Here is a 72,089-nt window from a genome sequence, read left to right on the forward strand (position 1 = left end):
AGTCCGAATAGCCATTGTAGTGCTTTATGGTCGGTTACGACGGTGAAAGGTCTGCTTTCCAGGTACGGCCGGAAATGTCCTATAGCCCAATAAATCGCGAGACATTCCTTCTCGGATGTGCTGTAATTTGCTGCGGCATTCCTCAGATTTCTGCTGGCGTAGGCGATTGGTACTTCGATCCCGTCTTGGATTTGTGACAGCATTGCTCCTAGGCCTGCATCTGAGGCGTCTGTAGTTAGGATGCTTGGTGTTTCGGGCTTGTATGCTGCTAGAGGTGAAGAACTGCAGATGGCTTTCTTGATCTTCTGGAATGCTTCCTCTTGAGCGGAACCCCATTCGAACTTGACTCCTATCTTTTTCAACTGGTTGAGCGGAGTGGCTATCTTCGAGTAGTGTGGTATAAATCTGTGGTGCCATCCAGCCATTCCAAGGAATCGTTGTAGTTGTTTCAGCGTCTTCGGCTGAGGATAGTTCTTGATGGCTTCCACTTTGGACGGATCTATGCAGATTCCTGTTTCGTTGATGACATGTCCCAGGACTACTGCTTCTGACTGGGAAAATCGGAATTTCTTCAGTTGAAGTGTGAGGCCGGCGTTCTTCAATTTGGTCATGACATATTCCAGAGCGTTCTTTTGCTCCTTCCACGTTTCGGATGCGATCAAGATGTCATCTAGGTACACGACGATGGAGAAATTATCTCCATCCCGGAAGACTTCATCCATCAGACGCTGGAAGGTACTTGGCGCATTGCAAAATCTAAAAGGGAACGTTGAATTCGTATTTCCCAGCGTGAGTGATGAAGGCGGTCTTTGGTGAGCTTCCTGGTTCCATTTCGACTTGCCAGTAACCTGACTTCTGATCCAACGCGGTGATGTACTTGGGTTTCCCCAACTTACTTAAGGTTTCGTCGATTCGAGGAATAGGGTAAGGATCCTTTGCGGTGATCGCGTTTAATTCTCGAACGTCGATGCAGAAGCGATATTTATTTTTTCCTGTTCCGGATCCGTCGTCTTGTTCAAGGATTACGACTGGTGAAGCCCACGGCGACGTTGATGGTTTTATGATGCCATCCTTTAGCATATCGTAGATATTTTGTTCGATGATTTTCTTCTTTTCGTCGCTAACTCGGTAAGGCATTTTATGTATAGGCTTAGCGTTACCTGTGTGTATTTCATGTACGACCAGACTGGTTCGTCCTAACTTATCGCTGAATAGTTCAGGAAATCTGAGGAGTTCCTTCAACTCTCTCTTCTGCTTGTACGAGAGAGAGGTTGAATCAACTGCTTCGTTGACGTTAGTGACCATTTGTGGTGACTGGGGCAATTTGTCCTCCGACACCTCTAATAGTTTCAGTGTTAGTCCATTTGTTGAGCATTTTAAAGTTCCAAAATCGATAATGGTATTCCAATCTTCTAAAAAATCTTGGCCGAAGATAGCGTCACAAAGGAGTGAGGGTACAATATGAAACTCTTGACTAAATCTTCTAATGATGTCTTGTTCAAATTTTTTTTCAAAGTCTAATACTGTCGATCCTTTTGTAAAAGAGTATTGTCCATTCCCCATGACTATGCATTCTGATTTTTCAGACTTAGGTTCTAATCTATTTTCTCCCCTAAATCTTTGTATGGTCCTCCATTGGTCTAGGCTTATCATGGATACTTCAGCACCATTATCGATTCTTGTATGTAAGATTGTGTGTTCAAATTTTATTGTTATAAAATGAGGGTTCCTCTTTGGGAGTCCTCTTCTTTGAATTGTGGCCAAGTGAAGTGGTGTGGTCACAATTCAGTCTTCTTCTTGAGGGACTATTGAGTTGCGGGAGGGAAACGTCCTCTGGTATTCCCCCCGTGTTGGCGTTTACCGGAAACTGACCTCGATTTCTTTCCATTCTGGCGGACGGGCACTCGTTTGCGTAGTGACCCAAGCCACCGCAGTTGAAACAGGTTATTGGACGGGAGCCCTGGTTGACTACCGGAGGTATTTGTCCTTCCTGGATCTGGTTCTGTTGACGTCTTGGAACTGGTGGAGGGGCTAGCTGTCGAGGTTATCGTTCCCTGGTTTCATTAGCTGGATTTCTTGATTCGAAGACTCGAGTCCAGCGAGGATATTCGTCTCGTTGTAGATTTTGTCGTCTTGGTTGATTTCTTGACTCAAGGTGGGATTGCGTTGTTTTGGGATTGGGTCTCGGGAAAGGAGTTCTATAATTTGGAGCTGGGTAGCTTTGAGGAACATATTGGACAGGGAAAGGATTTTGAGATCCTTCCGGAAGAGGGAGGTTTGTGTTCCCAACTTCCCATGAGGGATGAACCGCTCTAAGTTTGAGTCCGTGTTTGTGTAATATGTTCCCATATGCGGGAGGTACCCTTGTGGAGTTGTTACTGGGGTATAAACCGTTGTTGCGGGAGCTACCTGCTGCATAACTGGCTGGGGAGGCAATATTTGGGGTTGGGGTATCACTTGTGACTGTGAGACTACTTGAGGTTGTATCTGATATACTGGTTGTTCTCTGATTATTATGGGTTCCTGATATGTCTTGACTTGAGTCTCAGGGGTTTGTTGAGCTTTTCCCTCATTAAGATTTGTCTTAATCGGTGTTTGACCAGATTTGGGTTTATTTAGGCCTAAGGTTTGTTCGATTTTTAAAGAAGCGTCATGTAAATCCGCAGTAGAGTACAGGGGGATAAACATAAGGAGCCCTTTTAATTCATTTCTCAAATTTCTTTTTATCATTACAAGTAATTCATTATCCGGTATTGGGGGATGTAGATTTTGGTTTACCCTTGCGAAATAACCGAAAAATTCGTCTACGGACTCATTGGGTTTCTGTAGCCTATTATTTAAATCTATTCTAACCTTCGCTTCCTCTTCCGCGATTTTATAATGCCGTTTCAGTCGCCCTTTAAATTCGGACCATCTCATTCCTTGAGGGAGGGATCGAAACCAATATAGGACATTTTCTCGTAAGAGGAGGGGCATAACAAGCATTCTTTCATCCTCACTGATTTTAAGTAATGTCGCGTACTCTTCAAACTGCCTAAGAAACTCCGCTACGCTCTCGTTTTGCCTGCCGTAAAAAGCTAGTCTCTCCGGGGGATCTAAACCTTTTACTCCGCCTTGGCTAGCGATTGCCATATTCAAGAAAGATTGCAAAATCGAGGCTAAGAAGGCAGCCTGTTGAGCACCTCCACTATTTGGATTGCTTTGTTGGGCTTGATGGTTTGACATTCCTGGGGGCTGACTATAGCCTTGAGCAGGAGGGGGTTGTGAAATTCCTTGAGGGATATTAGGTACCTGTCTAGTGGGTCTCTGTGTCTGTCCGACAGATACGGGATTTGTTATATTCGACCTAAGAGGGGCTGTTGTGTATATGACTGAGCTACTACGTGGAATTGTTCCACAAGGAGAGGAAGTAGGGACTGTATTTAGTATCGAGGACGTTACCGGGGGATTTATTTGACAAGTTGGGGCCCGATTATTCATAAATCTCTTGGCCCTAGTATATGAGCTATCGTGAACTATTTCGACTCTAGGGTTTGGTTGACTAGTTTGTGGGGGTTCAGTTAAATTAACCAAGTCAGGGGTACTCCCTCCATGTCTAGTTTGACTTTTAATTGTCCCCTGGGGGTTGTAAATTTTTCTTGCGCGATTGAATAAGGCTAAGTTTCTAGCGCGTTTATTCATCTCGTCCTCAGCTGATTTGGAAATTGTATAACGGGGATTTTCTATCCTTTTTTCCTGAGTATTTAAAAATCGACTTAAGTCTAAATTACTATCCCACAGGGGTTCATCATTAGGGTTAAAGGCACTAGCCGTCTTTGATTCGCTTAGCCGAGAGGGACGTACACTGATAAAAATAAGCGTGCTATTGGAATTCAAAAATGATGGTGGCCGTTCAATTTTGAGCAAGCCTCTATTGAGGTATTCAGATTTGACTAGGGTTATTCAATTTTGAACAAGGAGTGTTTTACGCGTTCAAAACTAACCCTGAGCATTCATTTTCGAGCAAACTACCATCATATCCATCAAAACGTAACGCTAGCATTCATTTTTGAACAGCTTATATATTACCATTCAAAATGATTCTTTATCCCATTCAATTTTGAAAAAACACTTTAACGCTAATGAAGCGTTCAGACATGGTCGTTTTGGAATTCTAATGGGATTGTATTAGAATTAAAACTAGAGCCTTTTCGGCGTTCAAACGAGAACTTTTTGCCGTTCAAACGAGATTGGGATTGTTTTTGGCGTTCAAACGAGATTGTTTTTGGCGTTCAAACGAGATAGTTTTTGGCGTTCAAACGAGATAGTTTTTGGCGTTCAAACGAGATAGTTTTTGGCGTTCAAACGAGATAGTTTTAGGCGTTCAAACGAGATTGTTTTAGGCGTTCAAAGAGATTGTTTTTGGCGTTGAAAGGAGATTGTTTTTGGCGCTGAAAGGAGATTGTTTTTGGCGTTGAAAGGAGATTGTTTTTGGCGTTCAAACGAAATTGTTTTTGGCGGGCAAACGAGATTGGTTTTTGCGTTCTAACGGGTGCGTTATGGGCGTTCAAACTAGAGCGTTAAGGGCGTTCAAACGAGTGTATTTTTGGCTTTAAAACAAGAGCATTATGTGCGTTCAAACAGGAATGTTTTTGGTGATCAAATGAGAGCGTTTTAGGGTTAGAAACGAGCCTACGAGAGCGTTATGGGCGTTCACGCGGGAAATTGTTTTTTCCTGTTCAAATGTAACCTTTTTGGGCATTCACGCGAGAGTTTCTTGGCATTTATATGGGAGTATTTTTGGTGTATAGACAAATTCATTTATTACAAAAGGGGAAACCAACACACAGGAGCGAGGCCGCCATTGGGGGTATCTTCCCTCTCGCCAGGAAGCAACGCCAGAGGCAGTGCGAGTTGGTTAGTATTCCACGTTTAGTGAACTGTTGCTCCGTCTTGCGCTGCTTTTTGGCAAGAGTTAGAATACCCCAAAGTCGACCTCGCCCCTGTTTGTTGGCTTCTTCTAATGTAATAAACGAATTTGTGTATTGTTTCAGGTTTACCTACAATTTAATCATGACGTTAATGTACTGGTTAAATCAAACATTTTATATAATAATTAAACAAGTTGTTTTTATTTGATTTAGATGTACAAGAACATTATAATTTACAAGTTATCCGTTACTGTTAATTCTTCAGTCGATATTCTCTTTAAGAAAATAGGCTTGGACTTTGGATTTTTCCAGGAACACAAGCACAACAAGTTGGGAAAACCAAAATATTACCTCTCCGTGTCGAGAAGATTATATAAACTTAGGTATCCAATGAAAACGTCGACCTTTTTGCTCTTATCCTTTCCCGCGCTTTGCGCTTCCGCATTTCATCCTTACTTTCAAAATTATCTTCCTCCATTTTACATACAAAAATCAAATACTCACAAAAAGAAGCGGCAAAAACCTGCTGGCTCTTTACAACCACTTAATTTGACTTAATATCCAATTTCCAACAACAATAATATACCGGTAGTTTAATTGACAACCTACTAGCATCGAAATTCTCATTAAGAATGGCTCCCGCGGATAAAAAAGGGCAATTTTCAACTACACTCTAAGAAATTGGGGTGTGCTTTAACACGTTTAAAAGTAGTTTATATGGGTCCAAATTTGACACCGTTACAGGTGTTCATTTACACCCCTGAAAGGGTTTAATAACACTATTTTGAGCAATTGGTGACAAAGATAAGTATCAAATTGTGCAACAGAGGTGCAGTTTAACACCTTTTTAACTCTTAAACCGCACTGAAAGTGAATTTTTACTCTCATATTAGTGTTGTGCAACTCCTTAAAGGGTGCGGCATAGCACCTTTCAGAGTGTCGCGTAACACCTTTAAGAGTGGGAGATTTTTGGTAGGAGAGTAGTAGAAATTCTAGAACTTTTCCTAGACTTAAGAGCAAAACCGATGACGTAAAAAACACTATAGTAGCTACATTTTGACCACTCATGAGGCATAACTCAAATATCGAGTATGGTTTTCCTGTTTAATTAAATTTTGATTATCCGCCATTCCGCAGTATTATTACCAATTAGTGCTATATTCATAGCAGGGTTCCATCTTGAGAGAACTTCATCACCTATAGGGAGGAAAGTTCTCACATGCAGAACTATACCTCTTTAGCGAGGGTTGTTGCATTTAAAGTCATTTTTACGGGTTTATAAACTTCTGAAAAAGGCAGAGAGTTTTTAATTTGTACAAATGCATAGGGTATTAAATTAGTTTTGGAGGCTAGAATATTCAAGCAGTAGATATAGACGTTCTTGTTAAATTTTATAATCTCTTTTCACTAAGAGTTTTCGAGCACCAGAAACGCGTTTAATCTAATTTGCACTACAGATTTTACAAAAAAAATCCATTTAGTACTCTAATTTTTCTCAAAATAATGATAAAACATGTCACAAAAGCAAGTGCCTCACTTTGGCTTCTCAAGCTGGCCCTGTGAGGCCAGTACCTAACCTAGTCTCGTTTTTTAAGAGTATCGCCTAACACGTTTAGCATAGTTTTATGAAGATTACCAATTTCTTTGTTAATTTTATTTAAAGGATAAAACTGTTTTCTTTCATGAATATCATCTTTAAAAAAGGTTTAACAATTACGTTTTTCAATAATTTTTTACTGTTTGTATTGACTTTAATATTAAAACATTAATGAAAAATAAATGAAAGACCTTATTTAAGAAACCCGCAGTATTATAATTTTTCATGTTTAATTTCGAACGGTGTTTTAATAGTGTTATTTTACACCGAATTTACACTTTAAATTGGCCCCTAAAAACTCAAGGTAATAAAACTCTCTTTTGGGTGTTTTTACGGTGTTTACACCGTTTTATCACGTTTTTAACACTTCCATTTCTTAGAGTGTAGGTGGGCGTTATCTCATTAGATTTGAAAAATATCATTTGTCTTTTTTACCAATGCCTAACCGTTTGGATTTTTTTTAAAGCAATCTTAGCACCAAAAAATATTTTTGATACAAAATAAATGTTTTATATTCTTATTAAGAATAAAACAAGAGGATAAAAAAGGTCTGTCCTCTCGTAATTTTTTAAGCTTTTATCATGATTACTCTATACAACAGTAACAAGGAGTATAAACCCATTAGTGGAAGCAGTATTTTCTTTCCGAAACAATCTCGCTTATGTTTATCCTCTCTAGACTTCGCTAAAAACGTATTACTCCTACGTAAAATATTAATAGACAGGCAAGGATTCATACCATTAAAGAAGGAGCGCAATATTATCCATATTTTCATTTCATATACAGAGAAAAGAAATTATTATGTTTCTGAGAGGAGCTTCCCATTTTTGTTGTTGTTTTGAAAAATATATCGCAATGCACGCGCCTTGATAGATATAGAGGCAATGAATGAAATATATCACAATGCACGGGCCTTGATAGATATAGGAGGCAATGACGGAAATATATCGCATGCACGGGCCTTGGTAGATATAGGAGGCGATGATAATCTCTCTCTTTGCACGAGAGGTTTATCTTTAATAATTAAATAAATATAATTATTTTTAATTATTTTAATCTTCAATAATTAACATTAATAATAGTTAAATCGTTTAACATAAAGTTATACCTATTATCATCTCAAACTTTGCTAATATTGACATTTAAAGTGAAGGGTACCCCTCTTGCCCGCTTTCTTCAAATTTTGGGGTATATATACGATTCGTTTCCATTATAATAGTAGGGAAAAAGCGCAATTGCGAAATCCTTTGGTGGCCGATCCCACCTTAGGGAGGCTAGACGTTTCTCGTAACCCTAGCTGATCGCCGCGTATATCCTAAAACCAAACGATGATAATGGAGTAGAAGCCAATGATACAGATTGGTGTCTATGTGGAATAGACGGAAGACCAGTGGATGGTGGTGTTAGAAGCCAGTGTAAGTGCAGACTGGTGTCAATGTGGGATTGACAAAGAACAGAAGATGGTGGTGATTAGAAGCCAGTATGTACAAACTGGTGTCCAAGTGGAATGGACGAAGACCAGAAGATGGTGGTTATTAGAAGCCAGTAAGTACAGACTGATGTCCGTGTGGGATGGACAAAGACCAGAAGATGGTGGTGTGAGAACTCAAGTAGAGGAGCCATTTCCGTGACTGTGAAAGCAGTTCGGAAATGGCGAACACGTTTGCTCCGATACGCAAACTGCGAACGCGGTCACGTGGGTGTAACAACGGACAGAACCTCTCCTGGACTACGTCACACGGAGAGGTAAAAAGACATACAAAAACCGTATATATCTGTATGTATATGTATATATATGTATATGTTCATTTACACCCCTGAAAGATTTTAAAAACACTTATTTGAGCAATTGGTGTTGAGCAAGTGGTACAACAGAGGTGCAGTTTAACACCTTTTTAACTCTTATATCGAACTAAAAGTAAATTTTTTTCAGAGTGTCGCGTAACACCTTTCAGAGTGTCACGTAACACCTTTCAGAGCGTCGCGCAACACCTTTAAGAGTTTCGAGTAACACCTTTAAGAATGGGTGGTTTATTTGCAATTAGTGCTATACTCATAGCAAGGTTCCACCTTGAGAGAACTTAAGAGGAAAGTTCTTACATGCAGAACTATACCACTTTAAGCAATGGCAGTTCTCGTATGCAGTGTGAAACTTGGTCGACTTAAAATCCAGCGTGAAACTGCACGAAAAGTTGGTCATTTTTAACGACTTAATAACTTCTGAAAAAGGCAGAAAGTCGAGCACCAGAAATGCGTTTGACCTAATCTACTGTACAATATTTAAAAAAAATTCATTTTCTACTCTAATGTTTCTCAAAATAAAGATAAGACAATTTAGAGAGCTGCAAAATGAAAATATTAAACTCCAACTCCTTCCAACTCCAAGGCAATACGCAACAATGACTCCAATTCCTCCCAACGCCATAATCAAAAGTTTCAACTCCGCAGAACTCCGCCAAGCGAAATGTAAAACTCCTCCCAACTCCTTCCATGAAAATTAAAATTTCTTAAACTCCTCCCAACTCCTTCCATGAAAATTAAAATTTCTTAAACTCCTCCCAATTCCTTCCATGAAAATTAAAATTTCTTAAACTCCTAGCTTCGTCCATTAAAATCTTTCTAGTTTCTAGTCTTTGGAAGATTTCTTCACTCTTTAGAATTGGAAAAATAGAAAGTTGTAGCTCATTAGTTTTCTTTCAAATTTGGCCTGAGATTGATATCACGAGTACTTATAAATTATGATTTTCAAATAAGGAAAAATATTTACTCATAAAATTCTTCTAGACATTAAAACTTAAGATTTGGGGGAAAAGGCGCTACGCGTTGTCGTTGAGTCATATTTTACGCTTAGTTTCTTAAATTAGCTATTTAATTAAAATCGGACTGATTCGCTTCGCAAATGCTATTTTGAAGGAAAAGACCATGAACCTCACGAATCAAGAAATACTAACACTAGAGTCCATTCTGTTATTAGTTGTGCCTGCCAATATGCCTACTGCCTTACTTTAATATGCCTCAAAGCTAGAAAGGAGACTCTTGTCAATGGGTTTAAGAGAAAAGGAAAGAGCCCGCGGCCCCACTGTGTGAGAGACTCACTGAGGGGACGTGCCACGGTGGGTAACGGGTGTAAAAATAATTTCGTACGAAGCTTCTGAAGACAAACAACGCTAAAGTCCGCTTTTAAATTGGAGACCTACCACTTACCAGACTTAAGTTTTCCAACTCCGTAGATTTCCATGTTTTAAGATAATTTTCCAATGCCTCCCAACTCCGCAATTATAATTATCATTATTCCCATTGCCTCCCAACTCCGCACACGAAAACTTCCACTGCCACCCAACTCCAATTTTATCTCAGAAAAACATTTCCAACTCCTGGAGTTCCCATCGCTTAAACGCGGAACCCAGCGGGTTTCGGAGTTGCAGCTCTCTATAAGACATGTCACAAAAGCTGGCGTCTAAAATCGCCCTACTGTGAGGCCAGTACCTTACCTAGTCTCGTTTTTTAGTGTCGCACAATACTTTTTAAGCGTATCCCACAATACTTTTTAAGAGTATCGCATAACACTTTCAAGAGTGCAGTAGCGTTGCTAGGGTTTGAAATTTTGGGGGCTTAATCTTATTATTCGTTTATTAAAGATATACAAACTTTTATTGATAAAGAGTACGGAACTTAGTTATTGACTATGAGACAATTGTGGGTGAAAGAATTTCACTCGTCTTTTTAGCCACATCATATATATACGATGAGGCTATTAGTTTGTCCCGCGAGCCTGTGGGTGTGGGTGTGGTGGTGGTGGTGGTGGTCGTGGTAGTAGTTTTTCGCGATTTGGAATGTGGTCAGAGTTACCCAAAGAAATAGTTAGTCAGAGCTAACCGAAGAAATGGTTATTTTATGCCTTTGGCAGGATAAAACGTTTCGTTCGACATTGAAGGGAGAGTGAATGTGAGAGAACTGTGGTGAGGTGATATTTTTCGTTCGTGTATTTTAAAAGGATGGGGATTATAATAGTAAGTGCAAGCATGCATTTAATTGTACAGGTAAGGTTAAGCTTTGTGAAATGTGGTTTACGTTTGCTCGATATATTTAAAGCTAGAAAGAGAGAGAGAGAGAGAGAGAGAGAGAGAGAGAGAGAGAGAGAGAGAGAGAGAGAGAGAGAGAGAGAGAGGAATTTAGTATTGGCTTAATTTAAATGGAAGGTTTAATACTCCCTTTAAAATTCCTGTCACCCGTCAACAATAAGGGTTTCACGCTTTTCATCTCACCCTCGATTTCAAAATTCAAAGAAATCGAGGGGGATTTTTAAAAAGCAAAAGGAACTATATACCGATGTTATATTTGGAAAGGTGGTGTTTATTACTAGAAGTTACGTCTATTTCTCCATAAATCGAGAAGAGTTTTAAAAGAAGGTACTAGCTTGGGGCACCAGATATTACAATTATAACGTAAGTAAATTTATTGAAGTAAGGATTAGAGGGTTATAATTTTTCTTAGGGCATCGAGGTGCTATTCACTGTGATACCACTGTTAAAGGTTGCGCATCCTAGGGGTACTCACTCACGTTTTCCGTTCCTGTCACACTTTAATTATTACTGAAGTAAAAAAATTTCAGTAATAATGTTTAAATAATACTTCGAAAAATCACTTCTAGGTGGCGCTGGCTCCATATTTTTCATGTGAACGATTTTTAGCCACATCGTATGATGTACATCTACGATGAGGCTCTTAGTTTGACCTGCCCTGTTGTTCTTGTAGTAGTAGTAGTAGTAGTAGGGGTGTCACAGTCCTGCCTTAGAGGGGGTTATCCACTCATTAGGGTAGGTATAGAGGGGCTATTCACTCGTACGACGTGGCTACTATTACGAGCCCTTGGGTCGCCTTGTTTAAGTTTAGTTTGCTTTTAGCCCCACTACTGTTTGATATTGAAATTCATCTCTACAAAGATGAAACTTAACGAACTTATCGTAATAATTATTATTGCTACTAAATTGCTACAGAATTTTAGAGGGCTACGATCAATTTTTGGTAGAGTTTATGGATTATTTTGGCCTACTTTGAAATTTGGGGGCGCTATAGCCCCCAAAAGGCCTAGCGACGTCATTTCAAGAGCGTCGCATAACGCTTTTAAGAGTGTCACCTAACACGTTTAGCAGCTTTTTTATACATAGTTTACAGGCGTATACACCCTGATAACGAATTTCTTTGTTAATTTTATTTAAAGGATAAAAATATATTCTTTCATGAATTTCATCTTTAAAAAATGTTTAACAATTATGTTTTTCAAAAGTTTCTTACTGTTTGGGTTGTCTTTAATATTAAAACATTAATGAAAATGAAGGACCTTATTTAAGAAACCCGTAGTACTATAATTTTCCATTTTTAATTTCTAAACGGTGTTTTAAAAGTTTAATTTTACACCGAATTTACACTTTAAATTGGCCACAAAACCTCAAGGTAATAAAACTCTCTTTTGGGTGTTTTCTTAAATTACACCCTTTTAACACGTTTTTTAACACTTCCCTTTCTTAGAGTGCACGTCACTTTCTCATCGCAATTAAAATTAAGACTGAAGTTACATAATATTAATTAAAGGGAGGGTGAAGAAGAAAATCAAGTGATTTTTATCGATTCTTCTACTAATTATAAGATCAGTCTGCATAGTGAAACATCCAGGAAATAGCACCGAAGGATTTTAAAACTACAATTAGTTTGAAATTTTATGGATAATTATAAATAAAGACCTCCGACCAATCGTGTAACGCCCTACCTTTTTATTAGCAAAATTATCGTGGCACGCTCCATGTCTCGCGCCACGCTTGTCACGTCGCGCCCAAATTTTATCAAATCTCGTGATAAATTTGATTCGACACGGAACGTACCTTACCACGAGAATTTTGTTAATGAGATGGCAGGGCGTTACGCAATTGGTCGGAGGTCTTTATTTAAAATTATCCTTAAAATCAGAACCTAATTTGAATTTTAAAATCATTCAGATGCATTTCCTGAATGTTTCACTATGCTGACTGGTCTTATAATTTGCAGAAATATGGATAAAAAATCACTTGATTTTCTACTTCACCCTCCCTTTAAATAAGTGACTTTGATAACAAGGCCTTAAAACGTAAAAAATAAGTGGTGAAAATTATCAGGCGGAAGTAACGCGTATTAAAAATTTCAGTTTTATAGGCATTTTTATGAAACATTTTTAAAAAATCAAATTTTTTTCGCCAAAATTTAATTTTTTATCGTTAACTTGAACGACCGCTTCAGAATAGGGCTTCAACTTCCTGTGGAGCATTTTTTGTGTAAAAGATCGCTAGCCTCGCCATTGGCGCAGCATTTCTTTGTTGGAAAGAATTAAAATTTCACCAGTCTTGCGGGCTTTTTTTGTGGGAAAGGTCGCAAATGTTGCCATTCTTGCAGTATTTTTTTTGAGAGAATTGTCGCCATTCTTGCCTGTATCTCTCGCCTGTATCCAGAATTGGTAAGAACGTTTTTTGATCAAAACTTCATTAAATTGGTAATAATAGTATAATTTAATTATGAAAAGAAAATTGCCCGAATTTCTAATACATAAAACGATTGGTTTTTTTGTCAATTTTGGAGGGATGAAAAATAAGAGATTCTTTTAGGAGCTCTAGCAGTTTCCACGTATGGCTTGTATAGAGTAATATCTTTCACATATATGGCAACGTCACAACCCTCTATCTCTTACCTTAGTGATATCCCCCCCTTCCGAAGGCAAATAGTATTCTCTAATACAAAGTTGCCTCCAACGAAGGGGATACACAGTTCACTCCCCCTCTATACTGATATTACTCTATATATTATGCTGACCATGTTAAGATTATACGCTTAGTAAATAATTTTTGTCTAGTTCATATCTGTTTGCAAAGAGTTTGAACAGTTAGATGAAACCCCATTCTAGGGCCCTGCAAACATTATCTTTTTCACTATTCGTCGAATATAATTTTTTTCGGGTTTTAAGGACATATATCGGTGCGAATTTAGAAAATTAAAGGGATGGAATCGGATTTAACTGAGTTGGTCAAACTAACATTGGTTTTCTATAAATTAACCACCCCTAAAAACATGGGGGTCAGTAGAAATCGCGAGAAACATTTATTATTTAAAATAAACGTGAGTAAAAATTTTAATTTTGAACGCCAGATTTAAAATCGGTCGCCATTTTCAACCCATTACCTACGTAGGTAAAGTTCGGCCTCTGATTGGTTGCTAGTAGTTAGAATGAAAACTGTCGTTTTAGGAGTAAAAAGTAGTAGGAACGAGAATTAGCCTTTTCACACTTATGGCCGCGCTTGAGCAGTTGTAATGTTTGGCGCCTTGAGTTTTACGCTTCTATGGAGTTAACGTGTAAAATAAACTACGATGGACGAGTTTTAGAATATTTTGTGATTTATTATTAAAATAAAATGCCTAGTATTTAAACCGAGAGAGTAAAATTAAAACCACGTTAAGAAATAAACAGTGTTTAAGTTCTAACGGAAACGGTGCAATGATAATAATTGGTTTAAACTCACTAAGCCTCGGCGAACGTATGGGATCGCCGATCAGGGCTCTACATAAGGCACTAGTCAAGGCATTTGACTACTAAAAAAATGCCTTGACTACTAAAATAAATCGAAATCTGAGGGTTCACTAGTCAACTTGACTAGTAAAAAAATGTCCCAAATATTCATAAACCATGCGTCTCAGCATTTAGGCTGTTTCCAAGCCACGTTTGAACTTGGTGATAAACTCTATTTGAATGCTGCTTTGCTTCTGCACTTTTTTGTGGAAGAGAAGCGAATTCAAAAGCTCAATTCAATTTAAAGTATGCACTTGGTTATGTCAACTTTGTTTCACGCGCTTTAACTCAACTTATGTGTTTGAAGGTAATCTACAAATGAAGCCTAATTACGTGTTAATCGGTTACGAAGAACCGGAGTTATTAAACGTTTTCTCGATTTTGTCCGCCATTTTCCAATATGGCGGAAATTCCACCAATGGAAGAGTGTGGGAGACCACACCACGTTAAAGAGTGCCCAAAAATCTATAAGATCTGAAATTTTCCGCTTTGTTTCGATTTGTTCCGGGTTAAAACCTATTTTCCTGTACCAAAAGTGGATGAGATCCACTTTTGCCTGTACTAATATGAAAGATCGTTTTAAATTTTTTTGGCGCAATTTCAACGACTATTATTAAAATTGCGTTTCGCTTTTCTGAACTGAAAATTCTTTAAAAAAAAGTTAAGTAAATAATATAGCAGGAAGTTCAGCTATCCTTTTTCAAGTTTCCAACTAGAAATGAATGGTGAGATTTTAACATAAAAAACTAACTCATGTTCTCAGGGGAAATTTATTCACTTTGTAGTTTGCTAATAATGCAGAACGCCATTGGATGAAAGGATATTTCTGGAAAATCTAAAGATTTCCTCTAGAGGTGTGCGGTTAACCGTTTCAATCGAATAATTCGATCGAATACCGAACCGAATAATTCGATTCGGTATTCGATAAGCCCATTTTCACTATTCGATTCGAATATCGAATACCGAACTGACTATTCGGTTAAAGTTCGACTACCATAAATTTAGGTCCTTGGCTCTAGAGAGACCCACCTTATTTAAAAAAATTTCATCCCAATTTTATTTGTCTCCCATCAAACACTACCAGCAAGTGCATAGGAAAATTTTAAGAAATACTTGACCACCAATGAGGAGGGGTATTTTCAATTTGAAATTTAGGAGCTTCTAATGTTCTTCTCCTTACTTTGTATTGACTATTGGCGAATATTAGGGTTACTACCCGATTAACCGCGAATAGTTGGCCTAGTATTCGCGAATATTAGGGTTAAATATTCGCGGTTACTAGGCTTAACTATTCGCGATTAATCGGGAAGGAAAAAAATTACCAAGGCCCAACTATTCGGTATTCGATTTGGAATAAACTATTCGATTCGGTATTTGATAAGGAAAATTTTTTGGTATTCGATAACCGGTTCGATACCCAAAAAGTGGTATTCGCACACCCCTAATTTCCTCCAACCAGGGAGAAAGGGAGAATCCGCCTAATGCTAACAGAACTCGTATCTAGCGGGAAGGGGTTGAAAAGGGGGTATGAAATACTATGTTCTCTCTCTCTCTACCTTGGGTCATTCGGTGGATCATTGAGCATGCGCGAAGTGACATCACAACAGATAAAAAATTTGGATTTTGCGCAGTAGAGCTCGCGGTATCCCGGGCGATACTCCCCCCGTTGGCTGGGAAATTTACTTCCCCCACCCAACAGAGAGACACCTCGCGCTATTTACGTGGCATCTCCCTTTCTCCCTGCTCCAACACAACGTTTATTTATTTAATAAGGCTCGAGGGATAGGGTCGTGAAGCCACCAGGGCTTGGGTACAACCCCCCTCCATGGTACAAGAGTCGAGAAACAATACGAGAGTATATACAAACGGGAATATTTACAAACAGAAACGAACAAATGAACTAAAATAAATACTACAATCGAAAATACCAAAAACAAATCAGAGCAAAAATAAAACGAAAAATAAAAAAATTAGGGTAACCACGGGCGCGAGGATTAAGGGACCGAGGAGAGCCAGGTCGATACTGCAGACCGAAACGACTGGCGACCAGTGGAATCCAGTAGTCACAACGCGGGACGTAAAGTGGTTTTGATGATGGCGAGTGCAGGCGCAGGGCTTACGGAGCTTCAGCCGATGACCGCAAGTGCGCGACACAGAGTTAAGGTCGTAGTACTTCGCGGAGCATCGATGGCCCCCCGACACAAGTCGAACACGTACACCAGGTCATTGACCCGGTGGCGGAGGGTGGGCGGCAAGACACAAAGCCTAGTGTCGCGTTGGGCAGGGAGGAAACGTTCACATCCCCTTTTTAGCTTTTGTGAACCGATTATGGGCCTTGACTAGCGAGGTTCGTGGCCCCCCTGCGGAGGAGACCATATGATGGACGCGAAATCGACGGACGGGAGAAGCAGCGAATTGTAGATGGTGCGCATGAACCGGGGGGGGGGGATCGAAAATAAAAATTACGGCGGACCAGCCCCGAGATGGAGTTCATGCGGCCGACTATTTTGGAGGTGTGATCGCGAAACAGGAGGGCTTCGTCGACAAGGGTGCCGAGGTCGGCAGCACACGCCGTAGGTGGAAGAGGGGCTCCTTCAATGCGATACTGGTGACGCGGATTACGCGAACCGAGGTGTAAGACTTCGCACTTCCCGGCGTTGAAGTGGAGGCCGTAAGAGGTTGCCCAAGCGAGGACAGCGTCCAGGTCAACCTGGAGGGCGAGACAGTCGGAGGGGTCAGTGATTCGTCGGGAGAGCTTACAGTCATCAGCAAATAATAAGATCAGCGAGTCCTGAACTACGGCGGGAAGCGAGTTGAATAAGACATCAAAACATGCCAGATGTATTTTGACAATAAATTATTATAATAATCTAAGTTTTTGTCCACTGACTTTTTATCTATTTATGATTTATTATCTATTTATTGTCATATTCAATTGACTTGAAATTCTTAACTAAATAACTACTCAAAGTTCAACACTATAAAGAAAATATTTACTTTATAATACTTTGGTTTCTTTTTCAATTTATTATATAATTAATGTTTTATAATGAACTTTCACACGAATAATTTACTTTGTTGTTTTCGTTCATGTTTTAATTACAAACATTGCCCATTCGGCACCGAGGTTTTGAATTTTCATAGGTCTTGCAGAGACTACCAGCAGAGTGCAGACGAATCATAACATAGTTACGATTCTTCCGGAATTCAGATGGCGCTGTCGTCGGCCTCAAAAACTTGCCCCTTTTTTAACATTACGGGTATAGGAAGAGGCCGATCCCTATAGAGTGTCGATATATCAAACATCTCTGATTTTAGTCGGTCGCTACGGAGCACAACTCCTTTTACTTGAGTGATCGAGTGGGCTGTGCTACTTTCACCAAAGAGAGTATAGGGGAGGAGTGGAAAGAGGGCAAAATCTTGTTCCTCTTTTCTACCGCGCATCTTCAACGCGCAGTACCGAGGCATTTCCGACCGTTTGAGGCATTAAACGGTATCGTAGGTGGCGCGACTGAGCCGGAAACTCCCTCGTACCACTAGTATAATTTAGGGGGAACATTGTAATTAGGCTTTGTGGAGCGGGGGAGCTTCCACTCCTCCCCTATACTCTCTTTGCTTTCACTCTAATTTCTTGAAGTGCGTGCCCAATGGTGATATTAATCGAATATAGTTGAAAAAATAACTTCAAAGTTGAAAGGGGTGTTCTTATTAATATCACTACTTTAGATGCAATTAGCTAAATCAATTAGTCCGAGAAAATTAAAAAGTTAGAAGGAACTACCGCCGTTTCACCAGACTAGGGATTTAGTGATTTTCCACCTTAGGCACCCTTAAGGTTGTCGCACACTAGAGCAAAAAAACGTGATGCTGTTACTAGCATCAAAAACAAATTTTGGGGGAGGAAATATTTCGGCATCGGCGTCGGGAAGATTTCGCGTCGGTTCTGGCGATTTTATAGAGTACTCGCGCACTAGGTAAAAGCGCTGGTACCGAATGCATGTGAACGTGAATGCGCGCGCATCCGTTTATTAACATCCCTAAACTTTTCGTGTATCGATCGTGTTTCAGATTTATTTTTCTTTTAATTTTTTTGTAGCATATTTTTATTAATTAATCAGTGTAGCATATTTTTATTAATTAATCAGTGTTCATACATTATATGATAGTTTTTAATTTATGATAGTGGAAATTGGTTGAACTACCACTTATTCAGGTAAAAAATAAACGTTATTTATATAATTTTAGTTTATCACGTAATGTTATTTTTTAGGCCTTTCCCTCATTTTCTGAAATTATAGACATGATATTATGCTCTGCCATTTTCCACGAAAGAAAGCTAGGAAATAAAAACAACTCGTTCAAAATTTCAAAAGAAAGTGAGAAAAAATCATTAAAGCGCGGTTTCATTTTTTCAAACGTGGTGCAATAGAAAAAATTCCGTAGGACCCGGCTCCAATTGGTTGAAAAAGTGAGGTATGCTTTGACGTCAGAGCGGTTGCCAAGAGGAGCGGCAAAAAGTTGGGGCTAGCTGAACTCGGGACAGAACAGGTTTTTGGTCCGAGCGCCAGATCGGCGACGCGAGCATAATTTTTTACTTCTATGTGTGCGATACGAGTTGCCTATAGCAGCAACGGATTGACTAGCGGCAACCGTTGCCGATACGAGAAACAGCCTAGTGTGCGACAACCTTTAGGGATATTATCTTTATTCGGCACCTTAGTTTTACCCGAAGCCGCTTGGCATTTGTTTTTAAGTTTTTTAACTGAAGTTAGTAACGGCGGTTACAGAGTTACTGGCGTCTGGTCCTCGGGACCAGTTTATTAATTATATAATGATCACAATTAATAATGTTTGCTAAATAGGAATAAAACTTTTATTTGTATGAAAACATAAATTAAATTATCAAAATTTTTTCGGAAGTCAGAACTATAAGGTAAGTGAAATTTGACATTCTTAAAGCCTAAATCATTGCTAAGCCTTGGCCTATTGTCATTGTTAATAATGACAAATTGACAATTATTTTTTTTGGTTTAGTTTTGAATAGAAACCAAAGTTTTTGGGAACCATAAATGTGGCTTGGGAATTCCGGAAAAACAGATAATGGACCTCGAGATATGTGTGGTACACTACGATGCCCTTCGCCACCACTCGAAGGTGGTGAATCTCTTTGTGACTTTTACTTGCCCACTGAAAAGTATGTTAGAACATGATGTTCGTAATTTCTTCAAGAATATTTGACAATAGCTGCTCCTGTCAGAAAAATTACTCGATTCCTAAACCCTATTTGTGTTTTAGAAAATACACGCGATTAACCTAACCTAATTTAGAGTGACACACTCTAATTTGGTGGGTAGGATTGCAATCCTACCGCAACGTACACGTCCCAACCAACAAATACACGCTTATGACTAATCGTATTATCTGCAGAATATTTCGGTTCATTTTCTTTCCCATACATTAATCTTGTAAACTATTTTAGAATGGATAACATTTTGGTTAGTTGGTTTTAATGAGTATAGTTTGTGCCAAGGCTAGCAAGGATTATTTAAAATGTCTAAGGGGGAATTATCGAAGGTGGATGTTTCAAACGGTACCTAGCGGGCACAATTGGCAAATCGGAAAGACATTTATTTTGAAGCGTCAACATGTGACCTGGTTCTTGAAAGTTTGGTCTCTCTCGTCTGCTCTAGCAGATCTACTCAAACCTTGCCTATTAAACTAAATTAGTATAAACTCACCCCATATATTCTTGAACTGAACGTTTGCTTTAATCAAGGATTATTGCTTTAATCTTCAAATAATATAAATAAACTTTCGGCCTTGGTCTTGTCTATTAATAAAATTAAAATTATAATTTTTTGGAACTCTTCTCATTCTTGAATCTTGAACTAAATGTTCTTAACGACCGTTAACAATTCAAACAAGAACTAAACAACATGCTTTCGAAAACTATCTCTGTTTCGTCTATGCTTTCGCGATGATAATATAGGTGGCGCCATATCGATATTTCATTTCCGTTTCACCCGCACCAAAACAGTAGATGGAGAAGAGGGGGATGGGCTAAAATATCGGAACAACTAGAGAACATTACCTTACTATAGAAATCGGTGTGTGCGTTTTATCCTTAGACATTGTAAATAATCCTTGGGATTTATTAGTGACACTCATGGGGTTAATTCTCTACTCTTTTTAGTGAGTTACAGTAAGTGATAACTATCGGTGAAACGGTTAATGTAAGTGAAGCGCATCAAGATTTATTCCATGAGACTGTGAGAAGGTGCCATAAAACCTTGAACCTAAGACCATTGAACACAGATGGACTGGAATGTAGATAGGGCGCTTGGGACGCCAGATTGAAAACCTTGAACCCGCCAAAATGAAATTGGAAACAAGCCCAAAAAACCGCCAATTGGTATTTCGAAAAAGAAGCCCAAAAACTGACTAAAATATAGACTATCCAGCCCAAAATTAAAAAAAAGCCAAAAATTAATCGTGAAAATTTGGTATTAGTTTATCTTTTAGAAATTTCAATGCATATTACATACTGACACCATTTTTAAAACCCAAAACAAAATGAAACCATTTTATTTAATCATGAATTGACGAATCATAAGCTGCTAAAGAGGTTTGACAGCACCCTTTGGCAGTTTTTTGGGCATTCTAATCATCTTCGCCTATAGAGCTATTTCAGTGGGGGAAAAATTTTGTCTGCTACGAAAATTGGGCCTGCTGAGTGTAGGGCGGACATTTTGTGAGGGTTTTCTCTATGGGCAAAAAGCATTGGTGACGTAGCCATTACCCCTCTAAAATAGCTCTATTGGCGGTATTTTAAGTACAGAAAGACAAAGAACCAAACCCCGACAAGCCCAATTTCCAGGAAACAGCCAACCCTTTTATTTCCAGCCAATATTTTAGAGAAGAAGCCCAATTGGCGGCTTTACAGCCCAATATGGCATCCGGGCCCGTTCTTTTAGAGCAGCGCCATGCCGCGACCAATATTAGAACTTTTTCTAGTCAAACAAACAGGCGAGTGATATAGCAGACGACTTTAGGCTTAGGCGTAAGCTCGAAAGTCTATGTATCGGTTAGGTCAAAGAAACGCGTTTAGTTGTAAGTTACTTTCAATTGGCCTTATTCCTGATGAACGCCACCGAGGCGTAGCGGCGACTTTTGGAACTATAATAATACGGTAACCAATTACAGGTGGCGGTGGAGTCGATGGACTCTGATGGAGATCTGTTATTTTCTATGTTTTGTTGATCTTTCTGAATCACGTGAATAGCCAAGGCTTAACAAGCGATATGGTTTCAAAAGCATTGAAAGTTGATTTTACCTTTCTTATTCTGTCTAATATTATGAAATAAGACTTTCGGAGTAAGTTTTCATTCGATTTTGGTCTATTTGGAGATTATTAGGTTAATAATAATTAGTTAAAACATGTTTTTTGAAGTTGAAGCGGTAATAATCAAAACATAGAAAATAACAGATCTCCATCAGAGTACATCGACTCCAGCGCCACCTGTAATTGGCTGCCGTATTATTATAGTTCCAAAAGTCGCCGCTACGCCTCGGTGGCGTTGATCAGGAATAAGGCCAATTATATTTCCAGTATTTTTTATTTTTCCCGCGAGGGTTTCCAGCGCTGGTAGCCAGGCGGCGCTAGTATCGACTTGTTTACTTTTTTGTATAGGAGTTGCACATCCTGTTGAGCGTCGAATGTTTTTCACGCGCATCCTTCATCCATGATTGTACGGTTAGGTTTTTTCGCCTTTGATGCTCGTTTTCATATAAGTATTTTAAAGGATCAGTTTGGATATTTAAGATGACAAGCTAAAGGTAGTTTGTAAAAATGATCAACGTTATTCTAATAAATCGCACATGAAAGGCATTAATTACTACAACATACCAAACCCAAAGTATCAACTTTCTAAAAGTGAACTATGGGTTAAGGCTAAGGGTACCATTAAACTTTTAATTATTATCTTATTAATAATAATTCTTTTACCTATTTAAATAAGAAATATAATTGAAAGTAACTTACATTTAACTAAACGCGTTTCTTCGATCTAACCGATACATCAACTTTCGAGCTTACGCCTAAGCATGGATTAACTAACCCTAGGGATAGTTCGTTCCCCCAAAAAGATAAAGCATGCGTGTTCCAAACGCCCCCTAGCAGCAGCTACTATCCCTAACAGGAAGTTATAAGAAAATTGGACCAAATATCACTTGTCCTATGACGTCAAAATTGAAATACTGCCTAAATTGGGCAAAAACGATTTATTTTGGCGAGAGATGGCGCTATATCTACATCCGTTTTGGTCCAATAAATTGGGGGAATGAAGAGGGGAATCAAGGAATAATTCGGAACATGTAGTTGGCGATAGCATTACATGGGAAACACGGTTAGTGAACAATCCCTAGCGTTAGTTAATCCATGGCCTAAGCCTAATGTCGTCTGGTATATCACCCGCCTGTTTGTTTAATTGGGAAAAGTTTTAATATTGGTCGCGGCATGGCGCTAGAAAGGCGCTGCTCTAAAAGAACTAAGCGCCCTATCTCCATACAGTAATTTCAACGGAGGGTCCGGTAACGTCATAGGGAGAAAAAAGTGGGAGTGTTTGTGGCGCCATCTAGGAAATTTTATCGTTTGTTTTGGGGGAAAATTTTGCAAAAATGAAACGAAGGCATAGACGTTGCTGTGTAAATTGTTGAATTGGTAATAAGATTTTAAAGAAAACCCATAAAATTAGCGAGGAAGAGTTTGGAGTTGTTTTCCATTCCACTATTAATAAAAAAAATGGGAGAAAAACATGAGCAACTCCCGCTATTTAGGGCGGCACGATTGTTAAGCCAGGGATAAGGGAGTCAGATGGATTGGAAATGATGATGGGCGACCTGCGGCACCATATCTCTCCCAGTGTACCTCGCGCACGCCCCTACCTTTCCGTAGGCGATTGCTAAGTGCTGCCGCGTAGCGCCATTTTATTTGAATGAGAACTAGCTTCTATTTTTGAGATAGAGGGAGCGTCCTTTACAATTTCGTCCGGCACGACCCTACCTAACCGCTGGGGATGATGGGAGGACTATGGTGCCGTAGGTGGGGGTACAAAGGCAACGCTTAAGGTATGGGGGTTTCCACTCCATTATTCTCTCCTTCAAGGTTAAGCTAAGGCTTAGCGAAGAATTGGTTCCTTACAAATCCACTAACAAGGTTAATAAGTTATTGTTACGAGCCCAAGTTTTTATGATTTTGTAAGCATTTTCATGGTAAATGGGGACACAACAATCAACAAAATAGTTGTAAATATCACCATAACTAACGCTTGGCAAAATGTTTCGAACGAAACCTCAGCTTTCGCGCCTACAAACTCTTGTCATTTGATCACACATGGATCTAAATTTCTTATTAGGACAAGCTTTTCTTCATATCTTATTTTCAAATTAAGATCTTAAGTAGGAAAGTAATTGGAACGTTCCATCTTTACCTAAAATAACATAACTTTGCCCCTAAAATGGCCGCCCTCTCCGACTTTCTTCCAATTTACAAAGACACCACAATAAAGTAGGGAGGGATTAGGCGTGTATTATGCTCCTTGGTTTTACTCTTAAGCAGACGACAAATCCGAACCGAAATTACTCTATTCTAGTCCATCTGTCTTTAATGGTCTTAGATTGGAACCATACCTGGTTTTAATTTGATATAGTGACGTATGGGAGGGTTGAGCTAGCCTCGAGCCGTATGGTCGAATGTAACTAGAATCCCAGGCTGAATGGGGAACCACTTAATCCCTGCGTTCCCTTTCCGACGTACAATCTTGCATGAACCAAGACAATTTATATTGATAGTTTTAAGGACTTTACTATTGTTAATTAATTTTTAAAAGCATTAGTTTTGGGGCCGCTCTATCACTACTCTCGCTAGAGTCGCTACAATCCTCTCACTTGGAAATACTGTAGAAACACATTTAAAGGGACTCGCTGGAGCTGTTTTGGTGAAGGGGGTACAAACTGTTGGTTAGCATATTACTACCCGTCCACCTCGTTGGTGAGCCATTCCTTATGGCCAAAAAGCTGGGTGTTTTTCCCCGGAACTAAGGGCAGTCTTCACCTCAACAGCTCTGGTGAGCCCCTTTAACATTTGTTTTCGTACTATTTTGCACTTCGCCTCTAAATAATTTTCGATGTGTGTGATTTGAAAAGGAAAAGCAAGTGTTTTTTTATCGATTATTCTGACCAAGCTGCATACAGGAAATACCTCCGAATGATTTTAAAATTACATTTAGTTTGAAATTTCATGGAAAGTTTTAAATAAGTACCACCGACCAATAGCGTAACCATGGATAAAGAATGCGCGTGAGGAAATTTGTTTTCACTCTACAGGATAGGCAACTCCCTATCTCGAACGACAGCTTCTTCTCTATATACACGGTTACAACATCGGTTGTCAGCACTCGTAAAGCTAGGTCTCTATGTAACTTAGTCTTGTACGTGCTGTCCATTGAGTTCAGAACATATATCCTTCTAGAGTTCTATTTGGATATCGGGTTTTCGCGCTCGCGCGACCATCGTTTTTGAAATTAGGGGACGGACGGACAACTTTATCATTAGGTGGTGGCGCCATCTATTTCACTTAAAAAACACATATTTGTTATTATGGCGTCTGCTATAATTTCTTAATATAGATAGGAAATGTTTAGAAACTATCTAAATATTTATTAATTTTCTATACGTATACTTTATACTTACGTCACAAAACATTTTTATTTCTACCAGTGTTGACACACTTTTCTACTGAGCATTTTCGAGCCATTTTAAAATTTAATACATTTTCACATTATGTGTTACTTTAATAACTAATAACATATAATTCCCAAGTAAAAACACGCATTTCATAAGAAATTGATCAATATTCCATTTATTAAATATCAAATTTTATTTATTAGGCTCCACTTACTGTTTTTCAATTACCTAACTTTCAACTTTCGCGCTTTACTTCTTCCTAAGCTTAATTTTCAAACTCAAGCTGCGGCGATTTTGCGGGGCGCTTTCTTTTAAGCTTCCCACGTAAGGCGACAGATGGCGCTAACGACTTATGATAAAGTAATGAAACTCGACGAATCCGAGTACGCGAGGAGGAAATTCAACAAAAACTCTAGAAATACATATATTAGAACTCAATGCTCGGCTAACCAAACTCTTCACTTGGCGAAAGTGAATATTCTTGATAACACAGCAACGGTTGGCCCTCTGGTAGCGGTTTCAGAATTTCCCCTCCAAAACGTGAGACGCTCGCGGTGGTAGACGGCCGAACTAGATTCTAGCACCCGCGTCCGTGTTTCGCGGCTTTAGGTTGAGGGGAAGGGGGTAAGAAATTTTTTTGGAACTCGACCAATTTTTTTCTCTCTAGTGTAGGCGCGATTGAAGCGGCGTAAAATCCTCAAATTTGTTCACTAGTGCCAGGATCTATTACCAATGCTGTGCCCTTCACTTCTAGTCTCATCTCACTTCTGTTTACACTCAGCGCTTTGATAAAATTGTAAGGTGACGTGCAACTTTAACGCTAACCCTTTAATCGATAGTTTTTATTTATGGCAACTCGATAAAACAGACTATTGACAACTGCCCCTATTTTATGGTTTGAGCCTGAGCATCTTTGATTGAAAATGAGCATTTCTTCAATAATAGACCCAACCAACAAATCTTTTGAATTTTGATAACGGCTCAGATCTCGATTGAGGTTTTTGCCTTTTGACAGCACGCACAAAGCTAAGTTGCATAGAGACCTAGGTTTGCGCGTGCTGAAAACCGATGTTGTAACAGAGTATATACAGAATAAACTGTCGTTCGAGTTAGGGAGTTGCCTATCCTATAGCGTGAAAACAATTTCCTCACGCGCATTCTTTATCCATGGTTTGAGCATGAACATCTTTGATTGAAAAAGAGCTATTCTTCAATAATTTAACCACTTTGGGAATTTTTCTAGAAATGATTTAGCTGACCAACTTCAAAATTTTAAAATCCGAGACGGCGCCGCCGCCGCCAATAGTGAGCATGGAATTCTTTCTAACACATACGCAGCAGCGATGGAAGGTTCGGGAGACGGAGCTATTTTTTCCATATTTGGACCTGGACAACTCCTGACAGCTAATTCCTTCACTCACACATTTCTTCAGAGCATCTTGTCAAGTGTAGAAAGCAAGGATCCTGGTAAGTATATCGAGAATGCATTGTGTCGGGTAGTATCGGCGATTTTGAGTCGAAAATAGAGATGGCCGATACCCGGCTTGACCCGATATCGAACGATACCGTTGCAAACAGGGCTGCGTTCAGTAGCGGTCAACGGAGGCTCCGCCACTGAACGATTTTCGGAGCTTCCGGTTGACGTCCCGATTGTAAGCGGAGAGGCATCGAAGTTATCGGCTGTAAAGGCTCGGATTTTGAGATTTCTTTTGATTTTTGGATTTCGTGAATTTTGTAATGGATTTCGCGATTTCTTTACTGATTTGGTTTCTGATTTTGTGATTTCGTTACTGATTTCGGATTTTTTATGGGATTTCGAAATCAGCATTGATTTCGGATTTCTTAACTTGGGTTTCGCGGGTAGCGTACGGGATTTCATGAATGACCGACCCCTCTCCATCAATACATTACTCAAAGAACTAAAAATGTCATGTAGCGCCATCTAACGCATTTTAAATCAGTATCGATTTAGTATCATATTATACCCAACGATCCGATACCATCGGGAAACACCGAGTATCACTGCCGATACCGATATGGTGGAATACGGTTTGGCAGACTTCCGTGAGTTGGGAATACAGTCCGGAAATTGAGAGCGCGTTTTCTTCAAATTGAAAACTGAGAACGCTGACGTACGTCACTTGGAGAGTTAAAAACCTCTTGGCTTCATATTCGTCCTAAACAGACTTTATATTAATCCTACAGTGTATTGGCTTGATATTAGTCCAGTATCGGTTAGACAACAATCCAATATTGGTTAGACATAACTCCAATGCTGGTTAGACAACAATCCAATATTGGTTAGACATAACTCCAATGCTGGTTAGACAACAATCCAATATTGGTTAGACATAACTCCAATGCTGGTTAGACAACAATCCAATATTGGTTAGACATAACTCCAATGCTGGGTAGATATTAGACTAATATGGAGTAGATAATTAGTCCAATATGGACTCTATATTAGACAAATATTGGCTCGATGTCAGACCAATATGGGCTCGATATCAGACCAATACGGGCTCGATTTTAGTCCAATGTCGGTAAGAGTACCAACATGGGCTCGATTTTAGTCCAATGTCGGTAAGAGTACCAGCATGGGCTCGATTTTAGTCCAATATGGGCATGATTTTAGTCCAATAACGGATAGATTACCCATGTCACAATGTTGGCTTAATTTTGTCCAATATCGACTTGATATTAGTACAATATTGAGAAGATACTAGTTCATTTATGCTCACTCGCGTATAATATGGATAACATCTTTACCATTCATGTATAGTAATTGATCCCATAATTGATTATACTCTATCCAATTTTGAATGAAATTCCAAATCCAGCTCCATTTTAGACAGTTGTTACGTTATCAAAAATATAAGATAAACTGTGCTGTGTCATAGTCAGCCTTTTGGATCTTTTTACGTGCAATTTTTGGACAACATTTTCTTAGAGTGTAGAACATTTTTCACTCAAAATCACCCATAGAAACCCTGTTCTTCTGTCCTACCATACTTTTTGTAACATTCTATCTATAATTAAACTATTTGTTGTTTATAGTGGTGGCAAGTGCGTGGATGGAGACACTGCTTGATGTTATTGATCTGCTACCGAAGGATATACTGAAGAGAGATGTAAATATTACGACATTTTATTTTATTTATAAATGACTGAAATTAATAAATTAGTTAAAATACAGTATAATATTTATGTAACGTTTAAATGCGTAACTTTTGCACCATCAATAGATGGCGTGCAAAAGTAAAAATAAAGACGAGGCGTGTTTTAGACTGTTAGTTTTGGAATATTTTTTTAGTTTTACCATGAAGTGATATCTAGTTTATTAGGGAGAAGGTGTAAGATGCCTAAGTATTCGCGTGCCATAGTCCCAGCCCCCCCCCCTTCCAAAATACAAGGGGGGACGTAAAAGGAGGCCGGGCTATTTCGCCTCTCAGTCCGAAAATTTGTAATTTTCGTCATTCGCGTCGCGCTGACGGGAGTTTTCAAGAACCAATGAAATCTTGGTTGTAATTTAGGGGCGGGGATTAACTCCGGACCTACGTTTGGACCGGGGATAAAGCTGGAAATGTGGCCAATTTACACCTTCTCCCTAATAAACTAGATATCACTTCTTGGTTTTACATTTATTTAAATTTTTGGAGAAATTTGTTTCATCTATGAATGAGTAATGTGCGAGTAGAACAGAATATGTATATCTTCAAGTATTACTAAACTTCACTGTCAAGTAATTAGTTTTAATTTTAAAGAAACTCTCTATATAATTAATAGTAATTGGACAAGCCTGGGATATAGGATGCCTCATGCCTGTGTTGCAAAAACCTTTTGAACGACTTTTCTTCCGTAAATGGTGGGAAAACTACTTTTTCAGGGTTCATACAAACCTGAGACCTGGAAAAATCAATTTAGAATTTTTAGTAAAATTCAGAGAAATCAGGGAAATTTGCGTCAAACAGGGGCCGAGTAATTAAGCAAAATGTTCGTAAACATCCCCTCCATAGGATTAACATTAAACCAAAATCGGATTTATGTAAGAAGAACGTTGAACGTAGCAAATTCACTACCCATCCTCGCATACTTTATTGAGAAACTTCGTCCGTTTATATTTTGACTCCACCCACAAAATCTGTACATAGCGACTTCTAGAGATCGAAAATGTTATTCTTATCTCTATTTTCGTGGTTCAATATTTTTTTCCGAAATTGCGCCAGTGGTAAAAAAGCAAAGTGGGCAACAATGCGATATAACTCCCGATTTAGTGGAATTAAGTTGTAAAGTTAAGAATTTAAATAATTGATGTTGAAGAAAAACTAGATACTTAAAAAAAGAAACATCAATTATTTTATTCTTAACTTTAAAACTTAATTCCACAAATTAAATCGGGAGTTATTTCGCATTGTTGTCCACTTTGCTTTTTTACCACTGGCGCAATTTCAAAAAAAAATTATTGAACCACGAAAATAGAGATAAGAATAACATTTTCGATCTCTAGAAGTCGATATATGCAGAATTTGTGGGTGGAGTCATTTTGTTTTCCAAAAGTTGTATGAACCCTCTTTTTACCAACCCTGGATCTTATTCAGTTTTAAAACATATTGTTCAAACAAAATACCTTAAAAGAATAGCGACGTTGTTTAAAAATTCTCTCAAATCTAAAGAAAACCTTACTTTTTGAGAGTTTAAACTCTTCCGATTCCAAAAATATGATTGGTCAATATTTAAATATGAGGGAAAACACGGAAATAGCACTTTGAAAACTTGAAATTTGGGGGGCAAAGCAAATTTGCGGAGAAGATTTTTGGCGGGTTTTTCTCCTTGATACGTCACTCACGGCATCTCGCGAGCGCCCGAGACTCCCAAGTCTACTAATGCCGCGCGAATCTAAATAAAATAGGCTTAACGCGGCGACGCTAACAGGCGTCACGTGAGCGACATCTAAAGAGAAAATTTCTCCTTACTACGTCATCAAACGAAATAAAATTTTAACTAGGCTTTTTCCAAACACATATTAATGTTAAAGGGAATGAGAAACTTCGTTTGAAAAACTTCTGATTTATATAACAAAAGAAGGAATTAATTTCTGTGAATTCAAAAATATCAAGCTTTTAATTCTCCGTTTTCTGGTTATTTGGCAATATGCATTTGAAAATGATTCATATGAAATTATTTGAAATCCACTTTTTATGAAAGGCTAAAACGTTTCCCGTAGGCTGACGTCAAAGATATATTTTTCCCGCGAGATGGTGCCACTCCCTCCTTTATCATATCCAGAGTTTAGACTGGCGAGAAGCTCGAGACACGAATAGGATTTCCACGCTTTTTTCCCCCCACGTCATAGTGATGTCATCAAAACGGGCGAACAAGCTCCACAGGACAAAATTGTTGATATATCGAAACTGAGTTTTCGTGATTTTTCAATGGATTTTAAAAATAGAAACTTTGGTTCAATTATATTAATTAAAAACTTGATATTTTGAAAGTAGAGACTTGAAAGTGTAACATAATACCACACTCGTGGTAAAATATGATATCAAATTGTAAATTGGCATTCCCTTTAAGAAGCAAATGTGTATAAGTGAACTCTTGGTAGTTGCTAAATTATTTCGATACGGTTTGTATACACGACACTAATTGGCTAGTGGTTACTAACCAATTACTCGTGTTACAGGCTTCTATATGAAAAATTTGTGTTTGGCTTAACTCTTCGACATTTGAAACTTCTAAAATTTGTATAAAATTAGCTTAAAGTGTTTGGCAAGTTTTGATGCTGTTTTTTCAATTCAATGCTTTTAAAAACTAAAAAGCGATTGTCAGGCCATTTGAACCATTTCATTCACCCTTTTACCTGTTTTTCAGATCCTAACGCTAGCAGTTAGTAAAGGTCAACTCTCGCAACCATTGTCTTCTCGTTTGCTATGCTGTAAAATACTTGGAAAAATATGTACAAAATTTGAACCTTATATGTAAGAGTCATGAAATTTTAATTTTCATTGAATGACAGATGTATTAATTTTTTTTTTTAATTTTCAGAATTAGACAAGAAGTTGTTCCTTTAGTCCAAAGCTTGTGCCAAGATACCGAATTCGAAGTTAGAGGAGAAATGTGTAGGCAGTTAGACGCAGTCGCCCGAGGAATTGGCCTTGAAGCAACTCGTAGCGCTATTTTGCCAGAGTTGGTCGAGTTAGCGTATGATGAAGAAGAATCTGTGCAGTTAGTTAGTGTCGAAACTGTAGTTAGAATGCTTCCAATGCTAGATGATGGTAATTCAATTTGAAAGCATTCAAAACTAGGGGTGTGCGAGTTCTGATTTTTAGGTTGCGAGTCCATGTGCGAGTACTTGAAAACTGGACTCGCCAAGTCCTCGATTCCAGTGAGGCATATTTAAGTCGAAACTTGTTAGTCAAGTCCAGTTTAAAAATAATTTATTAGTTACCTGAGAATCAAGAACTAATTTTCAGTAAATAATATAATTTAAATAGAAAAAGATGAAACACACTAGTTTTCCAAAAAAACAGAAAAAAAATGAAAGAAAAAGAATAAAAAAAGGAAAAAGAAGGAAAAAAAAAAGAATAAAAAAAAAAAAAGGAAAAAAAGAAAAAATAGGAAAAAAAAGAAAAAAAAAAGAAAAAAAAAGGAAAAAAAAAGAATAAAAAAAGAAAAAAAAAGGAAAAAAAAGAAAAAAAAGAATAAAAAAAAGAAAAAAAAAAGGAAAAAAAAGAACAAAAAAAGAAAAAAAAGAATAGAAAAGCCCCCAACTGTGTTGGAATATAGAATAGGAATTATAATGCTTATCGTGCATTACAATTAAAGCTATATTTTAGCATTTGCCAGCGGTTTTTACTAAAAGCTTGTTTTAGGTTAACACCTGGCGAAGAAAATATGAACCGCCCACGAAAAAAATTTACTCGCGATTAATGTTCTTAGTTTAGTAATGGTACTCGCAACTTCCTAGGAAAGCGGGCTTCTAGTCTGTACTCGGACTTGCGCAGACCTATTCAAAACTGTTCGGTAGTAATACCATTTTTTTTCCTTTAGAAACTTGCAACCAGACAATCATTCCTTTAGTGAAAAAGCTATGCAAAACCTTTCTAAGGTCCAAAAGCTTTCCTCTTCCCGGAGTGGCTCATCAGTTGGGCCCCTTTTGTTCGGGACTTTCGCCTCAATTAGCCACTGAACATGGCCATTGGTTTCTCGAGACTTTTAAACTTTTTTGCAAAGTTGGAAAAGGCGATGAAGCTTCAGAAATTTCAGAAAACGCTAAGTCTGGAGGTGTAAGTATTAAATTCGAGGTTTTTTTTGTAACACTAACATTTGGTTACCCATGCTGCGCAGAATTATAATCAATCCATTTTAAAGCCGGTTTATCGTCGGTACAGGCTGTTAGTTGTCCCAATCGGTTAATTTTCGGTTAACGTCTTCAAACCACCTATAGTCGGAAATTCGACTCAAAACACGGTGTGGAATCCCCAGTAGCTAAAACCAGTCGGACCATGATTTAATAATATGTTAGCTCCCTATAAGTTACTCAGGCAATTCATTTTTATAGTCCAGCGTTTTCTCCCGCGCCACTGGCTTCCCAATTATATGCGACGCTCTGCGGCCGCCACGTGAACGAAAATCTTATTTACTCTTCTTTCCGGTTTTTCCCCGGAAGCGCGTGTAGTGGAAGCTAGCCAATGGCATCGGAGCTATTTAAGAAGCCGAATATTTCGCTCTGTAGCCTCGGTTAAGAAAACAGTTAAGAGATCAATGTATTTGATTTGTCTCAGTTGTATAATTTTCTGGTTTCAAGTCACAATAACAACTCTTATCTTTAGCATTCTTTATCAATATCGGCAAATTGCATTGATTTTTTTTTGTCTCAGTACTGACACAAACGCCACGATTTAATGTTAAATTGTTAAAACATAAACATTCATGACTAAAACACTCCCTTGGTGAAAAAGCAGCCGACGACTCCAGGTCGAGGGGTACGAGCGGGGGTTTGTTTTTTTTCGACAAGAGAGCCCAACATTCGGATTTTTTCCCGCGCGGGCGAAATGAGAAGAAATCGCTGGATACATTACGCCTATGGAGCCTGAGTAACTTATAGGGAGCTAACATATTATTAACTCATGGTCGGACCGATAACAATCTGATCAATCGGTCTGATAGAGTTATTTAACTGTCAGTCCATAAAACTTCATGTCCAAGCCATTGAGTATTCAATGAGCCACTACCAAGGAGATGTATAAGGCCCATGCACGCTCACTTCGAAGGGGGGTCCCTCACCCATATATATTTGACTTGTGTGGTTGATAGATGGCGCTTCTTAGTCTCTTTAATACTAACTAGACTTAATGCACATGAAATCCCGCGGCGCTCCTTCGCTCGAGGTTCGAAACTTAGAGCAGATAGCAACGTGAGGTTTACGTAATTTTTTAGACTTAAACGCGCCTCTAGCGGAGAAGCGTGGCGATTTTAAAGGTAAGGAAAAAATAAAAAAATTGTCGCCCGTTGGCAGTGAATGAGCACTTGGATAAGAATAATGCGGCCTTCAAACCGACTAAAAACTAACTCTTCGAGCGACATTCGGGGTATTGCCTTTTGATTTTTGTACCTTGATTCGATTCCCAAAAAAGTAACTTTTTTCCGAAGCTATTGTGTTGTTTTATCTACCCATGATATCACAAACATCGAATGAAAAATAAGTGTTCCGTTATTTTAAAACCTTCATTGGAGTGGTTAAGCTTGTCGCCCACAATGTACAGTTTTCTTGACAAAATTATCAGTTGTTGCTATTGATGAACTGGGAAATGTAGCTTATACTGTTATCTTAATGAAATGGTGTGCTAAACCACTACATCTGCATATTCGTCTCTGTTGGTAGCGTCAAGTACAGCTCTTATATAATAGATTATCTTGGCTATTTCACGTTATCTGCAGCTGGTGTCGAATATCCAAAATACCAGAGAACACATGCAGAGCGCCTACTTTGCAACCTAAATTAACACAAATAAAATTAAAATTTTGTAAAACTGATATGCAATAGTCAAATTGAACGAATTAGTTTGAAATAAGTCAAATTAAATTCAATATTATTTACATACGTTCGGGGATTGAAACCCATCATCTTTTGCTCTGCTGTCCAATGCCTTATCCATAACACCACCAGATCGCGCTGATTATAGTGATTATAAAAAAACTGTTTTTACAAACGGAAAATACCTGATATATACTACACCGTTGATTTTGGGTCGCCACTCACTGTTCTTGTCACGGCTTCTAAGGACAGATATTATTTATTCTAACCGTTTCATATAACGCCACCATTTATTAAAGCGGTAACATTACGTCATGACAATTAATATCACATGTCCTGACAGCACCAACTATTAAAGCGGTAGTATTACGTCATGACAATTAATTTCACATGTCACAGCTAAAAACTGTCGATTCTTATCAGGGGCGTCAACTTCATTATCTTAAGACATTTTCTTTACTTTTATTTCGGCACGAATCTGAATAAAATAGGCTTAACGCGGCGCGGAGACAGTAACAGGCGTCACGTGAGCGACATCTAGAGAGAAAATTTCTCCTTACTACGTCATCGAACGAAAATGAATTCCAAACACAATACTTTGATTGCAATTTTATAAGTTGCTAATTCATCTTTACTTGGTAACAATCACTTCGAATTCATGCAATATATCTACCCATTAATCATCCAATATTTTAGTAAGGGTAGGGGTGTGCCTTAAAGGAATCAAAGCTTACTAGGGTTCAAGGTAAGGCCATTAGTGTATGTACTACTGAAGTTATGGCACGAATTGAGGTTGTAGACGCGCGGAAACTAAGCCAATCCAACTGATCACTGGATTGCGTAGTACAAGGTCAACCGACCCTACAGTTAAACAGATCTTATCTTCGAAGGTGTAAATATTCTACTGGTGAAAGACTTACATCTAACACCAACTGCAATCCATTATAACTGCCACTTACAAGGTTATTATCATAACTGCATACCACTGCATAGTTGACCCGTCTTTTTATAGCTTTAACTCGGTATAGGGGCATGCACTCACTAATGGTGCATTCACTACAATCTGTATGAAAAGCTTTCTTTTAAATTCTGACCAATTTTTAAGACAAAGCTATAGGTTTTTGTTCTGTAATTAAAATTATATTAAATTTGAAATTCTTTCAGATTCCTGATGTTGTGCCTAAACCTGTTTCATCCTCAGAAAGAGATTCAGCTTGTCGTCAAGCCTGCGCGTATAATTTTCCAGTAAGTTTAGAAATGGATAGCATTAAGGTCGAGCTAAAGCCAACTTGGGAAGGGGGGAGGGGATTTTTCATATGCCTTTAGTTTCTGCTCATTTCCAAGCAAGTGTTTCAATTAAAAAATTTCAAGACTTTACAAACCGAAAGACAACATTTCAAAGATTACAACAAAATTGTGAAAAATTTTATTTTTGAAATTACAGTAAGTTAATTGACATTAAATTTAAAGTTACTAATTCCAATATATCTTGTCTTTCCGTCGTTTAAATTGCATAAAATTTTGCATACACGCGCATTTACACCTACGCTAGTGGTTAATCGAGACACTTTTGCAAAATGTCAATTATGTAACTAATTAAGCGAATAAATTAATTTAATTAGTGACTTAATGCGTTAAATAATTGACATTTTCCAAAAGTGTCTCGATTAACCACTAGCGTAGGTGTAAATGCGCGTGTATGCAAAAATTTATGCAATTTAAACGACGGAAAGACAAGATATATTGGAATTAGTAACTTTAAATTTAATGTCATTTAACTTGATGTAATTTCAAAAATAAAAGTTTTTCACAATTTTGTTGTAATCTTTGAAATGTTGTCTTTCGGTTTGTAAAGTCTTGAAATTTTTTATTTGAAACACTTGCTTGGAAATGAGCAGAAACTAAAGGCATATGAACAACCCCCTCCCCCTTCCCAAGTTGGCTTTAGCTCGACCTTAAATCGCAGAGAAAGCTTCTACAATAAGAATAACATGAAGAGTAAATAAGTAATATTTACTCCTCGCATGAATATTGATAATGGAAGAATTCAAGTGAAGCCACTAAATATCTTTGTTTGTTTTCGTTTTGCTAAGTTTACACAGTTTCAACAATGTACACTGAATGTTGTTTTAACTTTTTCACAGGCAATGGTACTGTTTGCTAAACCGGATTTTTTTCAAGTGGAACTGTATGATACGTATCTTGAACTCTGTATTGATTCCGATCCAGCGGTTCGCCGAACAATTGCTTGCAGTTTCCACGAGATTGCTAAAATATTAGACAGCTCCATTGCCGCCGCCGTGAATAGCACTCATCACAGTCAGGATTGCCATATTCTTCTATCTACTTTAAATATCTTGATGCGGGACTCCCATACAGAGGTTATAGAAGGGCTGTTACCCAATTTGGCAGAATCTCTTGAAATTGTGACAAGAGACCTTGAAAGCAAAGAAGGCCATGTATGTAAATTTTATTAGTCAGAATCTTAACATGATCTATCACGTAGTGCTCAGGGCTCAGTAGTATTGAAGGCTTAACCTAATGTTGGTTAGTTGTTAAAGGAAGAATGAACTACTTGACCACCATTTTCTAATAGTTTTAGTTTGATAAATTCACATCAAAATCGTTAACATAACTTACAAAATTTTTTCTGTAATCCGTGGGGTTCATTCGAGGGGTCGGACGTTTGGGAAAAAGTGTACGGGATTTCGAAATCCAATTTGATTTCGTCGGATTTCATCGGATTTCGTCGGATTTTGTTTGATTTCGTCGGATTTTGTTTGATTTCAGAATTCGATAAAATCCAATGGATTTCATCGAATTTTGAGATTTTTCCCGTGATTCCGTCGGATTTTGCTATTTTTACCGTGATTTCGACAGATTTTGCGATATTTCCCTTGATTTCGTTGGATTTTGAGGTTTTTCGCTTGATTTCCTCGGATTTTGAGATTTTTCCCTGTAATTTCGTCGGATTTTATGATTTCTTTTGATTTTGGATTTCGTGAATTTTGTAATGGATTTCACGATTTCTTTAGTGATTTCGCTTCTGATTTCGTGATTTCTATGTTGATTTCGTGATTTCTTTGTTGATTTTGTGATTTTTTTGTACTGATTTTATGATTTCTTTACTGATTTTGTGATTTCGTTGCTGATTTCGGATTTTTTATTTGACTTCGAAATCAGCATTGATTTCGGATTTCTTAAATTGGATTTCACGGGTAGCGTACGGGATTTCATGAATGACCGACCCCTCGGGTTCATTAGCTTCCACTTCAATTTTGATTTGAATCACAGTTTATTTTTTTTTGTTTTTGTTTTTTTTTATCGCATATAGGAAGCTCAGCTGGCTGACTTAATTCATTCTTTGGTAGTTTGTGAAGTGAAGACGGCTCACGCCAGTAATTGGCGGCTTCATGCTGATTTTTTGACTTGCCTTTCGTGTCTGCCAAAGTGCCTCAACTCTAACAAAATCCAGCCTTCTTTTCTTCCACTTTTAATTCATAAAATGCACACCGCCGTAAGTGTTCACCAGGGATAGTACTTTTAAAAACAATTTCTTACGCAAAAGTGTTTTTATTCTTCAACTTTGACAGCGTCCACTACCCAGTAGACTAGCGGCTGCATATAGTCTTTTAGTTTTCTTAAAATACACTCCACAAAAATCTGCCAGGGAAGAAATTGTTCAAGCTCTTTTAAAAGGTAATTCATGTGAAACTTCCTTAAATTAATAAATGTAATTATGGGTTCTATTCCTTTTTCGCGAACTGTATCAGAAATTACTGTACTTCCTTGGTAAAATGGTTTCATACATAATTGAAAAATCTCACAATATTACTTTTGCCAGAATTGAATCAAATCTGAAATAGTAATCATAAATGAAATTTGAATATTTTTAATCGAGACAATTAGAACTCACCTCATTTTCTTGATCCAAGTTCTACATGAGTGATGAATTTCCAGAAATTTATCATATTTGAGTCTGAGCTGAGCCTGTTAAATATTTTGAACTATATGAGCTATTTGGCCCGATCTTGGAGCTTTTTCTTGCAATTAAAATATCATCAACTGAGCCTTTGTTATGTAATTTTTTTAGCGTGAGCCCCAAGAAGAGGCGAATCATTATAACTAAAAGCTAAATCTTTCCATTAATATCTCTCTACTTTTGTTATTGTTAGTTCATTTTGGGGTTAAAATTTCTTCCACCATAGAATGATATAGTAACTAAGCTTTGGACGAGGGGTCGGACGTTCGGCATTTTAGTGTACGGGATTTTGAGATTTCAAGATTTTGACCAAGATTTTGAGATTCTGAGTGAGATTTTAGAAATCTTGAAATCTACTCCAAGATTTTAAGATTTCGGGATTTTTAATGAGATTTTCAGATTTTGAACGCGATTTCCAGATTTAAAGTAGGGATTTCGGTATTTTCAGATTTTGGCGTGAGATTTTGGCATTTCTAGATTTTGACGTGAGATTTCAGGATTTTGAGATTTTCGAGAGAGATTTTAATAGATTTCAAACGAACTGTACGGGATATTGACAAACGTCCGACAACTCGGCTTTGGATCTATGCTGTTTAATAATAATTTTGAATTGAGTCGAACAAGCCCTAATATTAAGCCCCGAGTTTAAAATGATGAGGCCGAGTCTCAGATGAGCTCCATGATTTACGATATAGCAGTTAGTCAGTCATAGTTGAGCCATTCTGGGAGAGTATGTGGAGCTCAAGGTGCCTATACTGTTTGTAAATATATAAGAGTTCCATACTCTCCGCTATGAGTTAGTCCGCGAAGCCTCCAATTTGTATTATAATGCAGTTGAAGTATTGAAGTAACGTGCCACTAACCTAAGTATCACTCTTTCAGAATTTTGTTTCAATAGAAGTTGCCACAAGCGGATGTTGTTCCTTCATACGTGCGACTTGGCCATGGATCTCTTTTCCAAGAGATTTTTCAAAGACAGTTTCTTTGAGCCCATTTTGTCACTAGCTGGGGACAGAGTACCCAACATTCGACTACGGATGTGTAATTGTCTTCCAAAGCTGAAATCACTGCTCTTAATGCCCAGAGACTCTGAACTTTTGCAACATTTGGAAGCGTGTGTTAAAAAGCTAATGATTGACGAAAGTGATAGAGATGTGGCTTGCGCTGTTAGAAAATCTATTCAGGAGCTCGATGAGATTGAAATTGCTCTTGATCCTGTAAGTGTTAAAATTAATTGCAATGGCTTCCTCTGTTGTTGTTTTTTTTTTTTGTTATTGTTTTTGTTTTTTTTTTGTTATTGTTTTTGTTTTTTTTTTGTGGATGGTGAGAGATAGAAAGATCACCACTTAAAAATCAAACGTTTGTTGCTAGTTGCTTGAATTTTTAAAATACAAATTGTTAAATGACAACCATAGTACGTAAAACATGTTCTTAAAGTTCGTCTCTGAACCAAGTTTATTGAGAAACGTAAACATATGTCCTATGACCTTTTGTCGTCCGGGCCTCATGTTTTCAAGTTGTAATTAGCGTTTTTTACGGATGAGCCCTTAATCAATATTACACTGGCTTTCAGTTTCTTGAATCTAAGGAGTCATCCCTAAAACAAACTAATCATAATTTCTGCTCAAAATCACCCAAATAACACACTTTTCTTCAATCGGCATGTTTTGGAACCCCCTGTATTTCTTAAAATGTCGTTGAGACACGTATATGATTTGAAATGTACGTAAGTATAAAAATTTAAAAGTGGTTTGAAAGACCAGATGAGGTTCTATTAGTGACCTACTCTTGTTCATATCGCATTACTCGGTCCTCATGTTCAAACTAGCTTAAAATATTGCTAGGATTTTGATTTCTGAAATTGTTAGGAACGAACATATTGGGTGCCAAGTCAGGTATGATTATAGTTTGGGGGTATTCAGCCATAACTGGCGTAATTCGCCGCGTATAGAGGAAACTATTTTATAGCCTTTATAATAGACTATAAAATGACTATATTTTATTTTCTTATACTTAATGCATATAATTATTGAACATGAAGTTCAAAATTTAACATTTTGCCTTGGGTATAATGCGCGTTATTGTACGGCCTCGACCACATTTTCTGGTCAAACTGACCGTATTCCAATCGTTCTTGAAAAGGAAAGAAAAAGATCCATTTATGTAGTTGGTACTGGAAAAAGAGATCAAATTTTTAATTACTCAACTCCGCCAGTCAATCTAGCTTGCTTTTACTATACGTTTCACTGCCACGATTCTTTATTATCACTCGGATGATCTTTACGGCAAAATCCACGCTTTTGTTAATTTATTAAATGCGTGATTACTTAACGACAAAATCCACACTTTTGTTGAGTTATCAAATTTGTGGAAATGATAATTAAAATCGAACCCAAAAAATTATTTGACAAGCTATTTCCTTCACTAGCACGAGCAGGTTGGCCTTATCAATTTGTGATTGACAACCCTTATTAAATCTCCGGCTACTACTAAGAGTCCCCTCCAAGTTTACAATAATATACCCAAAACATCATCTCATACGAAAAAGCAAACCAAGGTTGGGATTGTGGTTTTCATTTTACGCTATTCTGTAGGTGACTGCTCGACGGTCGTCTTGCAATCTCGATATCGTAGTTGACTTAGAAGATATCAAGAAAGAAGAAGCGGAGAAAAGGCTCTGGGATAGTCATACAAACAACTCAGGAACGTCATCTAATATATGTGTAAATTTAACTTTTTATTTATATAACTATTGTGGGTGCGCTTATATTTTCAATCAATATGCTATAGATATTATAAACAATCTTTTATATAATATTAGGTAAAACAAGACGCTAGAAACACCAAAATAGTTCCGAGAAGAGCGAAAATTCCGACAATTTGTCAACAAAGGCCTTTCAGTACTCATTCTTGGGAAAGACCAAAAAAAAGCAATGGGATTACGCGAGAAGCAAATAAAAGCTCAACCCTTCCAACACGGCGAAAAGGTTTAACAAGTAAGTTTTATCATTTTTTAATTTCTCTTATTTTTAAGATTTTAAACCCCCATACACTAAACTTAATTGGGCATTATTTTTTGAACTCTGGATGTTTTTACTTTGCGTTGATTGAAATTTACCAAAACCTTTGTCACCATCATCCCGTAAAATGGAATGAGATCAACAATTTAGTTGGTAATTCCGGTCATTATGTGCAGCGAAATTACTCTTTAATAGTAAAGCACGCTTTAAGTAAGGCGGAAGTGGTTCTAGTGGGAATTCAAGTTAACTTTAATCAGCTGTTCTGCATAGTGAAACATTTAGGAAATATCCCCGAATGATTTTATTAAATAGCGTAAGATTTATTTGTTAAATGACAAATTGCACTTTCAAAAACAGGAAAATTTCAGTGACACGCGCTATGTAGATTTATTAGTAAAAATATTTGGAAGAAATCGCGGCAAGTTCTTTGAAATCCAACAATTTTTATAGATCAAAGAAGCGAAGATCGATCTCAGCGTTCTCTATCTCTTTATTTACCTTCTGGAGGATCGTCAAAATATGACCCTCTAAAAAAATCGTTATCGAAGTAAGTGCATCAAATTTTCACTCCTTTCTACAACTTTGATTTCTGTGATTACATTGCTCTCTACACTTCATTAGAAGTCCACAATCACCAATAATTAGCAGGATTCCGAGGGGCGTGCCAAATTTTTCACCCAACAGTAGTCCAGCCAATAGTCCTTCCACTCCTCGTCGCAAAATCATGCCTCCTTTAACACCTCCATCACCCAGAACAAGACTCAGTCAAAAAAAAGATGTCTTACCTTTGGTTTCTGGTGAAGTATCGAGTGTCATGACGCGATCCGCAGACTCTCTAGCTCTATTACAAAGTAAAATTCCATTACCAAAGAAACCTTCCAGGTGAATTCTTAATTTTTGGTATTGTATTTTTTTTTTAATTGGATGTAAATAAAAGTTGTTTTTTTTTTGTGGTCAATTAGGAGACAGTCTTTGGTCTTCGAAGACTCCTAAGATACAAAAACTAGAAAACATCTTTAATCTTTGAAAATTCCAACGTTTTTAAAATTTGGAATATATCAAATCAATCTTTTACAAATAAGCGGCTGGTTACGGCAACTGTTTAAACATCCTGAATAAAGTCCCACCTTTATTTCTATGCTATTTCGCAGCTCTGTTGCGTCAGAGATTGTCCCTTGCTATAAAAAGGAGACTGAAATGGCCTAACAAGTTAATAACCGTTTCTATTCGTTTAAGATTTAGAAAATTACATCTAAATCATTAACAAACTTAACAATTGTTTTCCTATTAAAATTTTTAATGTTTCAATCGTGGATTGTTAAGCCTAACTCTAATTTTTATAAACAATTAAAGCATGTATTTTTATATCAAATACTTCAAACCAATTAAAACAGAAGGATTTTTTCGGAAATAAAAAGTGCGCTGTCTACTGAAAGCTCGCCATGAGCTTATTGGTGTCCGGTATAGTAATGCGTAGGCCTACACTGTTCATCAAAAAAAAATTCGCTTCACTTAGCATGTTGTAAAGTTTTAGGCCCCGTCCTCACTTTAAAACAGACCAATTATTTCCAAAAATTATTCTAATATTTCACCTCGGATTAATAACCCCCTGGATATGAAAGGAAATAGGGAGGCATACTTGAATAGGGCATCGGCATCTCTAGCGCCCCTATAGTCAAAACTTGGAAAAAAGTTACCCCAAACAGACTCAGTAAGCGCGTGACCGCGTTTGCTACTCCATGCTTTTTTAAGCCTCGGCTACTTTTTATCCGCTGTTCCCGTTTCTTTTTCTCTTATCATCCCGGTACCTGGTCCGGAGGTTTTGGTCACTAAATTAGGTAGGTTTTTGGTTTTTTATTATGTAAAAATAAGATTAAACTATAAATTTGATAAATCAAATGACAGAAAAGCAATAATGGTCTTCGAAGACACAAAAAAAAACCGTTTACGTTTAATAGGCCTTGCCGGTACAACCATACAATTCAAACTGCGTCATCTGCATGGGGTGACAAAGTTCTACGTTTTGCCGTCTGAGGGCGCCCGGTTTTGCTTGCCTTTCATATCCAGGGGTTATTAATCTGAGATTTCACATATGAAGGACGTCGACTGTTTTGGTAAATATTACGTGACTTCACGTGATTATCACGTGGTGATAAGTAACACATTATCACTTGTTATAAACCTGTGGGACACCTGATCTTTCGTTATTCACCGGAGAGACACGCAACATATATGACAAATAATCACCCATTATTGAGCCGAAAGACCCCCGACATTAGTGACAAATTATCACTTGCAAAGACCTGAGATAAACCTCATACCAGTGACAAATTTTCAGTTACAACCTTAGATACACTTGAAATAGTTGATCTGAGATACACCTAACAAAAGCAAAAGTAAATTTTTTATATAAGACTTCATACTGACTCTAATATATAAGGGTGGTTTTTTGATTGGTTGTAACTTTTTTAATATTCTGCTTACTGTTTTTAAAAAATTCCACAGAACTACAATTCGGGCCCTTAAAGTGTTGTTAAAATTTCAACGAAATCCATCCAATAGTTTATTTTTTAAAAAATATAGTTGCTAAGGGTGGTTTACCTTCAGGTAGGATTGCACTTTATCTAACTAACTCAACTAACAGCGGTTTCTGACTAATTAGACCGCGGGGAGTTCGGAAAAAATAGTAAAAAAATTCTAAGCCCGCCGCAAGTTGGTCCAAAAATGTTTGGAAAATTTTAAAATTGCATGTATTTACCATAACCCCCGAGAATTCCAGAAAAAGCCGAGCTCGATCTTACCAAATGGACTCGCGACGAAAATAGTGTTATAGCTTATTCTAGATCTTACTAAGAAAAGGTAAATCTACAAAAATTATGAGATTTATGCTAATAATATTTAAAAAGGTGGATTTTAATTGAGAAAAAAAATTAGGAAAAGGTCTCATTTCATTTGAGTTGTAAAAGAAGTAAGCATCGAAATTTGGAAAAGGCGGATTTTAGTTGAGAAATATTTCAGAAAAGGTTACATTCTATTTGGGTTGTAAATGAAGTAATCATCTAGTTTTTGCAAGATAATTGGGAAGCAAATGAACGTAAAGGCAAAATTATGCAAATTATTTGGAAAAAAATGGTAATATTTTAGAAAACGCTTCATATTTTACAGCAATATTTTGGAAAAGGCGTCATATTTTACAGCAATATTTTGGAAAGGAGTCATATTTTACAGCAATATTTTGGAAAAGCAGTCATTTTACAGCAATATTTTGGAAAAGGCGTCATATTTTACAGCAATATTTTGGAAAAGGCGTCATATTTTACAGCAATATTTTGGAAAAGGCGTCATATTTTACAGCAATATTTTGGAAAAGAGTCATATTTTACAGCAATATTTTGGAAAAGGAGTCACATTTTACAGCAATATTTGGAAAAGGAGTCATATTTTACAGCAATATTTTGGAAAAGGAGTCTTATTTTACAGCAATATTTTGGAAAAGGAGTCATATTTTACAGCAATATTTTGGAAAAGGCGTCATATTTTACAGCAATATTTTGCAAAAGGCGTCAAATTTTACGGCAATATTTTGGAAAAGGCGTCATATTTTACGGCTATATTTTGGAAAAGGCGTCATATTTTACGGCAATATTTTGGAAAAGGCGTCAAATTTTACGGCAATATTTTGAAAAAGGCGTCTTATTCTTTTTGAAATATCTAAACACAAACAGCGATATTTTGGAAAGGGTTTGAAATTACCAGGAAAGAACTAAATAGAAAAATTCGCTAGTTGACTTAGGCCCTTACGAAAAGTAAATATTGTAAGCATGAATTTGAAATAAATATGTATAAATAAATATATTTATGGTTATGCAGTAATGTTTGGCACTTAGCGTTACCCGAGAAACACCACTTCGAGGTGGCCACACTTCGTTTCTCATGGAGAATTTTTTATGGCATGTCCCCTTGCCTACTGCCGGCTTCAATATCCTGGGGAGTTTTCATTTGCCAGGCCCCCCCTACCTATATTATGTCGACCTCATTGCCCTGCCAAATCAAAACTACTCAGGACATTGATGTCGACAGTATATAGGTAGGGGGGGGGCTGCCAAATGAAAACTCCCCAGGATATTGAATCCCCTTGCCTACAGCCTAAAACGAAGAAAACCGACCTCACTCATCGCTGAGTTCAACCGTGTTTTCTTCGTTTTGACCCCCAATAAGGAACGCCGGCTGTGTCTCTGGATTCAGAGCGTTCAATTCTTCCTCCGACACGCCAATTTCAATTGTTCACGGCCTTTTCCCTGGACCAGGATAGCATGCCTTGACGTCTTCCAGGAACAGACGGAAGTTAGTTTCAGGAGGAAGCCAATTGCCATCTTTGTCCTTGAAAAAAAGGCACCTGTACCAATATGTGGCCATATAACTGTTCAAAGCCCGCAGTGGCGCCGCGTAGTCGGAGAGAGAGGGGGATTTTCACTTAAGCCCCCTATGAGGTCACTGTGCACTGTCGATGTCGTGAGGAAAAGGGAAATCGATTTACCAAAACAAGTCTTACCTCGAAGTTTTATGAGACCAGAAGGAACGGGAGAGAAGGTTAGGTAAAGATCGCGAAACAAACCCAAGGGCTGGGCCATTTTCTTCTGGCTGGGCTCATAATTTTAGCCACATCGTAACGAATAGAAAATTTCTGTGAATGGCCCTTCGATGCGCTACCTTTAAGTATGATATAATGATTACTACACTGTAAAAGAGAGGGTTTTTTGGGGTGTGAATCAGTACCTAAAATGGTATTTTTTGTCAAAACATTCCTTTAGGTGTGTTTTAGCACCTCCCGAGGTGTTAATGAAAACCCTTTTAATATTTGGTGGTGTATTATCATACCCTTACTAACTCTTTAACCTATGAAGGGTGTTTTAATGGGAAAAGGGTGTATTTTTATGCCCCGAAACACAGCGCACGCGCTGTTGCTCTCTTTTTTTAGCTCCCGAACGCATATTCACGAGGCGCGAAACATTTTCAAATTCAAAATAGGCTTAACGGTCGGCGTACTTGCGTCTGTGTTTCACAGTTATCAAACCACTTAAGAAGGTAATTATTTTAACTAAACTTTTTATAAGTTTAACTTTGATTTATGAAAATGTTTCATCCATTTTAACAGCTTGGACCGGGATAAGATCGCAACTATCCATAGTAACAGAAGAATCATGGTTTGTTAAATTGTTAGGTTGGATTGGTTAGGGTTAGGTTCACTATGCGGATGTGGACCATTTTGATCCTTGACTTAAGTTTTCTTCGCGTAGTTTTAACGTCTCAATGAAAGCCGTGAGCCCATGAACAATAAATGAGACTAATTTATGATTAAAAGCTTGAATCAAATAATGAACAACTAATTTTTAATTCTTTTTGAGTGTAGATTGAGGCAGGGGAATTAGTATTTGACGTAGAACAAATTAGTAACAAGCTAATTCCAACGGTATTTGGAAGTACTAGCGGTGCTTATTAAGGGAAAAAAATTCCCGGGATTTCCGGTTGGTGGAAGACCACCAAAAAAGGCCGTTATCTTGGAAAATTTGATTTTTTTTTTGATTTACGGTCGAACGGTAGGTCCAACATAAAAACGTTCAGTTTATGAAAGAAAGTTCTTCCAATTATCTATCTATTGGTGTTTGAATCAACTCTTTGCGACTTACCGTTCAAAACTTCTATCCATTAATAATATCCGATGTGTTGAGAATTTAGTATTTTGCGGCTGAAAATACGAAATGTTTTCCTAATTTCAAATAAAATAAGAGTGGGCATTCAAAATTTTTATTTGTTTATGAATCATCAAAAATATCACTTATATCATCAATGTTGGTGGTAGAGATGCAAGTTCAAAACCGCTTTTCAAGATTTGTTTTGCCACCATTTTGTTATACAGCAAATATCTATGTTTGTTCAAGGTTTTGGTACTTCTTCCTGCTTTGTAAAGTTTAAGGAAAACTTCTACTCCAGTTGTGTAGAGGTCTTGCTTACTAGCGTTTTCAACATTGAACACGCGGCATTTTTCCACCAAATCGGGGTGATCCTTGAAGAGCTTTAGCACCGCGAGTTTTCCTTTTTTAAGCTGTTTGCCCATAGCAACAGCTTTATACGGCGACCCCTGGAAGCAGGCTGGCTTGCTGGCAGGCAGGCAGGCAGGCAGGCTGGCTGTTTCGCGTTCGCGTTCATTTTCGTAAATTTAAATTACGCGGCAGATCTTGCCGGAATTTCATTATCCACCGCACTAGCGACATCTAGACTAAATTCGATCATATTTTCGACGAGAAAATGCGGTCTCTCGGAGGTATCGGGTTTCGAACTGAGGTCTACGGTGTGGGATGCGGAGACTCAACGTCTGAGCCACTACGATTGATGTTAAGCTATCGATATTTTTCCTATACTTTTCCACGCCTTGCTTATTGGTATCCCTAATTTGGGGTTTTGTTAAAGACAATATCACACTGCAAAAAGCGTTAATATGCCTTGGGGCATATCTTGTTATAAATGGAAGAAGTCGTATCACAACCAGAAAAGGCATGAATGAACGGCAAGATATCTGCTAGTCTTCCAAGTTGCATTTTCATTTTGTAAATATCTGTGTTGTAGTCCCGATAAAGTACAAAACCGTTGTTGATAAAAAACATTATTTATTAGCTCATAATTTAAGCGACCGTCTAGTATGATTGTCAAACATCAAGTGCCTGGGGTTATCTCAAAAACCCTTATCGTAAACTTTACACAGTAGGAGATTATCTTATCTTTAAATGAACATTACACATTACTAAGCGCCATCTTATTGGATATATTACATCTTTCCTCTCTCGACAATTTTACGTTACAGGCATTCCAGCAATTTTAAAAATTAATCACATATTACGTATATTACGTATTTTAAAATAACAGTAAAATTCCCTATTTATGGATGACTGTTTTCAGGTTCTTATTTTAGTTTAGGTCTTTAGTTATAATTTTCTTTTCCTTCCTGGGTATTGATAATCTACAATACTGTGCACTCTCATCATGACTTCTTTCAAGAGTCCAGCTGAATTTGTTCCCGGTACCGACCCTGCTTCGGCTTGGGCTGACTATAAGGAAGCTTACGAAATCTATGTCCTGGCGGCTAAGTTGAACCTGGAAACGCTCCCTACGCAAAAAGCCACATTCCTACATATACTGGGCTCCGTCGGACGACGCATTTACAAAACCTTACCGAATCTCCCTGTGGACGAGACTCGCACAGTTGCTGACATTCTCACGGCTTTCTACACCTATTACTTGCCGTATAAAAACCTTACGTTTCTCAGGTACACGTTTTTTCAAACTAAACAGGGTTCAAATCAATCATTTGATCACTTTCTAACTGACCTTAAAACTAAGGCCCAAGCTTGTGAATTTAACGCGTTACGTGATTCGCTTATTGTAACCCAGATCGTATCGGGCACTCTCCATGATAAACTCCGCAAACAATTACTAACTATTCCCGACCTTACGCTGGAACGGGCTATACAGCTTTCCCAAGTTGACGAAATATCCGCTATACACGCTGATGCCATGGGCAATGGTTCGGCTAGTTCGGTTTCGTCAATACCCTCGGTCGACGCGTTGCGTCATCAACGCTCGAATCTTTCTCGAAATCGACAACGCGCCAACGCGAGTTTTAACCCTAACGCTAATTCCGCGTCGTATCGTAATACTGCCCCACCGACGCGTTCTAACTCCCACAACCTACATCGGGAAAGTTTCAACAATTCAACCCAACAACTTTCGCGTACGCCATTCGTCTCAACGAGTCGTATATCGGACTCTCGTCGTCCAACTTGCTCGAATTGCGGTCACCCACCACATCACTCAGCCCCGTGTCCTGCACGCTACTCAACTTGCTTCAACTGTCGCCGCAAAGGCCATTGGGCCATTGTTTGCCGTTCAGCCCTAGCACTTAGCGAAACGGGCCACACTCATACGAGTCTTCAAGATGGTCTCCCTCAAGATGATACTAACTTTCATTACGAAACAGCGTCGGACCCGACTACTTACCAAGTTTCCCACAGTCTCAGCCTTTATCAAGAACCAGATCCTCTCCTCACCGCCGTGATCCATTCACACACCAAAATTCCCTCCCTTACTCGCGAGGACGAAATTTACGATAATATTTATCTTTTTGAAAACCGAGTTAACTTTAAAATAGATACCGGATCACAAGTAATCATTATTCCCCTAAGTATCTATAAAACATTTCTCTCACAACCGCCGATTCGCCCACCTACTCACAAGGTTATGGCATATTCTGGACATCCGGTGCCAATGGCCGGTGTCTTAGACATACCTTGTTCTTCGTACACTGCGCAAGCCATTTTTCCATTCTACGTCACGGAAGATGAACGTCCCCCTATCTTGGGTGCTGCTGCTGCCGTTCAATTAGGCATCATTCAACACCATCGTTATCCTTTGGGACCGCCGCCACCTAAACTGGTATTATCTCTAGCCTACCATCCCACAAACGAACCAATCTCGCTCACACCGGAAGAGATTATTGCTCAGTTCCATACGGTCTTTGATAAAATTGGTAAACTACCAGGTCAACATAACATTGAATTGAAATCTTATCCAAACCCGTCGATAAGCGCCGCCCATCAAGTACCTCACGCGCTTCAAGAACCTGTTCGGCTGGAACTCGAACGAATGCTTCAATTAGGCATAAAAACCCCTGCCACTGGGCCATCCGAATGGGTGCATCCCATGGTCGTTACAACTAAACCGCCTTCAACTCCCGGCTCCGTCTCGGTACGGATATGCATGGACCCCCGGAAACTTAACTCTTCAATAAAAAGGCAGCCTTTCCCGTTACCAACGACTCAAGAGATCTTTGCCTCCTTAAGCGGCAAAACAATATTCACCGTTTTGGACGTCCAGAGTGCTTTCTGGCATATTGAACTCACCGAAGCTAGCTCAAATCTTTGCACTTTCGCAACACCTCATGGCCGATTCCGATATTTGCGCTACCCAAATGGTCTCGTTACTGGTTCTGAGGTCTGCCAGCAAACTCTTCGTCGACTTTACCCATTGGACGTGTAAGGCACTAGTTACACACCCGAATCATAGATGGCGGGACTAGCACTATTATCGATTATCTAGAACCGAGGTTATATATATGGGGTCCGATACCCAATAGGAGACTCTCTTTTTCTCTCGCGTCGAGCGAGGTTAGGTCGTCGACAGTATTATGTATACGAGTACCTGATTTACCGAATAAACGTTTACTATGTTCTTATTTCAACTTTACGATTGACTTTAATTATCTTGACACACGTATTAACTATGCGAGTTAACATCTCAGAAGTGGGATAGTAATCATTAAGACGGATTTAAAACGTAGAACGCGACGACCCTAAGCCTGATGAAAACGGATTTGGAAAATGCAATACCGAAACACGAGGCGACGCCATTAACGAAAAACCACGATAACACGAGGCGCCGCCATTAACGAAAAAAAAAACCACGATCATACGCATGCAAGGAAAAAAAGATTGTCCACACGTACGACGGAGTGAACGAGTAAAAGCAAATGCATCGAGAATAGGAATTTGCAAAACTTGTTCAACCGAAACCAACGAAATTTCTGCCCAAAACGAGAAGGCAACACGACACAGAGACAACGTTATCACCAGAAAAATAGAACCCCATTCCAACGAGGACACTACGGGTAACGATAAACCCAACGAAATTTGTCCAGGAACTGGGAGCATCCACGGAAACTGGTTGAGAAACAAAGGCTCTCACGAACACGAGGTTAGTGACGAAAACGAAATTTACGAAGAGACTAACGGCATCGAAGGTTACGAGGACGCCAACGACTACTATTTTAACGACCACGACAAACGAAATACCGCATACGACTACGCGATAAATTCTGAAGAACAATCTCCTACGTTAACGAGAGACACCGAGTCAGAAACACGACTATTACGAAATTACAACATGTCTGAAGACGAAAACAACGGTTCGCATCCAGCCGGATATATTGCCATGAATGATTTCCAGGAGGCTATACGATTAGCAGTCTCAAACGCAGTTCAACAGACCATGGCAGCGTTAGTTCCTGCACCCGTACCACAAGGCGCAGCCAATCCGAATGTGGTGAATCAAGGCAACAACGTACATCATCACTGGGGTGATACTAGTCAAATTATCCCCAATTTTGATCCCGAAAACGCGCCTCATCAAACCATTACTATGTGGTTGAAGAAAGTAGATGATGCTGCCACCGCTTACGGATGGAACGAAAGAATGACAATCAACAGCGCCTTACCAAAGTTAAAGGGTTCTGCCAAGACATGGTTCGAAGGACTCTCGTCAAGTGTATTTACATGGGTTGAATGGAAAACGAAGCTAGAAGAATGGTTCCCACCATCAAAAGGATGTCAGCAGTTACATAGAGAAATGGAGCAATTTGTACGAAAACCCAGCGACACTGTAGAGAAATACTACCACGAAAAGGTGGCGAAGGCTAGACTCTGTGGTTTAAACGAGGAAGCGATGATTGAGTATCTCATTACGGGATTGAATGATAGAGAATTGATTACAGCATTAAGTGTCAGGGAGTTCAAGAATCCACCAGAACTGCTCAAATGCGTACAACAATTAGAAGGCCGTTTGAAAATCACGAGCAATTCCAACGAAAATAGGAAAAGACCGCCAATGGGAAAAACGAGCGACTCATTCACTAGATGGCCTACGCGTGACGAAAATCTCAAGCAGACGAATCAAAATCAAAACCCCCAGCAGGCTAAGCCTCGTCCACGAAAACCGAATTACAACGATAGGGGTGAGTCCCTATGTTTTAATTGCAACGACTACGGCCACATAGCGCGAAACTGCCTTAAACCACAAAAGAGGCTCCGATGTGACACTTGTCAACGAGTAGGCCACGAAACTAAAGATTGTAGGAAGATTATAACTCCAAGAGAAACCATGCATATCGATGATGATCAACTAAACGTAGACGGGAACGAAAAGTATTTTATGGACGCCTACGTTAACGATAAACCAATCAGATCATATGTAGACATGGGTAGCAAATGCGTCATCATTCGAAAAAGTACTGCCGACGAATTTGGCTTGACTGTTGAAGACCCCAAGAAGGAACTGTCCATTGGAGGATACGGAGGTACATCCCGAATTCAGCCAGTTGGTATCGCAAGAGCAACCGTCAAAGTTGACCAAGTAAGCGCGGACGTAGAGCTGATAGTTGTAAGGGATGAGAATCAAGACATCCCTCTACTTATTGGACAACCTCTCACCGAATTACCGCATGTCACCATCGTTAAACGACAAAACGCTATTCGATTATTCGAAGAAACCCACTCGATTATGGGAGATAACTCGATACAAAACATGGAGATTCCTGAACTGCCGCCCCAACCCGTAAATCTTTGGGCACGTAAAGCTTCAGTCATCCCAGTAAACTACGTTGGATTTATTGACCTTCACTCTAAGGCATCTCTAGAAAGCGATTTAGAGGTATTTGTGGATGAACAAATGAGAACGTCTCCAGGAAGAGAATACTACATACCCAGAGGAATCTACGCGATTGATAAGAATGGCTTCTCAAGTATACCAGTAGTAAATTTGTCTGGATCTCAACTCGAAATTAAGAAAGGAGAAAAGGTTCTACGAGCTGAACCGTGTGAAGCACTAACGGAAGAACAAGTCATTGAATGTTTACACATCGGAACGGAGACGACAAAACGCATCGACATCGATGAAATAAACGTTGCACCTCACGTACCCGAGGAAAATAAGGTACAACTATGTAATCTCCTAAACGAATACCGGGACTGTTTTGCAAACGAATTAAGCGAACTGGGTCATACTACCCAAACGGCAATGAAAATCGAACTGACAACGGAGAAACCAATCACATATAGACCCTACCGTCTATCACACGCGGAACGAGGGAAAGTCAGGACGAAAATAACCGAACTATTGGACGCTGGAATAATAGAAGAATCTACCTCGCCGTATTCAAGCCCAATATTAATCGTTAAGAAGAAGACAGGAGACGAGAGAATATATGTGTCGACTACCGGGCACTCAACCGGATCACGAAAAGGGACGCGTTTCCCCTTCCACTTATTGACGATCAACTAGAAAGGCTAAACGGAAATCGGTTCTTTACTAGTCTAGATCTAATTTCCGGGTACTACCAGATACCGGTCGACGAAGAATCTCAAATGAAGACGGCATTCATCACCCCCGACGGACATTACCACTTCTTACGCATGCCTTTTGGCCTGGTTAACGGTCCAGCGATTTTCCAAAGGATGATGAACACTGTACTAGGACCTCTACGTTTCGAAATCGCTTTAACCTACATGGATGATGTATTAATCCCTTCGAAAAACGTACATCAAGGAATCGAGCATCTGAGAACCGTTCTAGATGTATTCCGACGGGCAAACCTAACACTAAACTTGAAGAAGTGTTACTTTCTGCAAACGAATATAGACTACCTGGGCTTCGAAATAACAGAAAAAGGAATACGCCCAGGGGAAAGGAAGATAGTTGGCGTGAAGAACTTTCCTAGACCTCAAAATGTCCACGACGTCCGCCGATTTCTAGGTCTAACAAGTTACTTCCGAAGGTTCGTCAAAGGCTTTGCCACCGTGACGGCACCACTATCAACGTTACTACGAAAAAACGAAGAATTCAATTGGACCAACGAACAAGAGAATGCGTTCAGAAATTGCAAAGACTTATTAACGAGTAGGCCCATCTTAGGACTCTATGACCCAAGAGCATCAACGGAAGTGCATACCGATGCCAGCCAAGTTGGTCTTGGTGCTATGCTGATGCAGCGAGATAAAGAGCAAAAATTACACCCAATTCACTATGCAAGTAGGAAACTCACACCGGAAGAATCACGTTATCATTCTATTATCACCGACTGTACCTCTGTAAGATCGGCATTGGGAAAGAAGCATCTAGTACCGAGGATAGGACGTTGGTGGTTGTCACTACAAGAATATGAATTTGACGTTGTCCATCGACCTGGCGAACGAATGGCGCACGTTGACGCCTTAAGCAGAGCTCCTACCGAGGCAGCGGAGGAAATGGAAATAGTTTCTGGTATAAACGTCCTACATACGGAAGTAAGGACAGAGGATTGGTTGATATTGGCCCAACATAACGACCCAAAGATCAAGTCTATTAAGGAAACTCTTCAAAAGAAGAATAAGCTCACTAAGGATGAGAAGAGAATCCATGAAGAATTCTTACTGGAGCACGGCAGAGTTTTCCGCCGTCAGAACAACGATCAGAAGGAAACAAAACTATGGGTTGTACCAAACGACGCGAGGTGGCGCATAGTCAAAATGAATCACGACGATATCGGGCACGTAGGTGTCGAGAAAACTTGCTCTAAAATCCAAGAAACGTATTGGTTCCCGAGACTACGAAGATACGTGAGGAGATATATTTCAGCATGTTTGGAATGCTTGTTCCACAAACGTCCAACCGGAAGAAAGCCGGGAATGCTCCACTCCATTGATAAAATCGGCACGCCATTTCACACGGTACACATGGACCACCTAGGCCCATTTGTCAGAAGCACGAAAGGTAACACGTTCCTAATAGTGGCAATAGACGCCTTCACCAAATTTTGCGTGATACGAGCCGTAAGAGATACAGGCATGGGACCTACCGTTCGATTCGTAGAAGAGATAATTGGTATATTTGGACCACCGAATAGGATAATCTCGGATCAAGGGACAGCCTATACAGGAAAAGCATTCAGAAACTTATGCGTTTCCACGAATATTACGCACATTGTGAACGCAACCGCAACCCCGAGAGGTAATGGCCAAGTAGAAAGACTGAATCGACAATTGACACCCGCAATATCCAGTATGTGCAAACGAGAAGACGAAAGAGATTGGGATTCTCACCTGATGCAAATACAATGGGGCATAAACAATACGTACCATACAGCCATTAAGCAATCACCTTTCAGTTTGCTATTCAACTACAAATCAAAGAACCCGAGCAGTTCTTTTCTCGAAACGGAAGTCAACGAAACCTTCGACGAAGAATTAATGAAGAGAAGAGAGAAAGCAATAGAATCAATTCGAGCGGATCAAGAAAAACAACGCACACGTTATAACGCTAAAAGGGCGCACGCACCCACTTACGTTCCCGGAGATTTAGTCGTTGTGGAACGACAACCACAAGCCACAGGATTGCCACTCAAGACAGCAGCTAAATATCGAGGACCATACGTCACGGACAAACTCAACTATGACCGATATTTGATCGAGGATCTACCCGAGACCCAACGAACTAACCGATTCTATAGGAATACAGCCCCTGTAGACAAATTGAAACGCTTTCTAATCATCGACAACTCCTCCGACAAGGACGAAACGACCTCTTCTGACGATGACGACTGCGAACCGACGGACGTGTCACGACGCAAGGGTGAAGACGAAGACGATCCTGAACCTCCGATAGACGAATCAGCCGGAGCCAGAGACGGACAGCTTATGGATACTAGCAACAACACTGATGTTGAAACGATGCGACGAAGTCTACGAACAAGGAAACGACCTAGCTATTTGAAGGACTTTATATTTTAACCCCCAATTTTAAAATTAAATTTAATGATCTAAGAAAGTAAATTAGTATTCAATCCAAACCAAAGATAATTCTGAACTTTATAAGTTAACACGTTTCTTAATTTTGTTTTATTGTTCTTTATTTAACGTCAATGTTCGAAGTCATGTAATGATTATAAAAAAAAAATTAACTGAGTTGAATTGTAACGAAATAATCAGGAGATTATAATTATAGGATGGCCGAGGATGTTAACTCGCATAGTTAATACGTGTGTCAAGATAATTAAAGTCAATCGTAAAGTTGAAATAAGAACATAGTAAACGTTTATTCGGTAAATCAGGTACTCGTATACATAATACTGTCGACGACCTAACCTCGCTCGACGCGAGAGAAAAAGAGAGTCTCCTATTGGGTATCGGACCCCATATATATAACCTCGGTTCTAGATAATCGATAATAGTGCTAGTCCCGCCATCTATGATTCGGGTGTGTAACTAGTGCCTTACAGACGAATTTCCGGAGGTCCATATCTCCCAGTGGTGGGCACTATCCTATCATTTGATAGTTTTTACACTTGATACGATAGAGAATTTTCTTGAACACTATCAAACTATCAATTTTGATAGTTATTTTAAGAGAAATTTATTTTATAATGATCGATTGAGTTTGAAAGGTCAGAAACAACACTCTTAATTTGAAATGATCGATTGATTTATTAAGATCGCTCCGAAAAAAATATTGATTCTTTAATATGATTTAGCTAACTCCATCTTTTGGATATCTAGAAAAAACAATGATACGAAGTATTTTTCATAAAAAGTTTTGAGTTTTTGAGTGATATTATGTGCAGCCATCTAGCGACGAAAAGTTAAAAAATCATTGCTATGTAGTAAATAATGAAATGAGTTATAGAATTATTTCGTCTTATTTTTTACTAAATGATTTTGAGTTGATTTTTAGTAATAATGGCAAGTAACTATGATAGGTGATATCTATCCATTTTTTCCCTAATAATTTTTAGCTGATTTTGAGTTGATTGTTACTAAGTAACTTTGATAGTGATTTTATAGTTTGGAATTATGATATTATAGGTCAAAAGACTCAAAAATCCCATTATTGTAGTTTTGAAGAACTACCAGACAACTTCGATTGCCTTGGTTTTAGTTGCATAACTAGTTAGACGTTAGTTCTATGTATATCAAAGCACGTTATTTGGATTGTTAATAATTCAGCACGCTAGGTAATGTTCAATTTTTTTATTAATTAATATATTAGTGCCGATAACGAAAATATTTAATAAAACCTATTCTTATAATTTTAAGCTTTAATTTAAATAAATTTAAGTTTTTAATTATGTTAAAATATATTATTTTTCTATGGTTCACATTTGATGCGTATTTTCCTCTCCTTTATAAGTTGATTGGCGCATTTTTTCAAAATTTGGTTTAATTAAATAATTAATCCAATAACTAAGTTAATTAGGGACATAAATTGGTAGATAGTTGAAACTCTTAAAAATATGCATTTACAAAAACCACTGACAGGAACAAAGGGGCCAGTTTTATATTAATTTATTTATTTTATTAATGAGAGTTTCTTACTATATTTCGGAATATGATTGAAATATTTATCTACCGCGGAATTTTGTTTCGTAAGTGATTTAAAAATTGATTTGTAGCGATATTTCATTTATAAAAATGAGAGAAAAATTGATTTGTAGCGATATTTCATTTATAAAAATGAGAGAAAAATTGATGTGTAGCGATATTTTAATTAAAAAAATTAGAGAAAAATTGATATGTAGCGATATTTTCATTATAAAAATGAGAGAAAATTGATCTGTAGCCATATTTTATATATAAAATGAGAGAAAAATTTATAGTTCGGCAAACTATGAATACTTTGAAAGGAGAAAAATGATCTGAAGTAGCAAGCGCTTACCCTTTTATTTTTTTATTGAAAGTGTATCGCCATCTGGCAGCAACTACGTGATTTAAAAATTTATCGATTGCTCAATATTATAAAATGAATCATCTTAAAATTGATAGTTTCGCCATGTATTGATATTTTGATAGGGAAAAAATTTATCTAAAGAGCAGTGCCCACCTTTGATATCTCCACCGATGATTTTCTTATCGCCGACATCGACCTTCCCCACCATAAAATAACGCTTTATCAGGTGCTACAACGCGCGTTAGAATGCGGTCTGTGCTTCGGAAAGAAAAAAATGGCCCTCGTTGTCACGCGTGCCAAATATATTGGCCACATCGTAACTTCTAGTGGTGTGGAAATAGATCCAGCGAAAGTTCAAGCAATTTGCGCACTTCCACCACCTAAAGATAAGACCGCGCTCCAAAGCTTTTTAGGCATGATTAACTACGTAATGCGCTTTCTTCCTCGCGTAAACACAGATACGGCTCCCCTTCGCGCACTACTTAAAAAAGACTCCATATTTCAATGGGAACCCGACCACCAACGTCATTATGATTCCCTGAAGCACCTCGCCTCAACCGCTCCTGTACTTTCATATTTCGATCCGCGCAAACCAATTACACTTTCAGTTGATGCTAGTCAAACCGGTATTGGAGCAGTACTCCTCCAAAACGGGCAACCAGTTGAATACGCTTCCACTTCCTTAACTGAAACCCAGTGCCGTTACGCACAAATCGAAAAAGAACTCCTCGCGATGGTGTATGCTTGCAAACACTTTAATTATTATATCGCAAGTACAGACATAACGGTTGAAACTGACCACAATCCGCTCTTGGGACTCATGAAAAAACCAATTCATTTGATTTCACCTCGGCTGCAACGATTACTAATGCGTCTTTTTCGCTACAGACTTACACTAAAATACGTACCAGGGTCTCAACTTTACATAGCGGACATGCTTTCCAGGGCACCCCAAGCTCATACCCAAGTTAACACTGACTTACTGGAAGGACCCTACGCCGCGAAATATGCCACTTCAGCACTCCCGGTTAACCAACAAGAAAAATATCGAAAAGCAACAGAATTAGACCCAACGTTAAATAAACTCAAGCTCTACATCTCTTCGGGCTGGCCAAGACATCCTAAAAGGATACCACAAGACTTGCGACTCTATTGGCCACATCAAGAAGAAATCCACAGTCAGAATGACCTTCTTAACAGAGGTTCATGCCTAGTAGTTCCGCAATCATGATGAGAGTGCACAGTATTGTAGATTATCACGTAATCTTCGCGACGTAAAGTAAGGGATATAAAAATTTTAAACCGATCCCACCTCTATCACCATGTTGTAGTCCCGATAAAGTACAAAACCGTTGTTGATAAAAAACATTATTTATTAGCTCATAATTTAAGCGACCGTCTAGTATGATTGTCAAACATCAAGTGCCTGGGGTTACCTCAAAAACCCTTATCGTAAACTTTACACAGTAGGAGATTATCTTATCTTTAAATGAACATTACACATTACTAAGCGCCATCTTATTGAATATATAACAATCTGTTACTTTATCGGCCTTATCTTTCCAGGCCTCAACATAAAGATGTTTTTATCTGATGCATGGCATATGAGAAGTGCCATTACATCAGTATCATCTGTCACTATGACCACACAGTTGCTCTCAGTCTTGCAATCCAGGGCGGTTGATACAATCACGGTGTCTGCACCCGACTAAGCTTGAACTACTTTAATTTTGGCAAGTTTTAGCTTATCGGACAGTTTCAAAATGAATAATTTTTGTTAGCAACGTTAGTTAAGAAATCAGCTTGGTTGATAGAATTCATCGTCTCATCTTGAAGAATTATGTTTGGTACATATTTAGATACCTTGGCGCTTCTTTTTGCTTGCTCTTGATATTTTGTCGTAACCTGGTTCTCGTCGTAGCCGTCAAAAACAACGTTACTGTTTATAGGCCGTGAGCCAGGTGCAGTCGTCGGTACCAATAGGTGGTACCAGACGAAACTTTAAAGGCTGATAAATGAGGCTTAAGGACGGCTAACACTTGATGGACGTCTGAAATCCGTAGCATTTAAAAATGGCGGCCATTCAAAGATGGCGGCCACGTGACAACACAAAACGGCTTGTATCTCTTGTTCTAATCATCGTAGGTGCTCGTTCTACACATCAAATTAAAGCTCAAAATGCGCTTGACATTTCATTCGAGCACAAAAAAATATACTTTACTGAACCGTTTAGTTGCTGCGCTTGATTTTAGTCAAAATCAACCGATTTTTTATCATTCATTCCCATATATTTCAGAAAAAAATAGCCATAACCTAAACGTTTGTATATTTTCCATGTAAAAACTGAACTCTTGCCTTTTATTTAAACCGTTGTTTGTGGAAATGGAAACATAAGGGCCCGAGTTATGATGCTTCGAAAATGAGTCAAGGAGTTTTTTTATGATCGACTAACAAAATTTAATCTTAAAACATTCAGTTCAATACAAACGAAAAATAGGACAAAAAGACAAAGATACATTACTGAAGGCAGAACATCATTTACTGGTTGTATGATGTTAATAGCTTCCACCAGAAAGCTCAACATGGAGACTGTGTTTGAACATCCATTAGGACCATTACCATGGTCCCTGGCAAATAATGACGGAACCATGAAGAAAACCAACAAGTCTTCTCTTGCAAGGCATCTCGACGTAGGATCTTATCCTCAGGATAGTTTATTTCGTCCATCAGTTACATGCGCTATTATCGACGGAATGGCTCAAATACAAAAGTTGAAAGGCGACAATTATACATTTGGCGAGTTATCTCATTATCTCTTAACGCTTGTACTTCAAATTGGCTCAGGAAGCAGAAGAATCGACATTGTGTTTGAAGTCTATAAGCAAGTTTCCATTTAAAATGCCGATAGGATTAAAAGAGGATCTGATTCCGGAATTACTTTCTCTAGAATCGTTGCTGGACACAAAATTATAAACTGGAGACGTCTCCTGCAAAGGTCTTCTAGTGAAGAAAACTTGGCGACGTTCTTAGCAGAAGATTGGCGCACGAAACTAAATATAATAGGTGAAAATTGTTTGTATGTGATAGCATACAACCAAAAATGCATTCACCGGATGTGACACAGTAAGCGTTTTTTCAGGGCAAGGGAAAATTAAAGGACTTAAACTACTTCGCCAAAATCTTAAGTATCAAGTGGCATTTGCTTCATTGGGGGACGAATTTCATTTGTAAAGTGAATTGTTTAACATTTTACAAGATTTCACTTGTCGACTGTACAATGCAACTACCAATGTCACTTTAGTTAACGTTCTTCGATATCAGCTTTGGCGGGCCGAAAAAGGAACAGTAGAGTCTGGGCAATTGCCTCCTTGCGCGGACGCACTTTACCTACATACTCTATTATCAAACAGGCACATGGAGACGTTCGCTGGCTAAGTGCCCAGATATGGCAATGGTTGGAAAATTGAAAACGATGGGCGGTCTCCCGCTCATGAAGCAATTCTCGAATTCATTGCATGCAATTGTTCCAAGTCGTGCGAAGAAAGGAGATGTCAATGTTTGTCAAATGGACTGAAATGTACAGACGCTTGCAAGATTCAGAACTGTTAAAATTTTACTGACACAACCGAGTATGCTTCGCCTTTAGATACAATTGATACTGACAGCGAAGGCGATAATTGAAAATTAAGCAACAAATAATAATATTGTAATCACTTGTGCTGAAAATATAATCTACGTGTTTTGAATAACGGCTTAAATAAAAGATAAGAGTTCAGTCTTCACATGGAAAATATACAAACGTTTAGGTTATGGCTATTTTTTTTTGAATGAATGATGAAGATTCGGTTGATTTTGACTACAATCAACCGCAGCAACTAAACGGTTCAGTAAAGCATATTTTTTGTGCTAAAATGAAATGTCAAGCGCATTTCGAGCTTTTATTTTATGTATAGAACGGCCGCTTACGATGATTAGAACAAGAGATACAAGGCGTTTTGTGTTCTCACGTGGCCGCCATCTTTGAATGGCCGCCATTTTTAAATGCTACGGATTTGAGACGTCCATCAAGTGTTATCAGTCGTCCCTAAGCCTCATTTATCAGCCTTTAAAGTTTCGTCTGGTACCACCTATTGGTGCCGATCACCCCCATTTTTTGCACCTATCTCATGGACTATTACGCCGCAGTGATATTTGACGTATTTGGCATATTGCTCGTATATTTCACCGAAAGTAGAATGTCGCTGCCATACAACTCTATGTAGTAAGTGACCACCATCTATGATGAATACTTTCTCGTCATCTGACATTGCATCTTTCGGCCGTTCTATCTTGTCCAATTCCTTTAAAAGATTACCTTTATTGCTTTTCCGCAACAAGCCTTCTACAAACAGAGATGGTGGATATGATGATAGTTCAAATTGAAAACGTTTTTCGAGAGCCTCCGGCGATTTGTTAGTGCATATTATTCTGTTGAATAGTTGTACGGGGTTTATTGAAACCATGTCATTTTTTATATTGACGGATTTGTTTTTGGTTATGTTAAGGGTCTTAACGCGATCCAACCTTCTAAACTTAATGTCTTTGACTTTTTTTCCAATACAATTTTCCATCAGAACGTCGCCCACTTCTTTCGCTTTGTAACAATTTAGCGCTGCTTCAGCTACTCTGCCGCTTGAAAGAGAAACTAGATTCGCCCCTAGATCAGGACTGAAGGGTGAATGGGTGTCGAACCAGTCTAGAAAGACTTCCAAGTCATTTTGGTCACGAACACGTCGAGAGTTTCTTAAATCTACGTGTTGTTCCGATGTAGATCCAAGAACGCCGGTGAACTTTTCCAATGCATTGGTAATATCGGTACTTAAACCTCGTCCATGGGTTAGCCCTCCAGTTGTTTTCATTGCGCGCATAAGATCTTGCTCGATTACCATATCAGTCCAGGTTCCAGACCAAAACGATTCCGTCCGACGGGTGGTGAACATCCCTTGCTCAGAAAATCTAAGGTAGTCTTCCTCGGACATAGAACGTCTCAGTTTTTCCATTTGGTTCAGATATATTAGTGAAGATTTTGCGTAATTGAGATGACCGCTTGAAAAAAATAGGGAATCATTTTGACGATACAGTTAAGGTGTAGTTCCCAGTTTCCACTTCTCTCTGCGTGAATAAAAGCTTGGCAAATTTTGTCATATCCCAAAACGTTTTCCATAACTTGGCTGTTCTTCCAGCATCAGCGCACTTCGCCATTTCCTTGTGGAACCTGGTATGGACGTCTGCTAGAATTTCATTTTCAACATTGTCGTTAGTGGGATCTTTATAAATGAATTCGAGCTCTTCGAGTGGCATATCTTCCAATCCGCATCTATTTAAAATCATTATAGACAAAGCTTGCTGGGCTAGAAAATTGGCTCTTTTTAGGGCTCTTTGAGTACGCATGACCACTAAGCATATGAACTACTGTTTTTGGCATAAACTGTTTGACAAAGCTCTTCAAGACCACTGGAATCCATTATATAACCAATTGACCCCAAGAAGGACATCACTGTGTGAAAGCCTCCCAAGCGTACAATTACTCTTGAATCAGGATCTTCGTTTCCAACTGATGCTATTATCTCCGCAAGGAACCAGCGGCCGTATTCTGCAGAAAAGTTAAGCTCCTCCATCTGCCCTTGGCTCGCTGGTTGGACCGTCATCCATTGCCCTTGGCCTTTTAATTGGCTACGTCAACCGATGACGTTACATGCCTTGGCTCAGTGATTGGAGGTTCAACCGGCAAAAATAAGCCTTTGAATTCAGTTCAGTTTGAGTTTCAAGTTGAACCAAATTTCGGTGTAAGGTCAGTGTACAGCGAGGGGGCCGTCGCTTGTTCAAATCTCGTACACAGCTCGTACAAATCATCCAAATCAAGCAAATCAGCCAAATCACCACGAAATCAATGAAATCGATTTCAAATCAACCAAATCATGCAAACCTACCGAATCATTCAAATCTACCAAATCATTCAAATCATCTAAATCAATGAAATCCATTTCAAATCAGCGAAATCACCGCAAAATCAATTTCAAATCAACCAAATCATTCAAATCAACCAAATCATCCAAGTCTTATAATCCGTTTCAAATCTTTAAATCCGTTTGAAATCATCTAAATCTTCAAATCCGTTTCAAATCATCCAAATCTTCAAACCCGTTTTAATATCAACCAAATCTTCAAACCCGTTTCAAATCAACCAAATCTTCAAATCCGTTTCAAATCATCTAAATCTTCAAACCAGTTTCAAATCAACCAAATCTTCAAATCCGTTTCAAATCAACCAAATCTTCAAATCCGTTTCAAATAAACGAATCTTGGTTTCAATCAACATGGTCACCCTTTTCCAATTATGACGCCCCTTACCACCCCCGGGGTTAATGGGTTCGCGGCACGCAAAGATTCAGTGACGTGTCGTAAAAATATATATATGTCTCTGTATTTTTAACTTGCATACTTTACTGCTTTAGTCAGTTGAATTCATTTCATATACCAATTTTATGGGGTTTCGCATTATATATATATACATATATATGCGCCCCTGTATTGTGAGCGTTGGTGAGAGACATAGAACATGTGGCGACATCTATGTAGGCGTCTTATGTTCTTTTCTGTTTTTTATGTTTTGGTTTTAGTTTGGGTTATAGAATATCAGAGTAGCGTCAACTCGATTGATTAATTAACAATAACAGTGTGATCATGTCAAATGAGCAAGAGGGCAAAGACAATGTCATGTTTCAGCAAAAATTTAAAGAATTGCCTCTTCAATTGCGGAAGTGTTTGGAATTAACTGGATGTTCGGACAAAAACGCCTTGAAATCCATAACAAACTTAAAAGAAATCGAAGATTTCCTTAAAAGGAAATCGACTCTTTTCTTTAGGCTTGCTAAACATGATGCAGAAATAGCGTATGGTCTTTTCGCGTGTGAACCTGAAAGTTTCGAGTTTTTGCCTGGCCATAAGAGTCTTTTGCAATCTTTCATAAATGATTTAAAACACCCACTTCATGCGAAAAGGAAAATGCGACCAAGTGAAGATTATAGTAGTGAAACTCTCGTCATGGATACTACTGAAAGTCATCCTAAAAAGCGTAAAACAACCGAGGTAGTGCCTTTATTCCGTGAAATAAGCAAGCAAGTGATTAAGAACATGAGTAATTGGTGTGCTCGAATCGCGAAAGAACCACACTTGAAGAACCTTAAGGTAAACGAACAATTTACGCTTAGTATGGGAAAAAATTCACCAAAGAGGTAGATATGTCTGCCGTGTGGGAAATCGATAACACTGTCAATGTGTAATGGAAGTGCAGTTTTATCAAACTATACAAGACACGCAATGATATGTCAAAAATTAAAATGGATAGGCCGGAGCAGTCCAATTCAGCAAAGAGTGGAATCATTTTTCAATATCGCTGGTTCGCGCGCAAGAAATTCCAGAATCGGAAAAGGAAGTCAATTTTGGGATGGACAGGGTCACGGAGTCTTCGGCTGAAGACACCAGGCCCGCGCATAATGGAAAGAATACGCACGAACCTATTGCAGAGTAATTACCTTAAACACTTATCTCGACAATTACAGCGTAACTAAATTTTAAAATTTACGGCAACCTTGTGCTTCATATAGCGTTTAAAAAATCTTAATTACCAAATAATACTTTGGTTTAATTACAAGTTTTGCCGTTAGTAAATAGTTCTCAATGTGTATAAGCAATAAATATTACCGAAAATACTTTTGAATTCGTTTACTAATACTTAGATTATTACATTATCTCAGGCTTGATGAAATACCTTCTCGCGCATCTAGCTCAAACTTTTACCCCAATAAATGGTCAAGAACCGAAAGAAATAAGCGCAAGCTTCACGAGGCTGCCCAGGATTGTAAAACAATTCTTTCTTACCTTACCTCAAGTGATCAAGACCAGGTATTAATGCTACTTCGGGAAAACAACTCCTTGAGAGCAGAACTGGATCGGTTGGACCTCATTTAGGAGACACTTTAAACAAAAACAGTTCACTTCAAAAAGACGAGAATAGTGGAATTAAACCAATGTTACGAAGTCTATACGATAATAGTGTACAAAACTCCCAAAAAAAGTCACCAAGACACTCGGATTCGGTCAAAAAGTTTCCAAATTTGATTTTCATTTGGTCTGGAAAGTTGTCCTATGAATTCTTGTCGACAAATTTGGGTTTAGCCTTGCCAAGCGTAAGACAGGTGGAAAGATATGTAGCATCCACAGACAAAGCTGAGGAGGGAAAAATTCGCTTAGATGGTTTGGAAAAACACCTTGAAACGTTCGGGAAAAAGCCCTTTTTCAGGGCTCCCATCTGGTCTCTAAAATACCTAAAAGTCTCTACTTTTTGGGTAGGTCTCTAAACCACCCTAAAATCGCCATTTGGTCTCTAAACCACCCTATTTTCAAAAATTCCCGTTTTTAATATTCCATCTAAAAATTTTTGCAACAGTAAAACTATTCTCACTCCGATCCACAGGGAATTATTAAACGCTATAACCTTTACAAATGACCTTGGCAATATCTCGCCAATTTGAACTATGTGTTTCCGGTTTTTCTCATTGGCTGGTGGAACTGTGTTTAGAAAGTAAATTCGTCTTGGCTCGGAGAGGTTTATTTTGGTTTTTCAACTTTTTTTGTGATACTTCCGTACAAATAAAGATCTAATTTTGATTTTGAATTGGTCTCTATTTGGTTCCTATTTGCAAGAATTTGGTCCTTATTTTACCCTATTTTTACCGTGAAAGGTCTCTTTTTTCACTATTATTTTAAGAAATTTCTGTGGGAGCCCTGCTTTTTGGTTAACTTTTCTGAAGACGCGACTAGGTGTACCGCTAAGGTCTCATATGATTCCACTACAAACCAGTGTGTAGGATTTGTACCACCCTTATACCATAATGGACTTCCTCTTATACAACAGTTTCCTTTGACAAAGCGGAGTCTTTCATGCGCTCTAAAAAGAAGTCAGAGTTAGTTCACACAATTATGGTACAGAGCCTTACTAGCGGTACTCCTCCATACGCTTTGCTGATATTTGGAACTGACAATAAATACACCAAGGGTACAATCCAAACTCGTTGGAAACATTTAATTGATTTGCTTAAACAAAGGGAAATATTTGTAATGGCCGTGGGCTCCGACGGTGACCCTAAGTATCTTCAAACAATGAGCGATAGTTTAAAGGCTAACGGTATCTTCAAACAAGTCAACCATTTAATAAAGAATGCTTTTAACAATTCTGGACAACCTTTTAAAGAGGAGATGCTGTGTTTCCAGGGTCCAATACATGTAGGCGCTAAATTTCGAACGAGACTACTTCAACACAGTATCCTACTTCCAATGGGACGCTTGAAATGCAGTAGAGGCCACTTGTCAATTTTGCTTGAAACTGAATCAAAATTTGACTATAAATTGAGAGCAAGTGATTTAGAATTGAAATATCGACAAAATTTTGCCGCTGCCCAGAGAATTTGTTCCAATTCTGTTGTTGAAATTTTGAAATAGAACGTTGAATGTCTTGGAACTGCAGTTTATTTGCAAATGATGCAGTACAGTGTTGAGCCCTTCCTGGACAAAGAAATGGATCCCTCCGAGAGAATTCGAAAAGTCTGGTGCGCAGTTTATTTCTTTCGAGGATGGAAGCTTTGGCTTTCACGACAAAAGGAGTATTCGGTTCAAGAAAACTTCATTTCTCGAAATCTTCATATATGTCTTGAAATTAATGCTCATTGCCTTCTAATGATGTCAATTTACTTGAAAAATTCAAACAAAAAAGAAGCCTTTTTGCCCACATTACTTGGAAGCCAACAATGCGAAGGATTTTTTCGAGCTTGTCGTAGCATGACGAGTGTTTTTTCAAACGTCAAATATTTTTCTGTTCAGGAGCTTGCGTATCGCTTGAGACGACTCGATATACAAATGGAACTCTCAACTAGCACGGAAACCGACAAATTAAAAGTTATTCGACACAAAAAGAAGGTTTGCACTGAAGAAAGTAACATCAATGAACTGCCAGACTTCGTAGATTTGTCAATGATAATTTCCGAAAGTCAAGTTCAGGCGTTAGAGTCTCTAACGCAACCTTAGACGAGCTTATCTATTCCGAATTCGAATCTAATTCAGCTTCAGTTGACTATAAATCTGGCGATCTAATTGTTATTAGTTATTGTAGGATAGGTCGAATAATAATAATAATACGTTTCTAAACCATATAAAGAGTTGTTTTTAATAACATAAAGAGGACAAGTCAAGTGACTAAACAAAAAAGGTTTTACATGTAATAGTTTGTAGAGATGGCGCTACTGGCGCTACATAGTAGCTAGGAACCTTAAACCCGCGAAGTTTTGACACGATGCATATCAATGCCTAACACCCCTCCTGGATCAACGATCCCCATGCATTGTAAATGTTCGTTTGCTCTTGGGCTAGGCAAAATCTTCGTCATCTAATCCGCTAGATTTCTTTCTGTTGGCACATACTTCAATTTGATATCTTGGTTTTCTACGAGATCGCGAATGTAGAATAGCTTCAAATCGATATGTTTAGATCTATCCGAGGTCGTTGGATTTTCCGCTAGTTTCATGGTGCCTTGGTTATCAAGATTTACCTCCATAACATTTTGAAGTAAATCGTTTTGTCCTAGTTCATTTAACAGATTTCTTATCCATATGCATTCCTTGGCACATTCGCTTAACGCAACGAATTCCGCTTCGACCGTGCTCAAGGCAGTGCATTTTTTCTTGCGACTGGCCCAGCTTACTACCACTCCGCCTAGGATAAACGAATAACCAGAAAACGATCGTCTGTCCACAACGTCCGAACCCCAGTCAGCATCCGTAAAAATGTTCATCGGCTTGTTTGTCTTACGAAATACTAAAGCGTAATCTTTCGTTCCAGCTAAGTACCTTAGTACATGCTTCACGCCTGTCCAGTGCTCTTCTGTGGGTTCTTTACTAATTTGACTCATGTATGTCGCGGCAAACGCTAAATCTGGCCTCGTATGCGTCGCCAGATAAAGTAAACTTCCATCTGCTCGTCTGTACATAGTGGCTTTTTCTTCATTTAGTTCTTCTCCTTTTTCACAAACTCTGTATTTTGTCCCTAAGCTTAATGGATTTGACATGCTCTTTGCGTTCTCTAGTCCCATTTCCTTGAGGAGTTCCTCCGTATACAGTGCCTGATCCATTACAATAACATCTTCAGTTCTTCTAATTCTCATCGAGAGAATATGTTTTGCTTCTCCAAGATCTTTAACGTCCAACTGCTTGTTTAAGGAACTGTAAAGCCATTCAAGTTCTAATTCATTGCCATATCCAACAACGTCGTCAACGTAGGTAGTAACGATAATATCACGTTTAGGAATGTAGTAAACACACGGATCCGCCTGAGCTCTGTTGAATCCCATGTTTTTCAAAACTTTGTCGAGATGTCTATTCCACTGTCGTCCCGACTGATGCAGCCCATAGATGCTTTTCTGCAACTTCCAGACATAATGGCTTGACTCCATTTCCGAATCTGTAGGTAAGTTCGGGAAAGAGTGCCGAAGTTCTTCAGTTAAATGTTTGAAGTGATCCGGAATCTCCATAAATATCTCTTCATCGAGATCAGCAAAGAGATACGCCGCAGTTATATCGAAATGTCTAATTTTCCAGTTTCGCTCAGCAGTGATTCCAAATAAAATTCTTGTAGTTTTCGCTTGAACCACTGGTGCATACGTTTTGTCATAATCTAAGCCAGGCTTCTGTGTATTTCCAAGAGCGACTAATCTTGCTCGGTATCGAGCTAAAAGTCCGTCTTCATTATACTTTGTTTTGAAAATCCATTTTGACTTGACTGGTTTTCGATCTTTTGGTCTAGGGACAAATCCAAATGTGCTATTTTTCATTAGATTTCCCGCTTCTTCGAGCATAGCCGATTTCCACTCTTTGGCGTCCTTTGAATTTAGGGCTTCCCATCTTGTAGTAGGATCGATTCGTTTTTCAACTTTGACAGTGTGATTACTGGTATGTTCTTCATCCATGACATAATCTTGAGTCCACTTTGGCGGTATTACCTGTCTTCCCGATCGTGTTCGAGTCTCGCGTTGTAAGTGTCTCTGTTCGTCGTTATCAAGTTGGTCTTGATTTGGTGCTTCTGCTTCGGCTCTTGCTTCTGGCTGTCCTTGATTTTCTACCTCAGCTCTTGCTTGTGGCTGTTCTTGGTTTTCTACCTCGGCTCTTTCTGGTAGCCTTTCTTGATCTGGTACTTCATCTTGAAACGGGATTGTTACTTCTAAATCAGACCACAAACTGTTTTCGGGGTTTTGTTCAGTATGTGTGGCTTCAGCACGTTCTATTTTCATTGGGAATATAGTTTCTTCAAATTGAACGTCTCTACTGATGAACACTTCATCAGTATTAGAGTTCCATAGCTTGTACGCTTTTGCGTGTGTATCATATCCAATCATAATGCAAGCGATTCCCTTAGGTGATAGTTTGGAAGCTCTTTTGTTATTTACTGCCCATGCTCGGCATCCGAATATTCTGATGTGGCTAATGTTTATAGCCTTTCCTTTCCACAATTCCAAAGGCGTTTTCCCTTTGTTTGCCTCCGTCGGGCATCGATTGCGTATGTAGGCAGCAACTGTCACTGCATCAGCCCAAAAATGTGTTGGCAAACCCGACTGCAAAAGAAGACATCTTGCTGAATCCAGTAGGGTTTGATTTGGCCGTTCGGCAATTCCGTTTTGTTGAGGGGTTCCAGGAATTGTTAATTGTCTGTCTATTCCCAGTCTTGATAATTCCGCTTTGAATGAGTTACTCATGTACTCGCCCCCGTTATCACTCCGTAACATGACGATTCTTTTGTCCTGGTAATTCTCTACTTTTCTTCGAAATATATCGAATTTCTCTTCCACTTCGTTTTTGCGTTTCATCACATACACTTCAGTATACCTTGAATAATCATCAATAAATGTCACAAAGTATTTATTCCCTCCTTTTGACACGGGGTTAATTGGGCCAACAACATCTGTGTGAATCAGTCTCAGAGGATAGTCTTCCCTTGAAATACTCTTTTTGGGAAACGGTTTGCTTCTCAACTTTCCTTCTAAGCAAACATCGCATTTCTTGTCATTTCTATTTGATTCGTGTACTTCTATGCTTATTGTATCTGCTCTGGCCAACTGTTCTACTGTAGCGAAATGTAAATGTCCGAGTCTTTGATGCCATAATTCTTTACTATTTGATATCGCTTTGTTTACTGATTTCTCTATTTCTCGCTCTGTATTCGGTACTTCTTGTAAATAATACAGTTTTCCTTTCCTTTTACCTTCAGCTATGATCTTTCCTTGTTTCTTAATAAGTAGGTTTTCATTCTGCAATGTGATGTCGATTCCCTTTTCAGTTATTTGACTAGCAGACAACAAATTTCCCCTTAATTCGGGTACGTAAAGGGAGTTCCGACAGCGTAATTTCCACATCTCCTTTACCCATTGAAATAAGTTGTCCTCCACCTGCTACGTAAACAAGAGATTCTTCTTCTTGGAAAGTGATAAACTTGTCCATGCATGACGTCATATGGTCAGTGGCGCCGCTGTCAATGACCCATAACATTTCTTTGCACGCGTTCAATTGCCTTGTCACAGCTAACGCTTCATATCGAGCTTGACATGCTCGTTTCTTACTTTTTTCAGTATTTATGGCGCACGCAGCTTCTTGTTTCTTATAATGCGGCATAGGTTCTTCTTTGTCGCAATTCCGTCCAATATGCCCGAATTCTTGACATTTATTACAGCGCAAGTTAGCGTGTACTTTATCTTCCTCTTTCGATTCATACTGTCCAGATTTTGTTTCATTGGTCTATAATTTGCAGGGCCGGATTAACCACTAGGCAAGTTAGGCAATTGCCTAGGGCCCGGATATCTGAGGGGCCCGTAATCAGCCAGTTTTTAAAAATTGATATAATTAAAATCCAAAAAAAATATATATATATTCCCCCCTCTCTCTCTGCTGAAACATAACGTCACTGACACCATGGAAATGCCAGGTGAGTTGTAACGGCAGCCTAATGTTCAAAAACCCGTTACCCAAAACATTGTGGCGACTTATAAACATTAAAGTGGCAATTTATAAAGGAATAAAGAAAAAGACGATAAAAAACTTAAAAATTCAATGGAAATGTATCTTCAGAAGTGGCTATCCTCGGAGGATGAAATTTCATTTTGAATTCGTGTTGTTACTGACAGTCATTAAACACTGGAGTTGCATTTTATGATTCCTTGATAAGCTCTATTCACGGTGTTCGTGATAATTTGAAAAATTTTAAATAATGGCTCAGCTCACAAAAAAGATAATTAACAAAATAACGAAAAAAGGGAAAAAAATACGAAAACGGTTCTTTGATGAAGGTGCAGGAAAGAACAAGGCGACCCAAGGGTTGGACTCGTAATAGTAGCCACATCGTACTATACTTGACAGGCGTACATAAATATTTTAGTGAATAGCCCCTCGAGGCGCTAACTTAACTCTTTTAAAATGATTACTTTAATTTTTTACTTCTGTTATAGTTATAATTGTATGACACGAACGGAAAACGTGAGTACCCGCATGATGCGCA

General features: G+C 38.5%; 2 protein-coding genes and 1 long non-coding RNA gene across 4 annotated transcripts in view; all 3 read left to right on the forward strand.

Moving 5' to 3' along the window:
- The first annotated feature begins 18,848 nt into the window (after positions 1 to 18,848).
- Positions 18,849 to 42,294, forward strand: LOC149719777 (serine/threonine-protein phosphatase 4 regulatory subunit 4-like). Its single transcript, XM_089854355.1, has 17 exons — positions 18,849 to 19,028; positions 19,130 to 19,289; positions 26,082 to 26,305; positions 27,896 to 27,969; positions 30,710 to 30,816; positions 30,884 to 31,113; positions 31,889 to 32,124; positions 35,040 to 35,120; positions 36,020 to 36,334; positions 37,210 to 37,392; positions 37,469 to 37,574; positions 38,740 to 39,074; positions 40,452 to 40,580; positions 40,679 to 40,853; positions 41,328 to 41,424; positions 41,499 to 41,759; positions 41,840 to 42,294. Exons 2-17 carry the CDS (start codon positions 19,165 to 19,167, stop codon positions 41,868 to 41,870), a joined length of 2,709 nt encoding a protein of 902 aa, XP_089710481.1. The 5' UTR covers positions 18,849 to 19,028; positions 19,130 to 19,164; the 3' UTR covers positions 41,871 to 42,294.
- Positions 42,295 to 65,322: 23,028 nt separating this feature from the next.
- On the forward strand, positions 65,323 to 66,174 carry LOC149719778 (uncharacterized). Its single transcript, XR_016375311.1, has 2 exons — positions 65,323 to 65,845; positions 65,947 to 66,174. It is a non-coding gene; the product is annotated as an uncharacterized LOC149719778 (long non-coding RNA).
- A 266-nt stretch (positions 66,175 to 66,440) lies between these two features.
- The window catches only part of LOC149719779 (uncharacterized), a 5,900-nt gene continuing 251 nt past the window's right edge, over positions 66,441 to 72,089 (forward strand). The window contains exons 1-2 of one of the 2 annotated variants that reach the window (XM_089854632.1): positions 66,441 to 71,519; positions 71,608 to 72,089. The exon at positions 71,608 to 72,089 is cut by the window's right edge and continues 251 nt beyond it. In XM_089854632.1, coding sequence (XP_089710758.1) covers positions 66,441 to 66,998 — 558 coding nt within the window. In that variant the 3' untranslated portion in view covers positions 66,999 to 71,519; positions 71,608 to 72,089. The other variant, XM_089854589.1, reaches the window with a different exon arrangement.

Source organism: Phalangium opilio, unplaced genomic scaffold (assembly GCF_054372755.1).
Source record: "Phalangium opilio isolate 3A_F unplaced genomic scaffold, DU_Popi_V2 ptg000002l_1, whole genome shotgun sequence".
In the NCBI taxonomy this organism is placed as follows: domain Eukaryota; kingdom Metazoa; phylum Arthropoda; class Arachnida; order Opiliones; family Phalangiidae; genus Phalangium; species Phalangium opilio.

Coding starts and splice junctions, on each gene's coding strand:
- LOC149719777 (XM_089854355.1), top strand. CDS start 19,165: ATGTGGCTTGGGAATTCCGGAAAAACAGATAATGGACCTCGAGATATG. Junction 19,290..26,081: donor TTTTACTTGCCCACTGAAAA/GTATGTTAGAAC, acceptor GAATTTTTCTAG/AAATGATTTAGCTGACCAAC. Junction 40,581..40,678: donor GAACGTCATCTAATATATGT/GTAAATTTAACT, acceptor ATATAATATTAG/GTAAAACAAGACGCTAGAAA.